The following is a 72,089-nucleotide window of genomic DNA, read 5'->3' as shown; positions in this document are numbered from 1 at the left end:
CTGGATAAGTCATCCCACTCATTTAAAGATAGAGTGGATAAAGAAGTCAAATCCTTGAAAAACAGAATTAGTGAATTGGAAAAAGAAAATAGCTTTCTAAAAAGTGAAATTGGCAAAATGGGAAAAAAAAATTCCATAGAACAAAACAACTCACTTAAAAACTGAATTGGACAATTAGAAAAAGATATTTTAAAAAGTGAGTGAAGAAAATACTTCATTGAAAATCAGAATTGAACAAATGGAATTGAATGATTCAAGGAGACACCAAGAATCAGTCAAGCAAAACCAAAAAAATGAAACAATGGAAAAAAATGTCAAATACCTTCTTGAGAAAGCAACAGACCTGGAAAATAGATCTAGGAGAGACAATCTGAGAATAATTGGACTCCCAGAAAAATATGATGAAAAAAAGAGCCTGGACACTATTTTCCAGGAAATTATCCAAAAAGAACTGCTCAGGTGTTATAGAAACAGAGGGTAAAATAGACATTGAAAGAATTTATCAATCAGCTACTGAAAGGGACCATAAAATCAAAACACCAAGAAATATAGTAGCCAAAGTCCAGAACTATCAGATGAAGGAAAAAATACTGCAAGTTGCTAGAAAAAAATCAATTCAAATATAGAGGAGCCACAATAAGGATTACTCAAGACCTAGCAGCATTCACATTAAAGGATTGAAGGGCCTGGAATATGATATTCCAAAAGGCTAAGGAACTTGGTATGCAACCAAAAATAACTTACCCAGCAAAAATGAGCATCTTTTTCCAGGGAAGAAGATGGACATTCAACAAAATAAGTAAATTTCACCTATTTTTGATGAAAAAAGAGAACTTAACAAAAAGTTTGATCTACAAATATAGAACTCAAGAGAAACCTAAAAAGGTAAAAAGAAATCTTGGGAACTATATTTCTGCTATAAAGCTATATAAAGAATATATGTATATCTTGTTCTAGAAACTAAGAGTGGAAAGGAAATTGTACCCAGAAAAAGGTAAAGTGGAGGTACTACATCTAATGAAGAGGCAAAGGAAACTTATTATATCAGAGAAAAAATGGAGGGGGATGAACATAGTGTGCATCTTACTGCCATCAGAATTGGCTTAAAGAGAAAAATTTTAGACAATCGATTTATGGTGAAACTTCTCCCACCTCATTGAAAAGTGGGAGGAGAAAAGTGAAAAGGGAAGGGATAAGTTAAGCGGAAGGGAATACAGGAATTGTAAGGAAAAGGAGTAAGATAGGGGGAGGAACTCTAAGGTGAAGGGAGGGATAATAAAAAGGGAGGGCTATGAGAAGCAAGTGGTGCTCACAAGCTTCGTACTGGGGAGGAGGGTAAGGGGGAAGTAAAGGAGAAAAGCATAAACAGGGGTTAACAAGATGGCAAATAATATAGAATTGATCATTTTAACCATAAATGTTAATGGGGTAAACTCCCCCATAAAGAGGAAGCGGTTAGCAGAATGGATTAAAAGCCAGAATCCTACAATATGTTATTTACAGGAAACACGCCTGAAGCAGGGAGATACATACAGAGTAAAGGTAAAAGGTTGGAGAAGAATCTACCATACTTCAGGTGAAATAAAAAAAGCAGGGGTAGCCATCCTGATCTCAGATCAAGCAAAAGCAAAAATTGACCAAATTAAAAGGGATAAGGAAGGGCACTATATCTTGCTAAAGGGTAGCATAGATAATGAAGCAATACCAGTATTAAACATATATGCACCAAGTGGTATAGCATCTAAATTCTTAAAAGAAATTAAGAGAGCTGCAAGAAGAAATAGACAGCAAGACTATAAAAGTGGGAGATCTCAACCTTGAACTCTCAAAATAGATAAATCAAACCACAAAATAAATAAGAAAGAAGTCAAAGAGGTAAATAGACTATTAGAAAAGTTAGATATGATAGATCTTTGAAGAAAACTGAATGGAGACAGAAAGGAGTATACTTTCTTCTCAGTAGTTCAAGGAACCTATACAAAAATTGACCATATATTAGGACATAAAAACCTCAGGCCCAAATGCAGTAAGGCAGAAATAGTAAATGCATCCTTTTCAGACCACAATGCAATGAAAATTATATTCAATAAAAAGCCAGGGGAAAATAAACCAAAAAATAATTGGAAACTAAATAATCTCATGCTAAAGAATGATTGGGTGAAACAGCAAATCATAGACATAATTAATAACTTCAATAAGAAAATGACAATAATGAGACACCAAAATGTGTGGGATGCAGCCAAAAAGGTAATAAGGGGAAATTTCATATCTCTAGAGGCTTACTTGCATAAAATAGAGAAAGAGAAGGTCAATGGATTGGGCTTGCAACTAAAAATGCTAGAAAAAGGACAAATTAAAAACCTCCAGTCAAACACTAAACTTACAATTCTAAAAATAAAAGGGGAGATCAATAAATTTGAAAGTAAAAAAACTATTGAATTAATTAATAAAACTAAGAGTTGATTCTATGAAAAAACCAACAAAATAGACAAACCCTTAATAAATCTGATTAAAAAAAGGAAAGAGGAAAATCAAATTGTTAGTCTTAAAAATGAAAAGGGAGAACTCGCCACTAATGAAGAGGAAATTAGAGCAATAATTTGGAGTTACTTTGCACAACTTTATGCCAATAAATTTGATAACTTAAATGAAATGGAAGAATACCTTCAAAAATATAGCTTGCCCAGATTAACAAAGGAAGAAGTAAATAGAGTAATTTTAGAAAAAGAAATAGAACAATCTATTAACCAACTCCCTAAGAAAAAATCCCCAGGACCAGATTTACATGTGAATTCTATCAAACATTTAAAGAACAATTAACTCCAATGCTAAATAAACTATTTGAAAAAATAGGGATTGAATGAGTCCTATCAAACTCCTTTTATGACACAGACATAGTACTGATACCTAAACCAGGTAGGTTGAAAACAGAGAAAGAAAATTACAGACCAATCTCCCTAATGAATAGTGATGCTAAAATCTTAAATAAAATATTAGCAAAAAGATTACAGAAAATCATCCCCAGGATAATATACTATGACCAAACATGTTTTATACCAGGAATGCAGGGCTCGTTCAATATTAGGAAAACTATTAGCCTAATTGATGATATCAATAACCAAATTAACAAAAACCATATGATCATCTCAATAGATGCAGAGAAAGCATTTGATAAAATCCAACATCCATTCCTAACAAAAATACTTGAGAGGATAGGAATAAATGGACTTTTCCTTAAAATAGTCAGAAGCATATATTTAAAACTGTCAGTAAACAGCATATGCAATGGGGAAAAACTGGAACCTTTTCCAGAACATCAGGAGTGAAACAAGGTTGCCCATTATCACCATTATTATTCAATATTATATTAGAAATGCTAGCCTTAGCAATAAGAGTCAAGAAAGAAATTAAAAGAATTAGAGTAGGTAATGAGCAAATCAAACTATCACTCTTTGCAGATGATATGATGGTATTCTTAGAGAACTCCAGAGATTCTACTAAAAGGTATTAGAAATAATTCACAACTTTAGCAAAGTTGCAGGATACAAAATAAATCCTCAGCATTTTTATACATCACCAACAAAATCCAACAGCAAGAGATACAAAGAGAAATTCCATTCAAAATAACCATCAATAGTATAAAATATTTGGAATTTATCTAACAAAGGAAAGTCAGGAATTATTTGAGCAAATTACAAAACACTTTCCACACAAATAAAGTCAGATTTAAATAATTGGAAAAATATTAAGTGCTTTTGGATAGGCTGAGCGAATATAATAAAGATGACAATACTCCCTAAACTAATCTATTTATTTAATGCTATACCAATCAGACTCCCAAGAAAATATTTTAATGATCTAGAAAAAATAACAATAAAATTCACATGGAAAAACAAAAGGTTGAGAATCTCAAGGGAATTAATGAAAAAGAAAAATCAAATGAAGGTGGCCTAGCTGTACCTGTTCTAAAACTATATTATAAAGCAGCGGTCACCAAAACCATTTGGTATTGGCTAAGAAATAGATTAGTTTATCAGTGGAATAGGTTAGGTTCACAAGATAAAATAGTCAATAACTATAGCAATCTAGTGTTTGACAAACCTAAAGATCCCAAATTTTGGAATAAGAATTCATTATTTGACAAAAACTGCTGGGAAAACTGGAAATTAGTATGGCAGAAATTAGGCATGGACCCACACTTAACACCATACACATGGGTCCATGATTTAGGCATAAAGAATGAGATTATAAATAAATTAGAGGAACATAGGATAGTTTACCTCTCAGACTTGTGGAGGAAGAAGGAATTTGTGACCAAAGATGAACTAGAGATCATTATTGATCACAAAATAGAAAATTTTGATTATATCAAATTAAAAAGCCTTTGTACAAACAAAACTAATGCAAACAAGATTAGAAGGGAAGCAACAAACTGGGAAAAACATCTTCACAGTTAAAGGTTCTGATAAAGGCCTCATTTCCAAAATATGTAGAGAATTGATTCAAATTTATAAGAAATCAAGCCATTCTCCAATTGATAAATGGTCAAAGGATATGAATAGACAATTTTCAGATGATGAAATTGAAACTATTTCCACTCATATGAGTGTTCCAAATCACTATTGATCAGAGAAATGCAAATTAAGACAACTCTGAGATACCACTATACATCTGTCAGAATGGCTAAGATGACAGGAAAAAATAATGATGAATGTTGGAGAGGATGCGGGAAAACTGGGACACTGATGCATTGTTGGTGTTGTGAATAAATCCAACCATTCTGGAGAGCAATCTGGAATTATACCCAAAAAGTGATCAAACTGTGTATACCCTTTGATCCAGCAGTGCTACTACTGGGCTTATATCCCAAAGAGATACTAAAGAAGGGAAAGAGACCAGTATGTGCCAAAATGTTTGTGGCAGCCCTCTTTGTAGTGGCTAGAAACTGGAGAATGAATGTATGCCCATCAATTGGAAAATGTCTGGGTAAATTGTGGTATATGAATGGTAAGGAATATTATTGTTCTGTAAGAAATGACCAGCAGGATGAATACAGAGAGGCTTGGAGAAACTTACATGAACTGATGCTAAGTGAAATGAGCAGAACCAGGAGAACCTTATATACTTCAACAGCAATACTGTATGAGGATGCATTCTGATGGAAGTGGATTTCTTCGACAAAGAGATCTAACTCAGTTTCAATTGATCAATGATGGACAGAAGCAGCTACACCCAAAGAAAGAACACTGGGAAATGACTGTAAACTGTCTGCATTTTTGTTTTTCTTCCTGGGTTATTTTTACCTTCTGAATCCAATTCTTCTTGTGCAACAAGAGAACTGTAAAGTTCTTTACATGTATATTGTATCTAGGATATACTGTGACATATTTAACATGTATAGCACTGCTTGCCATCTGGGAGAGGGGGTGAAGGGAGGGAGGGGAAAAGTCAGAACAGAAGTGAGTGCAAGGGATAATGTTGTAAAAAATGACCCAGGCACGGGTTCTGTCAATAAAAAATTATAATTAAAAATAAATAAATAAATGAATGAATAATAAAATCCATTATATATAACCTTTTTGAAATTCTATGTACGTCCTTAACTTCTTTCTTTTTTTATATTTTTATTAGATTTTAAGTCTGAAAGGGATATACTGAGGTCCCCAATCATTATAGTTTTACTTTTTTCTCCTCTAATTCCCCTAATTTATTTCTTTAAGAATTTATATATTAGAACCAGGATTTCACTGTACATAGCCATGGCAATGATCAATTCCAATGGATGTGGTTCTTTTCAATAATGAGATAATTCAGGCCAGTTCCAATGATCTCCATCTGCATCCAGAGGAAGGATTATGGGAAATTAAGTGTGGATCACAACATAGTATTTTCACTCTTTTTGTCTTTATTTGCTTGAATTTTATTTTCTTTCTCATTTTTTTTCTTTTTTGACCTGATTCTTTTTGTGCAGCAAGATAATTGTATAAATACATATGCCTGTATTGGATTTTCATATATTTTTGCCATATTGGGTTATATTATATTGGATTTATATTGGATTACTTGCCATTTAGGAGAGGGGGTGAGAGGAAGGGAAGGGAGGAAAACTGGAATACGAGGTTTTGCAAAAGTCAATGGTGAAAAATTATCCTTGTAAATTTTTTGAAAGTAAAAAACTTCAATAAAATGTATAAGCTATTTGGTACATACATATTGTTGTTGATAATATTTCATTGTCAGTGGTGCATATATATGTATGTATACATATAGTGTGTGTGACATTCTTCCTTATCCCTTTTAATTTTGTCCATTTTTATTTTTGCCTTAATTATGTTCATGACTGCTTCTTCTACTTTTTTGAATTTGATCATTTTTTAAAATGAAGACTATCATTTTAATTCTATATTTCAATATAGAATCTTTATATTTCAAATGTCTTCTTATAAACAATATACTCCTGGATTTTGCCATCCTTTTCTCTTTTTCTAGTTGAATTTATATCTAATAATATGCTCTGTTGTCATGACTAATTTTATATTTTCCCCCATCATATCTTTACATGAAGGAGTGCTATCAACAGTAGTGTTTTCAAGTGGAAGCTATATGTTTCTATTCAACTTCCTTACCTCTCACTCAGACTTTTATTGCTGGTTCATATATTTTGTCTTTCTATTAATTTCCCAGGCATTTCCACTTTCTCTTCAGAAAAGTCTCTACTTTCCCTACACTCATCAATTTCCCAGTTTATTTTAATGTATTATTACACCAAACTCTTTGTGCATTTATATGATTGTTCAACCCTCTTTTGTCTGGTTTTGAAAAGAATAAAGTCCATATAATGGCCACTACTTCCCCTATATCTGAAATTCTTCTCATGTATCTAATTATTGAGATATAAGTTCAACCTACTTCTTAATCCTTTTCATTATATATATTTCTTTCCATTTTCATTCCTTTCAAACCCATCAATACCTAATAAAACCTCTTTTAGTGTCTCTTATTTTGTTCCCCATGAGCCTTAGAGACAGAAGGAATCTAAAACATTTATTTATCTTTTTCATGTATTAGAATGTAAATATTTCATTGTATTTTATTCCCTTATAATTGTTGAAATGTTTTTACATGTTGACATTTCTCTTTACTACTATATGTGCAATTTAAAAGATCTTTTCTCTCCTGGTCTCATTAGGAATATTAGGAAATTCTCCATTCCATTAAAAGTTCATTTTTCCTCTTTAGAATTATAATCAATCTCCCAGAAAAAAGTTATTCTTGGTTGTAAGACTTTATTGTCTTCCTTATGAAATGATGGTATTCCATGATTTTATGGCCTTTAAAGTGGTTGCAGCTAATTTCTGGTTGGCTATGGCCAGAATACCAAGAAGGAAGATGGCCAGAGGATCAGTGAGGAGGAGAAAGCCCTCAGACTGCAATATGGAATGATTTTCAAAGAGGAAATCCACAGCCTATAGAGCTAATGGGATTAGAAGACACTGGAAAATATGGCATATTGATGGACAGTAGCTGCTGTCATATAAGTAGCTAGGGTATAAAAGATTTTTTGTTATTGTTTCATGTGATCCCTAGTATCCCACTGATCTTAAAAAGAAGAAAAAATAATAATGAGGCAGATTTCTAAATTATGAGACCAGGCAAATTCTTCATTTTATGCTTGTTGCATATGCAAAACAAAGGAAGACATTGGTATACAATTTGACTAAGCCAAAACTGCCAAAGCAAATCCTTTCTCTATGTCTGACCATTGTTTGCTTATATGCCAAGTAAAAATATTATTTTTTAACCCTCTTGTTTATGGTAGGTCAGCCATTTATTGTATAAATTGATAGTGTACATAAGCATCAAGCACAGTCTGTGAACCACATATGGCCCACAACACTCTCAAGTACAATTCTTGTAATGGGGAAATATTTGACAAAATAAATAAAAATATAATAAAAATGAATTTACATTTTAAAACAAAGCCAATGTGCAGCTTGCACAGATCCTTATATATGGTTTAGTGGCCTTCATTTCTATTTGAGTTTCACACTATTAATTAATACCATCTTGCTAGCTTAAGTTTGGACAGCTATTACTAATATACAAGACAAGTCATAAGATTCTGACTGTGTTTATTTGCTCTTTGAATTTTTTTTTTCTTTCTGGATCTTTCTGCTGCTTTTTTCCTTGACTTGGAAGCACTGGATTTTGGCTGTGACAAAGCTAAGAATTTTCATATTGAGACTTTGTATTTTCACTTTGTCTTCCAGAAAGATGGAGAAATGGAAGGAGCCCCAGCTCTGGAATAAGATGACCTGGGTTCAGATTCTATCTCTTGTGCTTTCTACCTGTGTGTACAACTTATCTCTCTGGTCCTCAGTTGTGGTTTCATCATGTCAGTCATATCTGACTCTTCATGACCCCATTTGGGATTTTTTTTAGTTACTGAAGTGGTTTGTCATTTCCTCCCCCAAGCTCATTTTATAGATGAGGAAACTAAGGCAAACAGGATTAAGTGACTTGCCAAGGTTCACACAACCAGTGAGTATCTGAGACCATATTTGAGCTCACAAAGATGAATGTTCCTAATTCCAAACTCAGTCTTCTATCCACTGTGCTACCTAGTTATTCTTGGTACTCAATTATTTATCTATAAAATGGGGAGATAGGGTTGGATCAATTGAGGATTGGAAGGGCCATTGAGATTTATTATTTCTAATCGTAGGCAGTTTTCATTTATGACTTCTAAATTACATATTTAGGCATTGGCCCTCCCAATATTTTAATTTATCAATTTTAAATTATTTCTTCTTATATTGTTTTCCAGAATATTTGTTTGTTTCATAATAGCTCGATTTACATTTTATTCTATTTCTTCCATTTTTTTATTTCTAATATTTCTTGTTGCCTCATAAAGTCATTGTATTCTATATTCTTATTTTCAGAGGATTCGTTATCTTGGTACGATTTTCTCATTTTGACTCAGTATTCTCCTTTAGTTCTTTTTTCCCAGAGCTTTCATATTCTTTTGTTTTTAATTTCATTTATTCCACATGTGTTGATATGGCCCAGATGTTTTTTTTTTTTTTCCTCCTAAGACACTACTTTTAATTGTGGGATATTTCTCTTTTGACTTTTCTTTTGGAGTTTCTCTTGACCCAAAAGATTTTTTCATAATGTTTAGAGTTTTTTTTTTTTCTATTTACTTGTATCTCTAGACTCAGTTTCTGATTTGGGACTTTTGCCAGCATTAGACTGTGCCTTTTTCCACATTTAAATAGGATAGTCAGTACCTATTAGGGTATCACCTTAATTTTCTGGACTCTTGCAACTGACTTTAGCCTTCACTAATGAGTCTGCTCTTAAAGAGCTGGTAAGTTTCAGGCTATCTACAAAGTTCTACTGTTGTCTATCCATAATGAGAACTGTACTACAGTCTTTTCTTTCTTCTGAGGCTTTCCTAGTCAGGGCCTTCTTACCTTAGGGCGATCCTAGTTGGGGGAAGTATTGTAGGTTTCAAGTCACCCTAGAGTTGTACTAGCCATTGTTGTGGTTTTCATCCCTTCTGTAGCTTCCCTCCTTTTCTTTTGACTTCAGGCTGGCTTTGCTGGCAAGGCTTTTCTTCCAGCGCTTTCAGCTCCTAGCTGTATTTTTGTGCAGTCTTGGATTGGATAAAGAAGCATACAAATGTTTCTCATTGAATTTCTTAAGCATATTTTAATCAGCTGGCATTTTTAGAATATTACTACAGTATATATAGGAGATCTAAGGTCTTTTATAATTTTTCAAATGCCCTTCTTAATCAGAATCATGCTTATTTATTTTATTTTAAATTATCAACCTTTTTTCTCTTCCACCCTCCTCCATCTGGAAAGAAGAAAGGAAAGAAAAAAAAAGGCAGGGAAAAATAGGGAAGAAAAAGGAAAAGCAAAAAAAAAAAAATAAATTATTTCCTTATATCATAAGTACAGTCAAGCAAAACAAATTCCCTATTGGCCATTTCCAAAAATGTTTCTTATTCTACATATTAATTCATTATCTCTGAGTTATGAGGCAGACAGTATTTTATATCTGGTCTGGAATTTTGGTTGATTACTTATTTAATCAGAGTTCTTAAGTTTTTTCAGAATTGTTTGGGGTTTTCTTTTTGTTTTGTTTTTTGTTACAATGTTGATATTTTCATATTGTTCTCATTCTGCTCATTTCACTCTGCACAATTTCCCAAAATCAATCTAGTTAAATAATGCCCTGGTGCACTTTCCATACATTATTTTTTCCTATAGTCTCTGAGGGCAGGGACTATATCTTTCCAAGTTTTCTTCTCCCCCCAACAACTGGAATGGTGCTCTGAATATACTAGGCACTTATGTTTGATAAATTGATGAAAATCTAGAGTTTTTGAAGGCCTGTCTCAGTCTTTTGCTTTCAGTTGTGTGTGTGTGGGGAGTGGACACAGACAGACAGAAGGATGAATGATTGAAAGAGACAGAGAAAGTGAAAAAAAATGAGTATTTAAAGTATAGTCCTGCTGCCAACTTTGCAAAATCAGACCTACTATTTCCAAATAGGAAGCTGCTTTGGCACCTTTTTTCAGGGCAACACAAAAAAATATGGGAAGCTATAGGAGATTTAGGGGACCCTTCATTCTAGTCATTAGTTTATTCATTGTCCCCTAAACATACCTTTAGTTCTCCCATCTCCATGTCTATGCTCATATCATTTCTCCCAACAAGAATGTTCCCACAGCTCTTTTCTGCCTTTCTTAATTCTAGTACAGAGGAAAAGTGATGAAATTATGGAGTCAGGATCTGAGTTTAAGTCCTACCAATAATATTTACTATCTGTAACCTTAGCCACTATCTATATCTATAATCTATAAGCTATAATTACTATCTGTAACCTCCTTTGATCCCATTTTCTTCATCTATAAAATGTAGCAGTTGGACTGAATGATGCTCATATAACTTCCAGCTATAAATCTGTGATGCTCTGAGCCTGAAAAGTCTCCTCTGTTTCTCTTATCTCTTCAACTATAAATGAGCTTATTAGCAAACTATCACTCTCAGTGATCTTATTTACATATTTCTTCCAATTATACCAAAAGAGTAGAAAGTTTATGTAGATTTTTAACAAACCCTTTGACAAATTCTATCTTGCTATTCTTATGTAAAAGTTGCAAAGATAATGTCTTAGATTTAAAGATAGAAGAGGCCCTAGAGGTTATATATTTCTACTCTCTCTCATTTTTCAAATGATGAATGAAAAACCCAGAGTGGTTTAGAGAAAGGTAATCTACCTTTCTAGAACTGATTGGATGGTTAGACTCAAATAATGGTTTTTCATGGTTCAGTGTCGACTTGGAAGGTCCCTATTGGAGTGCATCAGGATTTTGTGCTTGGTCCTGTGCTATTTAATAATTTTTTTTCAGTGATGGGCAAAACTTTGAATTGTACATTTAAAAAATCTGCAGTTATCAGGAAGCTAAGAACAATACTTAATACAACACATGCTAGACAAGCTAAAAAATTGGGCTGAATATAAAAGAATCAAATAAAACAGGGATAAATGTAAAGGATTACACTTATTTTCCAGGGGGAAAAAATCAACTTCAAAAATACAAGATATGAAGGGTGTAACTAGATGGCAATTGATATGAGGAAATATCAAGCAGCAAGAATCCTGGACTAAGAGTCAGATCTTCTATGTTCAGATTCTGATGCTTGACATTTTCTGGGTGACCATTTGATCTCTGTCTTCAGTTTCTTCTGTCCTTATCTATTTAGTAAATTCCAGTGTTTGTACAGATATAATATTTCCACATGCACTTTTGCTGTCATTCAATCAAGACCTTATTTGGAGTTTTCTTGGCAGAAATACTGGTTTGCCATTTTCTTCTCCAACTCATTTAAAAATGAGAAAACTGAGGCAAACAAGATTAAGTCACTTTCCCACAGTAACTAAGTATTTGAGACTAGATTTGAACTAGAAAAATGAATCTTCATGATTCCAAGCTGGCCCTCTATCCATATATTATCCAGTTGTCTATGTGCATATGTATGTATTATATATATTGTTTCAAAATTTTAGTGCAATTTTTAGCTATTAAAACTCAAAATTACACCAAGAGTTTTGGAATAAACTACACATATACTCTCTTGCAATGAAATAATATTATTTTATTTTTAATTATTATGATAATTAATGTATTTATATATTATATAATTTATATACAATTATATTATAATTATATAATTAATATATTATAACTATATATGTAATATATAATATATAATAAAATAAAAAATAAAAGACACTAATCATTTTTTTGTTTTTTGTATTTTTAGAACCTCACATCATTTCTACCACATAGTAGATTTTTAATATCTGCTTGGTCCTTTCCTCTAAATATCCACAGCACTTATTCATGTGATACTTATATATACTTATATGTGGTCTCATTTTGGGAATCTTTTTATGTGTGTATATGTATAAATATGCTATTTTATATATATATATATATGTGTGTGTGTGTGTGTGTGTGTATATAATTTATCACACACACATATCCCCAACTAGAATAGTTCCTAGAGGAAAAGAATCATGTCTTAAATTTCTTTTAAGTTCTAGTGCCTTGCACATATCAACTGTGCCATAAATACTATTTGACTGATTGACTAAGTGTTCCAATGAACATCTGCTTCCAGGTTGAGTGGTTTCACTTATAGCTTACTTGGCAAATGCTTGTTTTGAATGCAGTGTCTTCTCTCTCTATCCACATATTACCCTATGCTTTCAAGCTGGTTTCAAATATCAGGTTTTGAATGAATCCATTCCTGACATCATCAGCCACGGTGATATTTTATTTCCATAAACTAATCTTTCAGAGTTGAAAGGAACCTCAGAAGCCATATTAGCCAATCAGAACTCAAAAAAAGATCACCTTTCTAAGCATTATCTAGACTTTGCTTAAAGAATTCAAGGGAGAACTCATTATTTTGCAACACAGCCTCTCCTACTTTTGTATAATTCATTTCACTTATTGACTATAAATATACCTTTAAGGAGTTTATCATATACTGGCATAGACCATATTTTACATCATTACTTAGCTCTAGGCTCTTTCGGGGCAGAGTTGAGGACAAGGAATGAATGAATCTGTCATTTTATTAGTATATAGAAGTCTTGGGTAAGGAAATTCTTTCTATCAATGTGGTGTATGGGCAGCTTCTCTCTAATTTATAGTCAGAGTTACACAGAGCACTGAAATTGTGACTGACCTCCAATTACACAGTCAGTATGTGGTAGGGGTAAGGCTAGAGCCCAGAGCTTTCTGGTCATCAACATGAGCTCTCTATCCATTTTTCCATATCAAGGCAAGGACCATGAATTATTCACTTCTTTGTAAGGTATGTTAGTTCCTGTTATTAATTACTTGAATAAATGCTTCTCTCCACCTCCACCTCCCCATCCCCCCTTCCCCCCACCCCCCAGAGATACATCTTTGAAAGATGTTTAAAGTGATTATCATAGAACTACCTCAAGTTTTACAAAATCCAAAAGCACCAATTATTGTTGTCTCGTTTAGGAGGCAGAATTTATATAAATATCTACTATAAACGTATTTCTGAATTTTAGCAAGCAGCTACCTTGCTAAACCAACTATCTCTAATTAGCTTCTTTCCACAACTTTAGATTATATGTCATTGGCCAACGTAGACTTACAATCTATGTGCTTACTCTGCTCATGATATACCTTGGACCTAGAATGTAGAGATTTTCCCATTCATTTCATTTTGTAGATGTAGAAACCAAAGATCACAGAAATTCATAGGATCACTGATTTATAGTTGGAAAGAACTCAGAGTCAACAGAGTTCAACTCCCTTATTGTACAGACAAGGATATCAAAACCAGATAAGTTAAAAGACTAAAAAATTAAAAGATCATCCAGAAAGATTTGTAGGGGAACCTCCAGACTATATCTTCATGCCTCCAAGTTCTTTGTTTTATCTACTTCACTACATACACACTGTGTTTCTCAGTGGTTAATTTAACATCTCCATTTTCCCGATGAATTAAACCACAGTGCTTTCAAGGGGCTAGAATCAATAAGCCTGTAAGATATAGTAAGGATTTGGTCATAGATGTCTTGTGTTTGTGATTTGTTCAGTATTATAAAAAACATTTGAAGTAAGTTTTTGTTGTTGTTTGGATTTTTTTTTTTTTTTTGATTTGCTTTCCTTGAAGATTCTCATACAAAATTTAGGATTAAACTAATTTGACATCAGTGGATATTTGCCCATAAATATCAAGGTACAAAACATCAAATTGTAGATTATTTTTTCAACAGTGAATGCTGTCCAGAAAAAGAAAAGGGCAAGGTAGTGATTTTAAAATAATGGCACAAAAGAATTACATGTTTTCTTATTTTTAGGTTTTATTAAAATACAAGGAATTTTTTTAAAGCACACATTCCACTCAGCACCAGTATTGTAACACATTTCTTGCTGACATTCTGCAAAGCAATTGTTTCCACCATGGATAAGCAGAGACACACACGTACAAACATGCACGAACACACATACACTTGTGTCCTCACCATGTTTACCAAGTCCTCATAATATCACACACCAAATTAATCTCCTTGCTAGGAAGAATCCAAGCCAGGGAGCAGCAAGCCACTGTGACCACATCCAACCTCTAACGGAGTGACTGACTCTTTTGTTAGGGGTCATCATTTGCACACTGGCAGCCCTTCCACAACTTGGTCTCCTACTTTAGATGCCCAAAGGCTTGGGCTAGTGAACATGAGGACTGTAATTATATGACACACAACTGAACAACACTGGCCAATATTCCCTACCCAATACCTTTCATTGCTTTGGTTATGTAGTACTGAATGCATGTCTTCAATGCTGCTCTCAACCCTCAATCACATTGAAACAATGTCATCCAGTGATGTAGCTTGCCCAAGACTTGGGGAATTTCTCTCTGTGAGTTTCTTTCATTAATTTGCTTGTTTTATTTGTTCACATTTTTTAAAACTATTATTATGGTTAGTGGAGCCAAAAAGTGACTCCATTAAACCTGTGTATAGACTCCAACATCTAATCACTAAATAATAAATAAACTCCCCCAAATCCTTGGTACTTTCACCCAAAGTCAGTACTACTCCACAGACTTATTTGAATCTCTATAAGAATTGACTTTCTATTAGTTCATTTTATTTCAGAACAGAACAGCATCTGTCTGCTCAGAGACCTTGCTTCCAGCAATGACTGATAACTAGGGTGTCAGAAAAATACTGACTCTTAAACTGGTCTGCGCTTAACAATATTAATTTGAGGAGTGATGTGAGAAAAACTATTTTTCCTACCTCTACTGAGCTAGAATGCAGGGTCTTCACTATACAACTCTACCTTCTCCCAACTCCTTTCTCCAATATCCTTTCCCTGAAGAACTCCTCTGCAATTTTAAGGGAACTCCCTTTATAGTGAGAAAGATATATATGGAAATAGTGAGACTGAAATGTGAGTAAAATGGTTTTGATTTTCCCTAAGTTTAAGACGGCAGATCAGGCACAACCAAAAATAATTACTTTAGCTGGCACTTTCAGTCTTTCTCTCTTTTTTTTTTTTCGGTAAAGATTCTCACTGCCAACCACCAATAGTGAGAAAGAGAAAATGGTCAGATTCTTAGGAACACTAAATGTGAATTTTTTCATCATTCCCTCAACCACAGAAGAGAGCTTAATCTTTACTTTCACAAATAAACATGAAATTCTTAATGAACTCAATTCTGAGATTCTTCAATCGAGATCAGGTTTGCCTCTGGAGAGAAAAGTCTTCCTTGGATTCACAGGAGGTAAGATCATCTCCTTTTTTATTGTCCCAGGAGTAGGATTGGTCTCCATATGCATGGTCCATTAAAAGTAGGTACAGAAGGAATCTAACCAAATCCTAGCAGTTTGTCCAAGTTAAAGAGAACACTTCAACTCCATCCCTCTGTCACCTATAGGTTATAGAAAATCACTGAGTCTATTGTATTCCTTTCACCTATGAGCCTAGATCGACACCAGTAATCTGGAAGGAACAAAATGAGGGCCTTTTCTACATTATTAGGGCTGTGAGTGATTAGATAGAGTAACAATTTTGCTTTACCAAATGATTAGAATGTTTAAAAAGCAGAGGTGCCCAAATTCAGGAGCATGTGAAGACACAGTACTGGAAATTCAAAACAAGCAAAAAGATAGCCAAGTAAGTTAAATTACTATCACCTCAAATATGCAAAGTTGGGTGACCATTACTAATCTGTTTGCCTCTTGTGAGGTCAGGGAGCTATTTTAATATTGTATTAAATGTCTGCCAGTACTTGATGAATATTTTATTCATGCCTATTAGAGAAAGCCCTGGTCAATCTTCTAAGTAGTAAAGTAAGTTTTGAACAGTTCTAAGCCATAAACTTTGAAATTTTGAATAAAATATGAATCCATTGCCTCTAACAAAGTCTTAAGTAGCTAGAAAACTACTTCAATGATATACAAGCTAATCCAGTTAACATATTTAAACTGAGAGCCCCATATAAACATGGCCTGTCAAAAGAAAATGATCAGGTGAGAGGATGAATGCCAAATCATAGTTGTGACAATAAGTGTATATATGCATATACAAATATATGTATGTATTTATGTGTGTGTATATATATATATATTTATATATATACACACACATAGATATGTGAAAGATTATCACGTCTTCTCCCAGAGGATTGTTTGAATATAAACTGTGACAGGAATCAGAAATATATTCTGTAAACACAGTGAATAAAAATACAGACATAGGGAACCTCTTGGGTCATGGTTGTTAAGATGTGTGAATTGGGTTATATGTAGCTACATTTTTTTACCCTTGTGTATTGGTAGGGTTTCCATGCTCTTCCTTGGGGAATCTGTTTTATGTAGATATATCTTCTCATTAAAAATAATCTTTCCCCTGATATTTGGCCTTTCATTTACTAACTTCCATCGGTCTGTTTCTCTACTGCTAATCCTCTGCAAGAGGAATCGCCTATTCCATGCTTCTTTCCATATACTTGTAGCAAAATCAGAACACAAAAGTATATTTCTTCCACTCTTTTATCTGAACAATAAGCATTGCCTTCTTGGAATCTTACTTTCCTTCCCCCCACCTTCTCTGACATACTTTACCAGTTCTGTACATGGAGAAAAAACAAGAAGACACTTCCAAGGAAAACATTATTCATATAGTGCCATTGATTTTTATAAAATCTCTTAAGGGCACCATATAAACCCTAACCCCATGTTTGAGAAACAAAGAAACTGGGCAAATGAACCAATGATTTTTTAATGCAAAAAAAAAAAAAAAGTGCAAGTGAGAAAAAATCAGGAATCTGTAAACATTTGATATTCATTTAAAAATATTATTTACTACCAGTTCATTAAATAACTAGAATCTTGCAATTCTACTTATCTATTCTGATAATGTATATAAAACACCAAAAAAGCTGGCAAGTTAATTTGGTAGGGAAAAACATTTGAGCTCTACTTCAGCACTCATTTTTTTCTTTTTACAGTTCTGAAACACTTTATTTTTATGATATTCAAATTCAGTACCACAGATTTCTGGCTTTTCTCAATGGGTTTGTCTTTTGCAATTCATTCCTATTCTTGCTTATTTTCAGATGCAATCACCTAAGTTTAGTGTTGTTTCCATGCTGGTCTTTAAAACTGCTAATAACTAAGAATATGTCTATTAAATATTGACATATACTGAAACTTGAATTTCTCAAAATTATAAAAAAAAATTCTCTTCACATTTTTAATAACCTAGCCTTTAAATATTCTCTAAAATCTGACCTTCAATAAAACTGATAGTTCTCCTCTCAGAATGTTTTATATAACCTGGCAGTTTTATTAAAATCCATCTATGGCACATAACAGTGTGGTACAGAAGACTACACTACATATAACAAAGTCTTTTGGGTGCTTCTAAGAAGTAGCCCTTGGTGGAGAGAGCCCAAGATAGATCCTATTTAGAATTCTGTGTAAAGGTGAGAATTTTGTTATAACAAAGCCCATGACTGTCAATATGGATTACATTGTAAAAAGGCTTTGATATATTCAGATGGGACTCCTCCCAACTACCTGTCTCTTATCTTCTCAGGCATTTAGTATTGTGCCTGACACATTGTAGGCACTTAACAAATGCTTGTTGACTTGACACTCATTTTTCTAAGGAAACCATATTTGCATCATTCTTGCTAGTTCACCTGCTTTTGAGGGACAGTAAGACTATATAGTATTTAAGCAACCAGAGAATCATTTCCCACAAGGCAGCTGAGAGATTCATAAAATATAAGTAAGTTGTTTTCAGCTCAACTTATAGAACATCATTACAGAGACCAGTATTCCATGCCAAGGAATGAGTGGAGCTCTGTAACATTTCAACAATTGGCACTACTGCAACCACAGAGTAACCTATGGCAATAGTTCATGCTTAGTGAGGTATCATGGTTCATTTATTTCCTCACTCCAAATACACAAACTACAGACAAATAAATTATTTTATATAAAAAAATGCAAAATCACCTTTCATCTTTCTATATCTCTCTCTCATTATAAGATAAATAGTTTCCCACTCATGGGGTCTCAAATGAGTTTCAGCAGAACTATTTTCTCTGGTCAGGAAAATTCTATGGGTATGTGTTTCTATTCCTAACTAATTAGTTACCCTCTCTGCTGCTTCAAAGTAAAACTCTGTAGTCTCCTGATCTTTCAGTCTTCTCTTTCCCTATTTGTCATTTTCAGACAAATTATAGAGCTTTTACATTTAAAGGGCCTTTGAAGATCATCTAATCCAAAATCCTCAATTTACATATGAGGAAACTGAATATAACGTACATTAAATGAGTCGCCTAAGACCTCGCCACTGATAAATGATAGGATTTTAACTCAGGAAATAAAACTCCAAATCCAGTGTACTTCCTACAACTACTTCATCTCTTGACCAAAAAGTAACCCTAACCCTTCAAATTGAGGGAAGGTCTTCAAAAACTACCCCTAAATATCCTGAGAATTCTTGGATGTTTCAGCCAGTATCTGACAGTGCATACTGATAGAGCCAGAGATGTCAGCAACACTCTAAAAATCAGGACAGCCAGGTGAACCCCCTTTTTTCCCCGCCAGACTCACTATAAACAAATATTTAGGGATTTATCAACAATCTTCTCTTCATGGTGGATAAATTTAAGATAACAATCCCTATTCTAATAGAGTCTTTTGTCCCTGGCATTTCTCTAGTGCAGGTTGAATTTTTTTTTCCCCATTTTCTCCAAAGCAAGCACCAGTTGTTTAATTCCATCTCAAGGGAGGATGGAGACATTTGAAACAGGTTCTTCCTGTTCATCTTAGGCTCTTTTTCATAAAGTGGAAATGTAACAAGGGATTGCTGGTTAGGCAGGTATTATTATTATTATCTGGTAAGGAAAGTGGTGATGGTATGTTAGGGATAGTTTTATTCTTCTTCTGAGATGGCTATTAAAACTGTTGTCCTGTAGTGGGGGAATAAATGAGATCCAGTTGAAACTGTGGATCCAGTACATCCTTCTCTTCCTCCCCCTCCTCCTTTTTTTGTTATTTTTAATACAGCACTATGCAACTCACAAATTCTTCCAGCTAACCTGGATTTCATCTCTTGCTGAAGTTCTTCTCTAACCAAAGTCGGACTTCCTGAAGGTTATAGAAAAAGGGGCCCTTCCCTCCTAAGTAAGCAATTTTTTGTCTCTGCACAATACACACACGCTCAAAGGATACCCCATAGGCTATGTTGGCATTGTTATCCATGCAGTCAGCCACCACCTGGCATTGGGGCGGCAAGGAGAAACGCTCCAGAAGTTGATGGGCTGCTGCACAGCGGTCTTCCTGGTTCTGGTGTTTCTTCACCTCGAAAGACACAGAGGAATTACCAGGTACCGCCCAACCATCTGATGGATGAGCTTCATCAATGTAGACCAACAAGAAGTCAGCCACTGTTGAGAACTCTTCCACCAGCTTGCTAAAGGCCGGCAGCTGGCTTGTGAACGGTGGTCAAGTAGCTGAACCAAAGTTGACCACCAATGGACGCTCAGGGTTGGCAAAATCCAGGAGATGGCATTCTGCTCCATATCCCCTATCAAATCTCTTCCACTTGGAATTATTCTGTTGACCATTCCCAACTTCAGCACTGGTGATGTGGACAACACTGGAATTGGGAGCATCTCCACCCAATTTCACCTAATAGCAAAAAAAGAAAAAGAGGACAGGAGAGTGTCCGTGTTAAATATTTTAGCAATCTGTCTTCCAATTTAAGTAAACACAATCCACTCAAAAAAACACTACATTACATTTCTTCAAATTAATGTACATGATTTGGTAATTTTAAAATTGCCCTTCTGTCTTGTATAAGGACTATAATTTTTATGGGGGGAAGAGTTGCTAAACAAATCATTTTATTACAGGGAGCTCTAGATGTGGGGAGGGAAAAAAACTCCCCATACCAATGCAAATGAGCAATTGTTCCAAAACTCAAAGTCTTAGAAAGTTTCCTGGAATGCCACAGCTAATTTTTGTCAGAGGGAGGACTTAAACCCAAGTTGCTTTTAGTCCAAGGTCTTTCAATATTTTGATGCTTCTATAAATGCATCAAAAATAACTTCATTCATTCTCAAGCAACTTCCATCTGCTGCACTGAGGCTGGTATTCTTTATAACCATTACTTTACTTAGCTACTAATGCCTCATGCATATTACATAACTGAATTATTGGCTTCATTTCAAAACTATGACATAGAAAGGTTAAAGTCAATTGCCCAACCTTAAACAGAATGCCAGCAGGCAAACTGAGAATTTAGGAAAGAAAGTCCAATTTTGGATTCTCAGTTCAAAGTTCTAAAAAACACAGAAGCATCCAGCAATGACCTACGGCTGAAAACTGATTCATTCACTATCAGTTAACAAAAGAATAAAATTGACTGGATCTCTTTTGAGGTTTCTTAGGAACTCTAGTTCTTAAGCTGAAATCAGCCTAACCTTTTTGGTCTAATTATCTCCAGCTAATTTTAAAACAATCTGGGTAAATGCTAGGTTACTTTTGGGAGGAAAACATCTTCTCAATAATTGATTAATATTTATTTATTAATACAGTAATAAGAAATCTTTCATTTCAAATATGTATTTTTTTTCTGTCTGAGGATAAGCTATTAGTCCCATAAGGCTGGGGTGCCAGTAATTTAATCATGGCTTTTTCTTCAGCAATGTCTTTTCCCACTTTAGGACTGACAGAGCTAAGGCATCAACATACTAGTGCCTTAAAAGGAAGATTCAGGTGAGTTTTACTTGACCTCCACTTCCATAATTAAGGGAAGGATGAGAATGGAGTTGGGGAAATACACTAGAGTAAATTTTCTAATGGCTATCACTGAATATTCCCTATGTTTAGTAGATTCATATTTTGTTTAGATCTGAAAAGTGATACTAATCTAAAACTAAGACTTCCAAAGGTAACTTGAGGAGCATATCAGATCCACCACAATGAAAATATATGAACAGTTGTTTGTTTTTTTTACAATGAAAATATATGAATAGGTTTTTTTTTCCCCCTCCTTTTCTTTTTATCTCTGACACAAAGACTTGAATGACACTTTGGAGGATATCTTATAAATAATTCTAAGCTAAATCCTACTGACTATAAGAACTTCACAAGAATACCCACAACAGCTCAAACATATCTTCAAAATGAGTGTTAGTTGCTAACAACCCCTCCACCCTGTCTAGAAGTGAGTGGAGGAAAAAAGATTTATATCATCTCTATAATACCAGAGCAAGTCAATCCTTGGGTTGAAGTTCCCAATAATTTTTTTTTCCTTCTCATTCTTATTTTTAAATGCTTCATCCTCTTTTTTACCTCCATTTCCCTCTTTTCTAACCACAAAATTTTAGATAACTTCTCAATTACTTCCTAGAAGTTATTCTCTGGCTTGTAAAAGGATATGGAAGTGAGTTCTTTAAAAGGAGAACCAGAAAAACCATTCAACAAAGATATTTAGTCACAATGCTTTTTAAAAAATTGAAAGGAATTTTGTGGGCACTTGGATATGAAGGTTGATAATAAAAACAGAGGAAATATAAAAGAGACAATTACTTCAGCTTTGGATAAGTAAAATTGGTTTTTTCTCTGGGCTGGTTTAATCAAAGCCAATGATATCAGGGACAAGTTACCATAGTACAATTGATTTTTATATACTGCCCTTTATACACTAAAACACATAAAATGAGTCTTACTTGAATATAACTTCATTTATGCTGGATGAGGTAATGCTAGTGTAAATTGAAGTAACTTGAAGGGGAAATTTTTTTTTTAATCTACTATTTAAACTAGTATAAAATCCTCAATGCATGCTGTTCAGGAATCTTTGCAAATTTCAACTCACTTTTACTACACAAAGGGCACAACTAAATAATATTCTACTTTATAATAGAGTCTATATAATTTAATAGGTACTACTATCTCTTTTTTACATAATTAGAAATTAAAGGAATTCCTGCTTAGAGTTTTTCTTTGTTAAGTATCCAAGTAAAGAATAAATTTAGTTCATTAAATGATGAAACTATGTATTTTAACTTTCCTATTTAAGGTGCTTAATTTATATGGTGAGCTGGAGAAACATAATTTAATAAGCTACTTTGGACTAGATAATTTTGATACTGGAGGAATTGTACTTATCAAGTTACAGTGATTTTATTAAAGACAGTAATCCAGGAAAGGAAAACCACAACTTCTCTAGATCAACTTCTATAGAACGTGATGTTTCATCACTTGGCTTCTGACCTTTTCTCTGTTAAACCTACTGTGAAATGTTCCAAGTGGTCCTTGACTGACAGTGTACAATTAAACCCATTCTCCCAGTCTTTCCACTTTACTAAGGCTTGCACTGTGTTGGCAGGAACTTCGAAAGCCTATGTTACCCTGATAACATGGTGAGGCATTGAAGAGGCCATCTTTAGTGGACGATAAAAGACAGGTGTGAAGGGTGGGTATATGAGAACAAATTTTAAATTAAATTTAGAACAGATTTTAATGATTTTCATGGGACTTAGTGTTCTTATTTTACCCACTTTTGTGTATAAACTACTTGAAGAGAAACAATGATTTCCCATTATTATCTATGTTCTAATTCAATTTTAGTCAAACATTTAGAAGCAAATAAACATTTATTAAGCACCTTCTGTGTTCAGCATAGCTTGTTAATATTTTTATTTGATCCTCACAACTACACTTTGAGACAGATGCTAATAATATCCCCATTTCATAGTTGAGGCAGCAATCTGTTTTAGGCTTTATACTAAGTGTTAGGGATACAGAGAAAGGTAAGAACATAATTTCTGCTCTCAAGGAGCTCACATCTTAATGCTTTTAAACAAGATGTGTATCTCTTCATTTCATTCTTTAGTGGGTACGAAATCCCTGAAAGTTATTGCACCAGAACAGACTCAATGTCTCTTGACATGAACATAATAAAAGCAACCTTCTTCCTGGACTCCAGAGTTAAAATTTTAGCCATGGAGTGAGAGGAGGAAGAGGAGGAAGGAACCTTAGCAACTATTGGGTTTTAAGTAATTTCTAAAGTCCTGGAACAAGTTGTGTGGTCTTTCTAACAGGGATCTCTGATTCTATGACTGTACCTAAACATAGCTAAAGAACATTTCATTAGTCACAAGAAAATCAATTGTGCAATCAGTCCTATTTCATTTCTAATGATAGTTTAGCTAGAGATCAATTCCCTAAGAAAGTTTTGCATCCTCCCTGCTGGAGACAAAGGAGAACTCAGAGGCAGAATTCTCTCAAGATGGAAGGCCCAGTGTAGTTAAAAGAATAAAAATAAAAAGTGCAAGAATGGATCATTTAAAATTTGTTGTCCAGTTGCACAAGAGTAATACTACACTTCCTAATACCAATAGAGGGTGAGTGAAAAGAAATCTCTTTCTAACCATGACACTTGCCGTGGGATTAGTATAATTACCTAACTGTAGTGGGCAGACAAACACTCTATCTGAGGTCACCTAGCCAGCTAGTGACCAAGTTAAAAATGGGAACCTCTGAAACCCTCCCTTTGAAAATCTTGCTATAAACAATCTGCCTTTCTGCCAGGCTAGTTCAGCTGGTTGGAGCATAGTGCTAATGAGGCCAAAGTCAGGCATTTGATACCTTTGTGGGCCAATTAGCTTTGCTCTGTTTGGTAGCCACAGCAGTTTGCAGTAATGGAAAGAGTACTGAATTTGGAATACCAGGAGCAGAACAAGACCTGGGTTCAAATTTTTGCTCTGCTACTCATTAAATTGTGACCTTAGACACTTCATACTTCTGGACCTCACTGCCTTGAATTTATGTTTCTGATACATTAAGTATCAAGATATAAAATAACAAGGCAACATTAATCTAAATTATAATTATATTCTGGTAATTATTAAGGTTTAATATTGAATATCCTCTAGTTTTCTTAAGGCAGAAGTCCAGATGTGATGTGAAAACCAAATAAGTTAAAAGATCTGAATAAATGTGAATGATTATCACCATTATTATGGTGATAGTATTATAGAAAGTAAAGCATGCTGTATGCAGATATGTTGCCCTATGGGAAAAGCATTTTAGGAAAAGAAGAAAAGTAAAAAAGAGAGAAACAAACCACAAATAAACTTTAATCTCCAGAACAAATACCTTAAACATTTTGAAACCAAGATAAGGAAAATGACCCAGTTCTGGGGAAGTGGGAGGAGGAATCATATCTCATTGATATTCACATATAAAAAGCTCTTCCAACACAATCTTAAAGGGGACAGACTCATCGTCATACCCTGGTGTAGGAAACCCCTGCTACCACTATACGTCAGCATCCTCTTACAGTCTTAGAGAGTTGCTAGTGACTTGCTACGTTAGCAGGTCATTTTCATTCTTTAGTCATCCAGATTGGGACAATACAGTACCTAACACCACAAGAATCCCTATTAGAATAAATCTGGTAAGTAGTCATCCAATCTTTGTTTGAGGATCTCCAGGAAGAAGGAAACTACTGCCTCCCGAGGAAACTCAAACTGATGACCAGATATTCAGAAAACTCTGTAGAACAAGCCTTCAGGGTTTTGTGACAGAAAATTTGGTTTTCTTTATAATGCATGCCATGAATGAAGGAGCTTTTTCTTCATACTCAGTTGTGTATCGCAGAACTGGAAGAAAGGCAGCAGGTACACAAGATTCTAGACTTAAAGAGTCAAGAAAGCCTGGGTGCCCCTCTTTTAATCTCTCTGTGTTTCATTTTCATCATCTGTAAAATCAAAGAAGTTAAACTCCATGAGCTTTTAAGATCCCTTCCAGCTCTAAATCTATAATCCTTTGGTTCCATTCCTTAGTTCCAGTGGGGAGATGTAACTTTCTTTCCCCTGGGCAGATTCTGCTTTGATAAGACCAAAGTGACATGAGCTAAAAAACACTGTAAATCCAGTCTTATAATATCATTTAATCTGCAAGAAAGCAATCCAAGAAAAACAAATCATGCCCTGGTACTTCCTAAATTTACTTTAATTTCCCACAGTGGCACAGAAAGTCTCCTGGCCACAAGTTACCTATCATCTTCATTTCTTCTTCTTAGAGGGTTTGTATTTGGGTTTGGGTTTTTTTTTTTTTTTTTTTTTTTTTTTTTTTTTTTGTCCTTAATGAGACATATTTGCCAATGAAGCATTCAAAAAGCATTTTTTACTCCTGCGGAAGAGTAATTAGGTCGGTGCCTTATTCCATGCCAACATTGGCCACTCCATAAACGAACCCTGCCCAGTATTTAATGCCCAAACACAAGAAGCATCATTTCCACTAATTGGTCTTGAAGTTCCAATGTTCCCAAAGGATCTCTTTATTTGAAGAGTCTCAGAATAGTATGTATGCAGAATCCAATATTGCCATCACCAACTTCTATCTTATTTGCATTATTTTGGTTGTTCTTTAAAAATACTACCACAATTAACAATAATAAAATAATAAAGATGAATGGTGGGAAACTATTTGAATTTCAGGAATATATAATGCCTTCAAACCGGGTCCCCCCAATTGCATAACCATAAGTACATATATACATATAGGTATATCTACTGAATACATACTTAGATCTTAATCCCTTGATGATAAGATTGCCTTCTAGAGATATGTTTTTAGTTGCTGGGGGGGGGGGGGGGGGAGGAAAGGGAGGAGAGTTAGTGCTGCTTTAGCATGTGGACTGCAAAATGAAGAGAGAAGGGGAAAAAAGAAAAGAAAGACCTATTCATAAAATACAAGCTGGAAATAGAGCATATACTACTAACCTTGTTCTCTCTTTTCCATAGCCTGGGAAAAGCTTCATGGACAAAATGTCACCTAATCTTATGATAAAAAGCAAAGAAATAAAAAGGGAGGGGATAGAGGGATGGAATCTTACATACACCTCTTGTGATCCAAGGCACTGAAAATGGCTTTATTATCCATTAGGAAGTTTGGAATTCTTTGGCAAAATCACCAGGCTACATCAATGCCTTTACAAATGTGGCCAAATAATTATTATGCTGTGTGATTTAACCATTTAAATTCAGATAAGCTGAATCTTTAACAGAGTCGAATAACAAGTAACCTACTGATCCTTTTCAGCCCCTTTGCTGCTCAAGTATTTCTTTTTTTTTTTTTTTAAACTAATACTTCAGAATGCAAGCTCTAAGCCTCTATCATTTCCTAGTGTTTTGTCCAATATAGAGATAAACTTTGGTTGAAGAGCTCTTTATATCTTTATGGGACTGTTTCTCCCACAAGCAAACTATGTTTTAGAATATTGCTGAAACTTGTCTGAAGGTCTGGGTGAGTGAAGAGGCAGAGGACATTTTTTAAACCAAAAATATATCTAGAAATAAATATATTTTCTCTGACATTTCAGTAATAATAGTGCAATTTTTAATTTGTATGTCAGTATTAATGTTGTTTGTTGACTTTTGCACTTCATTTAGGTGGGGACAAGGCTGCTAAACTGGTTAGCTTGGGACTGGTTGCATCTCTGCATCAACACAAGGATGCATTGTTCAAGTTAGGATTATGCACTAGCTGAAGAAGTTTAATTTTTAAATACTTTATTCATACTGAAATATCATTAAATTATATACATAAATATATGTATCCCTTCTTTTTAATCAAGATTATGTATTATGGATGTTCCGCCTGAACCAAAGTCTCTTTACAATCCGCCTGCCTAAATTTACTCTGAGTTCCTTTCAACTTGGCCAATGAAAGGTGACATTTTTCCTCCACTGTGGAAAAAAAGCAAACAAAGGCTATAATTCACATATTTATATTCCAAGCATCTAAACATCTTCTCAGGTGGCTGACATTCAATAACATGGACAGAACTAAAAAAATTACCTGTCACACATATATACTTCACCAAATGAAAAGGTCTGCTGGGGGGAGGGGGGGGAAGTGAAGAGAGGGAGTTTTTCAACTTCCTAGGAAAAAAAATGCAAGTCACTATTATGAAATATAGGGATGTCTTCTCAAGCAGAACCTAGAAATGACTATACTAAAAGGCTGGGACAGAGTTAATAGGTAAGGGAAGTGCACTACTCATTTCAGAGGCTCTGAGCACCCTATACTCTACCACCACTGCAAACATGCCTGACACATTTTGGGAAAGCCAGTGTTTGCCAGACCAGTCTGACCCAACATTTTGTTTTACTGTTTGCATTCATTAAATGCCCCAGTGGCAAGCCATTCCTGCCTCTTCATGTGGTAGATTTTAAGTAAAGCATGAAGAGCAAAAACTGTAGTTCGCAAGGCAAACATCTTTAGAGAACAGTCAAAAGACATAAACAAAGCACTAGAAAGAATATACAAACCATATGCAAAAGAAGGAAACAAATTACTCATTTTTCCTAATTTCAGGAATATAAAATTAATAATAAAATATTGCAACACAATGGGACACTTAAAGAGAGAACATTTTTCCTTTTTCAATTCAGATTTTCAAAGTTCTAAACTCTTGTTACTAGTTGCTGCTGGGGGGCACTAATCCTCTCACATAGTTCACATCATTATGATTTTTTACTTGGGAAATAATATGCAAAGAAAACAAATTCGACAAACAGGTTTGCTAAAAAAAAAAAAAAAAAAGAGCCAAATGTCAGTTCTTTTTCTGCCCCACAAAAAAAAAATTTTTTTTTTTTAGTTGTAACAACTGAAGCCAAACTTTTGGCCCCTCTCCCCCTTCATATTTTTGGCCACTCTAAAATATAGTGAGAGAGAGAGAGATGAACCTTTCAGAAGGTTCAATGTGGAATTCAATGAAATTGAAATGATTCACTCATTTGTATTTTCATAAATTTTGAATATGAAATGAATAACTATCAAATAGTCTTCTAGAGTCTAAGTTCATACTTGGGCTTAAGTGGGAAAGGAACTAGTTCCAGTTCCTCTGGCATTCTGTTGTCACATGGATTTCCCCAATTCACAGCAAATTCTTCTCCTAAAAGCCACACATGCTTTCATGTGTAACCAGAATAGGTGCTTTGTGACTACAAGTTATTTTCTTCACCTCCCTCTGTATTGCACAACAAACCTCAGGGGATGTCTTGACATAGTATTTCCTTCATCCTTTTTTGTTTGTTTGTTTGTTTCCTATCTCCGTATTCTAAGGTACTGCCTGATTAACAATTTCTCTCTCTGACTTATACACTTAGTTTCTATGTTCCTCCAGTGCCCCCTGTTCCTGTCTGTAGAACAGGAGGGGTTCCCAGTACACAGTTTGCGGAAACCAAGGTCTTACTTTTTGACAACCAACTTGCAAAAGGAATTATTTCCTCTTAAGCCTAAAGGACCTACAGGAGTCAGATGGACAAATGGATAAAACAGAAAAGCTGATGATGCCACAGATTCTTTATTTCCTAAGTGCTGAGTTCAAGGATTCTGCTGACATGTACAATCAAGACAGGAGCTCGTTTTCCAGATATTTAAAACAAGTATCATCTCCAGTAGCCCAGGAAAAAAGCTCTCCTTGAACTCAATCTAATCAGGTAAGTGAAAGAGGCCCTAGTTTACTATTTCTTTCATAAGGGATACATGTTTAGGGGGAAAAAAAAACTCTGAATCACAAAGGATTATTAAAATTCTTTTTTTTTCTTCACAAAAGATATTCGTTTTTAAGCTTCTGGACAACCTCAAAAGGGAAATTTAAATTTTCTGTCAGTCAATTTTGATTTTTGTGTTGTAAATCAAAACAAAATGGCAGGGTTACATACCTGGCCCTTCAAAGGGCCCTAATCTGAGTCAATAGATGTATGCATCTACAAACAGCTCGGTTTAACTTAACTTTGTACTGCTATCCTAAATAAGGATGCTATTAAGCCAAAATTAGATAGCCTTAACAAGCTACGTCTTTGAAGATGTTTCCAAATGATATTTTCAGTTTTCTTTTTCTGTCCTCCCCTCTGTAAAATGCCAAGTTACATTGTTGCTTTTCTACCTGTATCCCCAGCCTCAAAACAGAATCACGCATCATAAAACAGTGTATGATTCCTAGCTGACTAGTACTAAACTAGTACCAGTATCAGCTAGCATTGGTTCATTTCTATTAAGTGGTCCCATCCAAGTTAAACTGGAGACAGAAATATGTCTATATGTATATATGAGCTAGTGCACTCCTTTTATCTCCCCACCATGTACCCAAAGTGAGGACTACAATCCATGTAGCAGTCCCCTTCCAGGTCCAAAAGTCTTATCCCAATGCTTCTAACCAAGGGGGAAAGCAGCGTGGCTGGTCCCGACTTACCTGTTTGTAAGCATCCAGGAGAAAGCTTTTCCAGACACAGCGTAGCCCTTCTGAGGTCAGCATGCGCCGCCACTCGCCACGAGTGGACTTGGACCGGCTCAGTAGCAGCACCACGTGCTTCAGGAGGATGACCGAGTCATAGAGAGCCAGGAAAAGGCAGTTGGAGAAAAAAACTGGCAGGATTTGCAGTGTAATCAACAAGTCTATGCTGAGCAGACCCATCTTCTCCGCCTCCTTAGTCACTTTGCTTGAGTTCTCTGGTTTCCCTTTTGCACCCTCATTTAAGGGAAAGGAGAGGGGGGGAGGGTTAGGGGGAGGAGATGGTAGTAAGGTGAGGAGGGGGGAAAAAAAGAAAAGAAACTAAGATTGCAAATAAACCTAAACTGTCACCTCTTTCAAAAGATCAGAGGTGGCAAAATCAAGTCAGCTTCTCAAATCCAGCAGTTAGAGTAAGCCCATCAACTCATTCAACTCTGAACTGCTACTTTTCCCCCCAGAATTTAAGATGTTAAAAAAAAAGTCCCTGATCCAGTAGCCTCTTTGAGTCCGTTAAAGAGAGAAACTGCTGCACTTTCAGTTCCCAGCCACTATAAAATTGAAATACACATTCCTAAATTATTTTCAGTTTTTTCATTGTCTTAATTATTCAGATTATCCTGTTTTCTTAATTTACAAGGGCTACCAGGTTGATTGGTTGGTTTTTAAAATAGTGTTTAGAATATAAGGGGGTTGTTTTCTTTGTACACAACTTTCTGTTTCTCTTTCTCCTGCTTTCTCTCCCTCACTGCCTTTCCGAGTGTGTCCTTCTGTCTATTTTTTCCCTTCCTCACTCTATCTTTTCCTCACTTACTATCTGTCTGTGGTGCAAAGTGCTTCTCTCTAGAGCCCAGTTTGTTTCCCTGAAGCCTTTTATACATTCCCTGGCTAATTGCTGCAATAGAGAAATGAAAGCCTAATCTTGGTAAAGATCTTGACGTCATTGAGAAAGAGGGCTTTACTTTGGCCAGGACTGCAATGAATAGAGAAGCAAAACTCGAAAACTTTTTTTTTTTTTGAGAAGGGGGGGGGGGGGAGAGGGTGGAATTTTGCTTTGTTATTTAAAGAAAGAGAGAGACAGAAAAAAAAAGTGTTCAATACCTTTGACTGCTTTCAGGAAAAGCTTTCAAACTTTGGGGAAAGTATTTGAATGTGACATGCAGAGGGGCACAGCAATGAACCCCCATTGCTGGAGGGGTTGTATTTGTTTTTGTTTTCCAAAGCATGAGGAGAAGGAGGTTCCAAGGTTAAGATTTCTTTTTCCCTTTCTTTTTTTTTTCCCTACAAATTCTTAAAAGTTTTCTAAAGAGATACTAACAATCCAAATTACCCTTCAAACTTTACCCAGTTTGTTTCCTAGGATTTTTTTAAAATAAGTATTCATGCAATTTTCTGGACATTTATAGAAAATTAAAAGTGGGAGAAGAAAGTGTTCTAAATCTATAAAATACTTGATAACCTTAGATTATACCTGCAATTTTTTTTTTCCTTTTAAGCTTCAATGCTGAACCCCAAATACAAACCAAAAAAAAAAAAAAAAAAAAATGCAGGCAAGGGGGAGGAGAAGGTAGAAGAGAAAAAATTCTTCCAGAATGGGACAGGTTTTTTAAACCATGTTTTGCCTACATGCAGGTAAAAGTGAAAATTTCCACTGAAAAACTGAATTGGCATTTTAATACCACAAAGAGTTCTGAATTCATTTTTTAATAAGAAATTTTTAAAGATTTGCATTTTTCCTTAGAAAATATTGCTTCATTCTTTATAAATATATATACATACATACATATATATATAAATTTTTTTTCAAATTAAGTCTTTAGAATTCTAGGTGCAGAGTTAGTGTTGGTCTAAGGTACCAACCATATCAACAGGTTTTACTGTCAGAGAATCTCCAATTAAGTCTTCTGGCTAGGTAAGTCGGAAGCAGCCCTTTGGCCCAGCTCTCACACCCCACTCTTTTCATAGTATTCCTTCTCACACACCTAACAGCCCACCTCTAGGAAATATGTTTTCTTGGAAGAGGGAGTGGCAAGAAGAGACACTGGAGGAGGAGGAGGAGGAAGAGGAGGAGGAGGAGGAGGAAGAGGAGAAGGAGGAGGAGGAGGAGGAGGAGGAGGAGGAGGACCGAGAGAGAAAACTTATTGAAAAGGATAGCCCCTGATTTTTTTATATGTACAGAGTTCTCAATGATTTAAAGGTGAACCGAGAAGAGCATCCAGACCTGTGACAGACTGAGTTCTCTATTTGCTCCTACTATTTAATCTCCAGACATAGGAAGAATATCATAACCTAAAATCTTTCACGAGTACATTATTGTTTGGCAAATGAAGTAATCAGAGAATATTTGTACCTGAAACTAATACTAGTAAGTAGTAAGAGCATGGTATTTTATATTTATCGTGCTTTTTTTAAAAATCGGATAATTTTTAAGTCTCTCTTCTCTTCTCTTCCCCACATTTTCAGTCTCCCCTCCCAAAAAAAAAAAAAAAAAAGTCCTAAAGAGAAGAGAGGGAAAAGGAAACTGCAAATGGCATTTCACATAGTACAGAAGGAAAAGGAGAGAAGAGGGGAGAGACAGAAACTGAGAGGCAGAGAGTGGCTGCGAAGCACTTGCCTGTAGTGACAGTGGAAAGCAGGAGCCAAGTTGAGGACCGAACCCAGGATGTAACTCCTCCATTCACTAGCCTAACCACTAAATCTTGCCTCTTCTCAGACACTGACTCCACTTTATGATTGGACTTAAATATTCCTCCTCCTGCGGTAGACTCCAACTCACAAAACACAGCCGAAAGGCAGCTTCTCCCTTTCATTTGAGCTTGAGAGGGGAGGTGTGTTTAGAAATGGTAAACTGATTGGTAGGAAATCAGGAAAGGTTTTCATTTTAAATTCAGGGTTCAAATGACAAATCCAGATGAGGAATTTTGTCTGGATTCCCATTTTCAAGAATCTGTTTTGTTTTTGTGCACACCTCCTACCCCCACTACACACACCCCTCTTCCCCCTCCCCTGCCCTCAGGTCAGAAGAGTAATTCAGGAAATTTCTGTGGTGTCAAGAAAAATATGGAGAACAAACTTCCTAGTCAGGAAGTTTCTTAGAATTCTACCTTTTCTGAATGAATGAATAATGCTAAGGCTAAGGAACTACATTTGCTTTACCTAAGGGTTAATCAGATCCTTCCACCAATGTTCACCCTCCAGGCTATGACTTGTATAGCATCCAGTTCAGAAGTTCCATATTGTTTTTATTAATAGCACTGTGATCTTCAAAGAACTTTACACCCACTAAATAATTAATGCACAAATCCATAAGGTAGATGACTTGGATTAATCCCATTTTACAGATGAGTGAAAGTGAACCATTGAGACCCTAGGATTTGAGCTAACAGAACTAGCTCTATACAATTTTCCCTTTTTTTTTTTTCTATTTAACCAATTATCTTATAGATCTCTATGATTTACTAAGAACCAGAGCCCTGATTTGAAGCTAATGGCCTTGCTACTTTTACCTCTGATGTTCATGGGACACTTTTAAATTTTATTTCATTTCTTTTCATAAACCTGAGTTTCCTGCTTCAGGTTTCCAGTGATCATTAAAAAGACTTATAAAGTTTCTTGGGATCAAAGTCGTCTTAGCAAAGAACATTTTGATGAGTTAAATACAAACAAATGTGAGGCATATGGATTGTATTTTCCTTCCCAATCCTGTACTCAGGGTTTTTAATTCCTGGAGAAGGAGGCCTTGGGCAAAATGCTTTAGGCATTTTACTAAATACAGAACAATGTTAGAGGAGGGAAAGAAAAAAATTCAAGACAATTTTTCCTCCCAGGATATGACACTACTGAGCACAGCCATTACTTCCTTCTATTTTAAAAAATAGGTATGCCAGTGAGATATATCTTTTTTGAGGTTTTCAGTTGTATTGCTAAAGAAAAGTCAGATGGTTTTCCTCCTCAAAAGAATCTAGGAAAATCCCCATGATATTATTACTATTGGTCCTTTTTTTCCTCCCTAAATCTTAGCTAAAAGCACCCAAAGACCAGGCTAGTCACTAACTCACTGGATAAACATTTATTCTCTTGGTTCCTACAATGACACTAACCTGGAGCTAACTCTTTCTCTAAGGGATAATTGACTTTCTTCCTCTGGTCCCTTCCAGCTTGGCCCAGGATAAGGGCTGAAAGGAAGCATCAATAACTTCTTCAATAACTATCATTATTTAAAACACATGAGGCAAGAGTTCAAGTGCATAAAGTTCCCATATATTCCATAATATTATTAGCAGCAAGAATTGGAAATGAAGTAAGTGCTTATCAACTGCAAAGCATTTAAACAAATTATGGTATGAGAAGGTAATGGAATATTTCAGTGCCATGAAAAATAAGGAATGAAAAATTCAGAGAAGCATGTGAACACTTGGATGAATTGATACAGATTGAAGTAAGCTGAATCAGTAAAGCCACACACAAAATGACTAAACAAAAGGAGCATCATAACCAAATACTTCAGAAATATAATGATCAGTTCTAGTCCTAGAGAAGGGTGAGATAATGTATGTCCCTTCCTTCATTGCAGAAGTAGAAGACTGTATATGTGCAATGTTGCACATACTGTCAGATACAGTCAATCAGTTGGTACATTTTAATGAATTGATTTTTTTTCTCTTTTCCTGTCACAATCTTTATTTCGAGAAATAACTTATTGGGCAAGAGAAGGGGCAATGATTATATTTGGAAAAGCAAATATCAAAAATTTAAATAAAAATTTAAAAATAAAATACATGAGGCACTTATATTTTTATGAGTACCCTCACATTGATGGAGGTGTGACACTGTAATTTTGATCTGTAAAATTAACACTCTAAAATTGTATACCCTTTGATCTGTAAAGAGAGGAGATTGAGTCTCAGGCCTTTCTGGGAAGCATATCTCCCCAGATAAGTTACATATGGTATCATCAACTGGACCATTTCTAAGGCAAATCATCTCCATTGATAGGCTGATCTCCATTCAAATTCAGGCTGAAAAAGCCTTCAATGTAATTTCAATTGGGAGATCCTGGTCTGATCAGTTCAAACTGCCCCCAAATCCCCCCATACTCCTTTCCCCTCCTCCCCAAGATCTGCTCATAAAATAGGTTTCTATTTACTCATTTTTTTGCAGAAAGTCAAAAGTAGCATGCTCTGCCTCTTTGGTGTAGCTACAGGACTCTGCCTGGTGAGAAGGCATTTTCTTCTCAGTGCCAGCCTCCATTTCCCTAATAGAACTTTGCCACTGAAGAAGTCAGTTTTTCTAGCAAAGTTGACTTTTCATTCTACAAGAAACTTCCATTTTTGCCACCTAAAACTCTTAGGGTTCATGAATTCTTTCACAAAGGGGAACCAAAAGGGGATTTTCACAACTCTCTGACTGCCATTAGAACCCCATCATCATCACAAAAAAGACATGGTCCCTGCCTTTGAGAATGATATCACAAAACCAAAACCAGCGATGAACTTGGACACACCTTTAGAAAAATAAATTGGGATAAGAAAGGCAATCTTTATGTGAGATAAGAGGCTTAAATTCCATCTGATTTTTGGAGGGACCCTTTTCAGGTTCTGGCAGTAATTGTGATGCTGAAAATCTACCCTCTCTAACTATTTCAACCCATTTTAGGTCATTTGTTCAAGTGGAAGAAAAAAGAAGGGGGAAAGGGTAAGAAGAGACTTTTCTTTTTAAAAATGAGGAAACTAAAGTTTGGGATAGGAAATTACTTCTCTGAACTCATAGAGGTAATAAGTGAAGGATGCAGGATTTGAATTCATGTCTTCCAGATGAAAAGATGGTTTTCCTCCTCAAAAGAATCTAGGAAAATTCCCATGATATTATTACTTCCTCAAAAGAATCTAGGAAAATTCCCATGATATTATTATCCCTTCCATTGAAGGGGGGGGGGGGGGGAGAAGTAGATGAGGAACAAGAGTTTACTCAATAAAATGCCTACTGAAGCTGCCAGTAAGAGTTTCAATTAATGTCAATTGTTATGCTGTTTTTTGTGAGGAAGGCAGCTGTCCACCAGGAACTGGATTGCATCCATCACCTCATTTCATATAGGCCACTGAACAGCTGTTAGAAGACAAGAGCTTTCATTCACTATTGACCTAGCCTGGAATTAAATTGATGGTCATTGCCCCTACCCATAAATCACCTAAACCTTTCATGAGGCCCAGGAATTTTATTGTCTTATTTTAATTTTTACATGCACATGAAACATAGGTATAAATGGAAGAAAGGGAGTAGGATATAGGGGAGAAAAAATAGGGAGCTATGGAAAGTATGTACAAAATGAATCCATTCTACATAAATTCATCACTCAAAGAGGAAATGAAATGAATTGCCCACTATCTTCTCAAGGTGAGTGAAAGCTGAGCTTCCAACATACTCTCCCCTCTTATCATCCACCTGCTCAAAGCCACACTAAAAGAAGTTAAAAATAATCTTTACTTTGAAATTGTTCCTTCCTCTAATCTGTTTCAATCTAGCTCACATAAGAACACCAGACCATGTTACAGTTGTACATGAAATGGGTTATTCTTCATGAATGTCTTTTTCAGTATCTTATAAGAAATGAATTACATTTTAAGTTATGAACATAAGGTTCATGAACTTTTAAAAAAAACATTCTGATCATTTCAGCATATAGTTGGTTTCTTTAGTAATCCTCTGAATTTCATTTTATGTGTTCAAAAACATTATTCTGAAAATAGGACTTAGAGACTTCACATGACTAACAAAGGAGTCCATGACATAACAAAAGGCTGAGCCTCTGCATTAAGTATAATAGAGCTTAGGAATGACAATAGAATATGATACACACTGTTCCATGCCATGGAAGAAGAAAAAGAAAGATTCCTCCCAGTAAAGGCTAAAGGCACTATACCTCTTCTCCAAAGAATTGCTGAACATGCATGAAGATGAAGCTAACAAGCTATTCTCCATTTTTACTATGACTAGAATAGAATTGAATAACAACAACAAATCTAGGTTAGATCTTTTTTAATGACATTTTTTTAGTTTTATCTCCTGGGTGAAGTACAAAGGAAAGTTATAAATACTTCACTAGGAAGCCTAAGTTTAAGGCTAAAGGACACCTAAGAAGATGACTTCTCAATATCCCATGATTCTATTGAGTTTTAATGTCAATAATAGTCAATCAAACTCACAGCCAGAAAGACCTGAATTAAAGTTTCACCTCTAATATAGATTGGCTAAGTGATATTAAACAAGTCACTTAAATTCTTCTAGGCAACTCCAAGATTGAACTACAGGGAAAGTGACTTTGTATTGGTAGAGGGAGTTCATTATATCAATGTAATACCAAGTATGGTTCCTATCCCTATTCCAGAATATATATCTTTGCTGACATAATATGTTCAAGTTGAAATAGGAACAGCAAACCAATGCCGTATTCATAAACCATGTTTCTGTTACACCTAAATTACTTAGATCAATTGTTCATTAGTGGTGTATGAATATATTGGATTAATTTGGATTCCTAGTAGGATAAGCAGTATTTGTGAATTCTAACATATTTGCAAATTTCAGTCTCACTAGCTAATGACTTCTGAAGAATTATAATCAACACACACATACATATATACTTAGCCAAACAAGTATCTTTTAGAGCTGAAGTATAAACAAAAAAACCAAGTATAAATATTTCACTTCAAAATAATTTGTCATATATTAAAGATTCTAAATGTACATATTCAAAAGGACTAGACTTTTTAACATCAGAATGAAAGATTAAAGTATGAATATATCCAAATTTCACAATCCATAGAATAAATACTTCTATTGATCTTCTAGAAAAGTTAAAGAGTAATAATAGTAGTTAATAATAGCTAACATTTATAAAGCTTACTGTACCAGGCATTGTGTTAAAAGCTTAGCAATTATCATCCATTTAATCCTCGCAAAAACCCTGAGAGGTAAGTGCTGTTATTTTATCCCCATTTTCCTAATGAGGAAACTGAGGCAAATAGAAATTAAGTAATTTGCCCAACATTAAATAGCTAGTCTTAAAGGTCACATTTAAACACGGATCTTCCAGATACTAGATCCAAACTCTGTCCTCTGTGCCACCTACCCTCCCCTAAAAAGTATTAGGAAACTTTGCATTTTCATATTTACTTCCATAAAATGGTGTCATGGGCTAGTAAACTAAAAAAAAAAAAAAAAAAATCACAGAATGTCAGGACTGTAAGAACCCCCAAAATTACTTATAGGTGAGGAAACAAAAGACCTGGGTAGTTAAGGGATTTTGCCAAGAAGCAGTTAATAGCAAAAACATATAGAACCTGGATTCTCTGACTCCTGAGTCAAAAGTCTCAGAGTCTTTTATTTTAGCTGTACTGTTGATTCTGTGAATAACTAAGAATTGTCTCTTTGTGCCTCCATTTATCCAGGTGTGTGATAGAGGTACAAATGTCTGGACCTGTCCATGTTGATGGTTAATAGTTTAATATCTCTTTCAAGCACTCCAGCCTTTTCTGTGGAATTCACTTTTTAAATACAAGACATTAGCTCTTTGATTGATGAGTTTACTCAGACCTATCTCAGTCAATAGATTCTTTTTGAATAGATCTTCTTTGAAAAAACATTTTTGGCAAACAAAATCAAGGTTTTTGCTATTAATTAACTGATTTACTCCACCCAATTTGATTGAAATTTTGGTTCTCTAAAGGAAAACAGGTAGGATTGCTTATAATTGGAGTTAATTATTAGGGATAGGTAAACTTTGCATAAAGAATAATCAAGCTGAACTTTTGCCCAAATTCAACCTGAATTTAACCTTCAATAGGGTCTTATAAGAATGTAGTTTTCTTTTCTTTTTATTATTCATATCTACTCTCTTTTTCTAGCTAAAATTTAAAGGGGAAACTATTCAAATATACTTCTGTTCCCCTGGGGGGAAATATTGTTTTACTAATAGTTGTGTGGATTAAAGAAGTAGCAAAGGGTTAACTAGCAGTATGCATTAAAAAAAAAAAAAATCCTTGACTTTTAAAAGGACAAAGTGCTTCACTAACTTAAAATACAATGCTTGCTCTAAAAGATATCTAAAAGATATATACAAACAGGTAAAGATAAAGAAGAGAAGAATTGATAGTGTCATAAAATCATACTTTCATTCAAGGCCATTAGTGAAAAATCAGCTAGAAATCAGTTTATATTTTAAAAGTATCAGTGCAATAAAATATATTAAAACTACACTAAGACTTTGGGTACTCATTATACAGAATTTTAAACTTTACAAAGTGCCTTCATCATACTTTTGTATACAGTTATTACAATATTATCATTTTATAGTTGAAGACATGGAAAATCAGACATGAAAATTTGTCCAGAGTTATAATTAATAAATGGCAATGTCTAGAATCAAAATAATAGCTTCTTAGAGATGAAAAGGAGTTCAGAGGCCACATCAAGTTTTTAGAAATTCTGCTTATAATATCTTCAAAAAGTAATCACCTAGACTTTATTTGTTAAGAAGTTTGGGGTTGTAATTTTTTTTTCTCCTCATGACAATGAGCCAACATTCTCTGGGGCTTACATCCATTGATCTTTGTTCTTCTTTCTGTATTCAGATTGTCACATTTCTCTTTCACGTGAGAATGGCTAAGGATAGCTTACCACTTCCCTTTCCACTGCTAATTCTTTTTCTCTCCAAAGTATATGAACCTATTTTGTTAACTTATCTATATCTTTTATATGGTTCATCTGACTGCAATTTGTATTTCAAATGTTCTACTTAATTCTGGCCTTTTTATCAAGAATGTCTGAAAGTTCTCTACTTCCTTAAGAATCAATTTACCCTCTATAGGCTTTATACTCAATTGAGCTGGGCAATTTAATCTAAGGTGTAAACCTAGATCTTTAGTCTTATTATGCAATTTTATATTCAATTATTTTCTTTAATAGTGGTAGCTGTTATATCTTATACAATCATGACTGGCTCCTTGATAAATGAATTATTTAAATGACCAGCAGGATGAATACAGAGAGGACTGGTGAGACTTACATGAACTGATGCTAAGTGAAATGAGCAGAACCAGGAGATCATTATACACTTCGACAACGATATTGTATGAGGACATATTTTGATGGAAGGGATTTCTTTGACAAAGAGACCTAACAAAGTTTCAATTGATAAATGACGGACAAAAGCAGCTACACCCAAAGAATGAACACTGGGAAACGAATGTGAACTATCTGCATTTTTGTTTTTCTTCCCGGGTTATTTATACCTTCTGAATCCAATTCTCCCTATGCAACAAGAGAACTGTACGGTTCTGCAAACATATATTGTATCTAGGATATACTGCAACATATCTAACATATAAAGGACTGCTTGCCATCTAGGGGAGGGGGTGGAGGGAGGGAGGGGAAAAAAAATCGGAAAAGAAACGAGTGCAAGGGATAATGTTGTCAATATAAAGTAATCATTAAATAAAAATTAAAAAAAAAGATAAATGAATTATTTTTACTTGCTGCTTACAGCTCTTCATTTTGTCTATTGCATTCCTAGGTGTTTTCATTTTAGGGTTTCTTTCAGGAGGTGACTAGTGGATTGTTCCTATTTCTATTTACATGCTGGTACTAGGCAATTTTTATTCATAACTTGAAATATTAGGTCTAGACACTTTCTTATTCAGAGTTTACAGGTAGTAACATGATTCTTAAATTCTTTTCCCTGAGAATCTACTTTCCTGGTCATTTGTTTTTGCTATGAGAGAATTTTGATTTTCTTCTATCCGCCCCAAACCCCCCAAGCCTTTCAACTTTATTTAAACTGAATCATTAACTTCTACTTCTACTTAATTTATTCTAATTTTCAGTGTCTTTCTTTGATAAGGTTGAGTGCCTCTTTTTACAAGCTGTTCTTGGAGAAATAAGAAGACTCTCAAATTCCTAGCTGAGATCTAAATAAATTCCATTTTTCTGATCAGACAAGTAACCCTGTCAAAAACAGAAATTAGGTTAGTCTGGAATAACTTGTTTTTGATGAGACTCTTAAAACGTCTTAAAATTTGTCATCACTCAATCATTTCAGTTATATCTTACTTTTCATGATCTGTTTAGAGGTTACTTGACAGAGATACTGAAGCAGTTTATCATTTACCTATCCAATTCATTTTACAGATGAGGAAATTGAGACAAACTAGATTAAGTGACTAGCCCAGAGTCACACAAGTAGGAAGCATCTGAGGCCAGACGAACTCTGGAAGATGAGTTTTTCTGACTTTGGGCCCAAATTCTATTTTGCCATGTAGCTGCCCTTTTTGAGATTATTATTTTCCATTTTTAATGTCAGGAAATCATATCTTTATTAATGTGTCCTAGAATTTTGCTAGGAATCAAAATCAAACTCATTGATCTATCATTGGTAAATTCTATTCTCTTCCAAACTTGAAAATCAGGACATTATTTTCCATTCTACAATCCTATATCATCTCTCCTATTCTCCACAATTTTTCAGAAATCATTGACAGTTGTTTAGCAGTATCATTTGCTAGTTCATCCTATGTTCTAGCATCTAGTTCTTTCAAGACTTGTGAATTAAATTCATTGAAGGAAGCTAAGAACTTGTTCCTCATTACTTTATCTGTCTTGGGTTTCAGCATCACAATGGACATTTTTGTTCTGTTCTTTTAAGGTCAAAGATCATTCTCCTTGGCAGAGAAAATAAGAAAAAAAAGTAGTTGAATTCTTCATCAAGAAACATATAAACTAATAGAGAGTAAAACCAAATAACTATTACAAATAGAAGCACTATTTTACAGTAATCAGAATTACTACAAAAGACAAATCCAGGCAAGATGATCTAAGAAATGTTGGAAGAGAAAAGTTCAAAGAATTCATGGATGCAGTGACAATGGTTTGAAAGCTTGGAAAAAAAAATAAAAACTTCAACATCTAGAGATAAGGAAGGAATACATCCCAGTTCTGAAAATTTTATGAGAAGTACAAAGAAATATGAAAAGGGAGGCAGAGAACATGGATCATAGAATTTAGACCTAATGGGGAGTTGTCTAAGTTTGCTGGAATGCCAAATATATGATGGGGAATAACAGAGATAAGATTGAAAAAGTATGTTGGAATTGTGTTGTGGAGGGCTTGAATGCCAGGATCAAGAATTTATTTTATAAGCTCTGGGGAACCAATTGAAGGTTTTCTAATGGAAGGAGACATGATACATTAGTGAGATTCCCAGGCAGTGGTATGAAGGATATATTAGAGAATGCATTGGCTAATCAGGAAAAATGCAATATAGTTCATCATAGGTTAGGCAAACAAGTAGTATTGAGCTTTAAGGGAAGAGACTATTTTTTATTATTGAAGCTTTTTATTTTCAAAGCATATGCAAAGAGAATTTTTCAACATTGACCCTTGCAAAACTGTGTGTTCCAAATTTCTCCTCCTTCCCCTCACACCATCCCCTAAATACCAAGTAATGCAATATATGTTAAACATGTTAAAATATATGTTAAATCCAATATATGTGTGTGTGTATCATATATATGTGTGTGTATATATGTGTATATATATATATATATATATATATATATATATACACACAATTATCTTGCTGGACAAAAAGAAAAAAATGAGAAAGAAAACAAAATGCAAGCAAACAACAACAAAAAAGAGTGAAAATATTATGTTGTGATCCCCACTCAGTTCCCACAGTTCTCTCTCTGGGTGTAGATGGCTTTCTTCATCACAAGATCATTGGAACTGGCCTCAGTCATCTCATTGTTGGAAAGAGTCATGTAGTGGAGAGACTTTGGTATATTCAAGCTTATATATTAATAGAAAATATTGTTGTTGTTTTTGTTTAGTCATATTAACCAGAGAATGCATTTAGGATTTTCTTGGCAAAAACACTGGAGTGGCTAGTCATTTCTTCTCCAGATCATTTTATAGATGATGAAACCAAAGCAAATGGTTTAGTTACTTGATCAGTCACACTGCTAGTATCTGAGGATAGATTCACACTCATAAAGATGAGTTTTCCTGACTCCAGGCTGGGCACTCTATCCATTGCACTACTGAGTTGCTCAGTTTATTTACATTCAAATAATAAGGATAAAAAGGAAATTTAAATCTTGGAATTGCAATCAGAAGACCGCAGATCAGATGTTCACTTTACTGCTTACTAGCTATGTGACTTTGGACAAGTAACTTCATCTTTCTAAATGTCCCAGTTTTCTCATTTGTAAAGTGAATGGGTTATAGGGTTGATAAAAGTTCCTTCCTTTTTATTTGTTCTTAGGCTACTTTTTGATTCTCATTAATTTTCTTTGTGATAAAGCAGTTTCATATTTAATTTATTAAAAAAAAAAAAAGAACCCACAATGCATTGGACTTAGATAATCTCTGTAACCCTATGAGGTGAAGATATAAAATATAAGTGGAAAAGGGAGAAATAATGTTAGAGATATTACCAAGAAAGGATCTTTAGGAAGTAGCTATTGATTACAAAGCAGGAGGAAGATATCAAAAAAAGAGAGAAAAGAGGCCAAGATTTCTATGAAGCTTCATGTCCATGTGATTTAATATTTCCAAATCTTCAGTTTTATAGGTTGCAACATTATGGTTATTCACTGTTCAAAACTTGAACTATCAGTAGCTTCATATTGACTGGTAATTCCTTAGCGTTGCATTTAATTCACACTATGGCTCCAATATGCCTCACATATGACTCACCTTTGCAAAGCCCACATTCTAGACAAAAAGGACTAACAGTTGTGTCCTTATCTTTTTTTTTTTTTTTTTTTTTTTTTTTTTTTTTTTACTTTTCCTATCTCTTTGTATTCAGATGAGCCATCCTCCTTGCCTGGGAAACTGCATCTGTGTATGTGGAAATCTTGCTCTTTTAAAGGACATTAAGGGTCCTTTTGCTTTGATACCTTCCTTGTCCCTTCTCATTCCAAAGTGAAAATAACATCAGTCTCTTTAATTATTTTGTCTTTGATGACATTTTTTCTGGATCTTTCCTTTAACTTTATACCTCTTTAGCTTGTACTTTGCCTGTCAATAATGTCATATTGTCCTTTTCCCTTAATTTTGAAGCTCTAAGGAGGAATTATGTTGTTTTTCATCTTTTAATCTATATCAAATAATAGAGTGCTTTGCACACAAGAAGCATGGTACCAGGGTACAGGGACACAGCCTGTGATTTCACTGTTGTAAAGAACTCCTTCCACCAATGCAGGGTAGTATCTAATAGTCTAAGAGAACTGACAAAAACAACATAGAGAAATTAAATAAGCAGGACCACACAGATCACTTAGATCAGAGGTAGGAAATGACCCAAAGTCTCCCTTACTCTGAGGCCAGCTTTTTTATTTACTACATCATGATCCATCACCACAGATATAATAAATGTTCATTCAATCTGAATAGAGCCCTAAAGAGATGTTGGAAGTAGAGATATAGATTTGGGTGCTCATTTCCATAGATATAGTCATTGAAACTCTATAGAGTATTGAAGAGACAGACAGACACTGCTTAAGCAATGGAAAGAGGATGAGATATCAGCAAATGGGAGAGAAAAGCAATTAAAGGAATAGTTGAAGAATAATAAGAGTGTAGTTCCTAGACAACCAAGGAAGGAGAAGGCCTTAAGTAGGAGTGAGTGAACAGTGTCAAATGACGCAGTGAAAGGGGATATTAGAACAGGAGGGGAAAAAAAACAATGGATTTGAAAGGTCATATATGACTCCAAGGAATAAAGGATTAGTATTGAGTGAGCTCACAGTGGAAGACCTCAACCTTTATCATAAAATTTAAGACACAGTTATCCTGAAAAATGAGGAAGGAATTTGAGGGCAGAATGGGAGGCTTAAGAGGAAGAAGAGGGATAGAACAAGTGTTGTCAAGAAAGTGATAGAGAATGAATATAAGATAAAAGATCACTTGATGTTAGATGGCATAAACTTGTAATGGACCTAATCACCACAATTTTATTTTTTTCTAATAGCATTTAGCTGATCAAACATAGGGGCAGAAGGAATATTTATACTCAGATATTATGAGGCAAAAACTATGAAAATTCAAAAGCAGAGAAGACATTTCTGTAGATGGCTATTTATAAGATCAAAAATAGGAATGAAAGAAATTTAGGTCAGGACAAGTTAAAGGCTGAGAAAACAAAGAGAAATAAAGGGCCACAGTGGAGGAAGGAGAATACATTTTCAAGGAAGATTTCAATGTGAAAGGTAAAAAGATAACAAGTTGTAGTGACAGAGAAAATTTCAAGGGTTTCCGTTTGGATAACCAATAGATTTTTAGAGATAGTGAAGTCTTAAGTTTTGACCATATTAATGGGTGATTGGTTTTCAAGAGAAGATAGAGATTACAACAATTGAAGGACATATCAAAGAGATTTATCCAAAGAGTCAGACTACTGCTGAAAGAGGTCAGAATCTCTGGAATTAAAGGAATACCAATTGTAAAGCAACTCTGGATTCCAACTGGAAAAGTTGGAATTTCGTTGATAATGAAATAAGAATAAAATACATTCATTTTGGCATGCACATATCTATAACAGTTTAACAAAAATCTCTGTTAAGAAATTTGCTATTTAATCTTTGTTATCCTAAAAGACAAATAATTTTTTAATAAATATCCTTCACTTGGTAACTACAAAGTCATTAGATAATGACAGAGCTTGTTTAAAGCTTCATCATAACATATCCTATCAATAATAGCAGTGAATGGAAAGCCAAGTAATTTATTTCCCCTTTTTCCTTTCCTCTTCATAGAGAGTTGATACATATGTGTCAACAATATTGACCATCTCCCTTTAGGCACTTGCTTGAAGGAAAAGCATTGGCTCTTTGAAGCAATTCTTTTATAGTGTTTTCTTAGAGTAGGTGACAGATAACTTCAGTAATAGCCACAAGGATATTATTCAGAGTGTAGAGCTATGATTGGAAAATACACCTTTCAAAGTTCTAATTCTACACCACCGAATGTACTGTGTGAACTTGAGCTAGTTATTTCAGCTGTCATTTCTGAAGACTGCAGTAGTTCCTTACTTCCCCACATTACAAAGATTCAATCTATGACACTGAGCAAACCACTCACCTCCATGAGCCTCAGTTTCTTCATGAGTAACATGAGCAGGTTGGACCAAGTAAAAAGATCCAAGGCAGTTGAACTGTAGAAGTGTAAACAAGCAGCTATTCAAATTGACACGAAGAATGAACCAAACCTTGTCACACTCCAAGTTTACCTATTAACAACAGAAAAGAAAGAATAAACAGATTAGAAACTAGATTTTTGTTAGGTTGATCCATTCAATTGCTTTGCAGAGCTTTTTATTTTGAAAGGTAAGACTGTGGTAGCTGAAAACTTATCAAAATTTTCAAAGGATCTATTATTTGAAGGCAGCTTTTACTGTTTCCACATTATCATAGATTGTGGTTAGTATAGGGGTAGTATGTACTAGCCTATCCTGTGAAAGGCCTGAGCTTGAGGATCCATCAGTGAGGATCCATCAGCTGTCCCTTTAAAATTGGACAGTTTCTTCAGAGAAGTTGCAGACTGTTGAAAATAAAAACAGGCTTCACAGAATAGAGTTCCTGAAGCTCTGAGTACAATACAATCTTTTTATTCCTACCTTCAGTCCACACCCAAGCATAACTCTGTAAGTAATTTTTGCCACATCCAAAAAAAAAAAAAAAAAAACACACTCAAATAATAAATCACAATAAATGAAAATGACATGATCCTCCTAATTTGTATATATAAATGCCAGGATAATCTATTTTCCATGTTCAGGCACTAAAGAGCCAAACATTGAGTGATATAAAACTTTATTTGGGGTATCTGCTAACCATGTTCCTCTTTCTCAAATGATCATGGTGACAGTATAGTAGTGGTAGATACAGGAGACTAGTCCCTGTGCTAATGTGTGCTTTTTTTCATAAGTCAACATTTATGTAGTACTTATTATGGACTTATACTGCATAGAAAGAAACCACCACGTGCCATTTTTTTTTTTTTGCTTTGTCCATATGTGTCTTGTCTCCCTAAAAAGATTATAAGCTATTGAAAAGCAGACAATCTCTTAAACTTGTTTTTCAACCTGGCAACTAACACAATGCCTTTTACATATATATTATTCAGGTTTTATTGGTTTATAGTACATAATGTTTACTTCTTTGACAAGTGTCAATCACTCAACTATCATACTATTCTGAAGAGAGAGGAAATAAAAATTTCTCCCCACTCTTTCTGTGCCAGAATCATATCTTTTGTCTGAGCACCTCAGTGCTTCAGTGATAGGTGTTGTAAAAATGCATAGATAGATAATAAAACTGTAACATTTTCCATAAATTATTGAACTAAAATCATTTCCTTTTTTCCATCCATTTTTAATGGTATGCAGTACACATGCTGACTCAGAGTGAGATTGCTTTTTAAAATATGAGGTGGTCTTAGTTTACTTATTTGCATATATCCCAGAATGCAATAAACCACAGTATATGCTAGGAAATTACCAACTAGGTCATAAGAATATGAAGACTAGGACAGAAATTTAAAAGAGGAAGAAGATTTGTAGAAATGAGATATGCAGATCTGTTATTTTGGTTTTCTTGAAGAAAATAACCTTTTCATCATATATTTGTTTTGTTTAAGGTAAATTGCATGATATTCCTGCTCTATCAATGAAATCTTCCAATGAGCAAAGTCCCATTAAGATACACATTAACTTTTATTTCTGTAACTTCCACAGATACTTATCATATACTTTAATCACCTGACAATTCACACAGGTAATCATTTCTCCCCAGTCAATTATTTTACATCTCTTCAACTATTGATTATTCTATAAACTCTTAATAAGGTGATGAATGGATAAGTGGGTAATGGATCAGAAGGAAGAAAACAAAAGGATGAATGATGAAAAGTATGAGATAAGTATGTATGATTGTTATGAATATGCAGAAAATATACCAGTCCCTGTCCCTATTTGTAAATGGGGAGTACATACATTTGGTTCTCTGTTTAGTTTTTTTAATTGTTGTTTTTTGTTTTTGGTGTGTTTTTTTGTTTGTTTTTTTTCAGAAAAAGCATCAAATTCTCCTTTCCAGTACCATAGTACAGTCAAACTATTTTCATATGCACATAAAATTTTGTATAGTAGTTTTAGCCATATTGAAAAACATTCAAATAAATCACAATAAGTGAAAATGACTTGCTTTCCTTAAAGTATATAAAAATGCCAGGGCAATCTGCTTTCCATGTTCAGACATCAAAGAGCTAAACATTGAGTGATATCTAACTTTATGAGACACATAAAAATGAAATAAAAAATGAGTGAGAAGATAAACATTTAAGGAGATAAACGTCATCAAAAAAGGAATGATTGCATAGTTTATAACAGTCTGTATTTTTCCCTTGTTTCATGTAAAAACTTTAATAATAAAATAATGTATATTGCAGTCTTCTACAACATTAGAATAAAGGATTCAAAAAAGTCTCAGGCTACATTTATAGGACATAGTATATACAATTTGCTGCTACCTTCAAATTGCTTCATCTGTTTTCTATTCATAAGGACTAGGATTGGGATGTATTAGTAATTTCATATATAGGAAGAAGGCCCAGATTGAGTAAATCCACTCTGCCAAACTAGATTGTCACTTTTCTTGCAATTGATAATTTTAGAACAGAAGTGTCAAACTCCATTAGAAACAAATCCTTGGGGCAGCTATGTGGCACAATGGATAGAGCACCAGCCCTGAAATCAGGAGGACCTGAATTCAAATCTGGCTTCAGACACTTAACACTTCCTGGCTGTGTGACCCTGAGCAAGTAACTTAACCCCAATTTCCTCAGGAAAAAAAAAAAAGAAAGAAAGAAAGAAAAAGAAAGAAACAGATCCTAATTTCTCCACCTTGACCTAGAAAACCAGAAATGAACATTCTCTATGCTTTAATATATTGTAATTTATTTTATTAAACATTTCTCAATTACATTTTAATCTGATTCGGACTTCATTAGGGAGTTTCATACTGCTTGTTAGACATTTTTGGCGTGGAGAACTGGAAATTTAAATGACTTGCCTGTGATCACTCTGTTAGTCAAGAACTGAACTCAGGACATTTTTCTGTCTTTGAGTGCAGCACTAAACTATATTTTCCCTTTCTTTTCATAAAGCCTGAAAATAAAGCTAGGTTTCTACATGTTTATCAGAGAAAATCTGGCTATTGGTTTTATATTTTAAGATAGAATATTGAGAAATGATAAGTCTGAAGAACTGTTTCCTATTTTATATCCTTGATACCATGTATAAAAAAGACAAAGGAGAAAGGCCTAAAAGAATATAAAAGCAAGAGAACTAGTTATAATCATTTGAAATTTGACACCTTTGCCACTGATTTGATAGAGGTACTCTATTATTACATTTTCTATCATCCTGTAAAATGATTATACTCATTTTTTTTTATCAAATAACTTTTTCAAAAGATGTCTTCCATTGGCCAATGATGTCCTCTACCATGTATTATATGTTGAGGCTCATAGGTTGTATGTAATGGATAAGAAAACTGGACCTAGAGTCAGGAAAATTTGAATTCAAATATAGCCATAATTGCACTGAGGAAATCACTTAAACTGTTTGTCTCATTTCCTCAACTGCAAAATGGAGATAGTTAGCATCTACCTTGCTGAACTGTTGTGAGGATTAAATGAAATAATGTTTATGAAATACTTAGCCCAGTGTCTGGCATGTAGTAGATGCTATATAATTGTATATTTTCTTCCCTCTACTTCCTTTTTTAAAAAGGTAGAAGTAGGGTGGGGGGCAGGGGGAGCAAGAAGGGGATGAGGGAGGAGGATGAGAGAGGAGTGAACTAGATGGTGTAGTGGATAGAGCACTAGGTCTGAAGTCAGGAAGACCTGAATTCAAATCTAGCCTCAGAAACTTAACACTTCCTAACTGTGTGACCCTGAACAAATCACTTAACCCCAATTACCTCAGCAAAAAAAAAAGAAAAAGAAAAAGAAAAAAAAGGAGTGGGGTGAGTGGGAATTTAGGCTTAATATCAGAAAAATTATTTCCTAACAATTAGAAATGAGCAAAAGTGGAATGAGTTGCCCGGGAGGATAATTGATTTTCCCTTCATTGGAAGCTTTGAATAGACACTAGCTGAGTACTTGTTGGATGTGTTATTGTGAAGATTTCATTTGATGTATGGGTGGGTGGTGCTACAAATCTCAATAGCATTGACATTATACCTCTTAAAGTGAAGACTATAAAGTCATTGAATAGAGAGCAAGGCTCAGAATCATGAATTCCTCAGTTGAAGGAGACTCTATAAAATGCTGGATAAATCACTTAACCTCTAAAAGGTACAAATAGAACTCTTGAAGACTGAATCCTTCAGAGAAGGTGGGAATTTGCTTTGGTAAAAGGAATTTTCTTCTCTGAGAGATCCCTACACCAAAAAAATAAAAAAATAAACAAATAATCACAAGTTAAGTCCTCTTTTTTTTCATTCTTCTCCTAAAATACATCTTTGCAGTTACATATGCATAACTACATTTTGCCAAGTCATTTCTTATACAGTACATTTCATGTACACATATCTAAATAGTGTCTATTTATATTTATATATTGTATATGCAATAGATTTAATACACACACATAAAATATACATAATACATACTATATAAAATACAAATTGCATATACGAAATGTGCGATATACATATACAATAAACATACAATATATACTATTGATGAATACAAGATACACACAGACACATGCACATACACACACATATACTTATGATTACCAAATAGTTGTATCAGCAATCATGTCCTCATTTGGAAGGGAGTTCCTTATACCATTATACCATGAAATTACAGGCCCTTTTCTTATCCTTGTATGTATGTGCCCTTTACTCAAATTTTACAAATACATAGGGATAGATATGCAATCAAACCAATTCCATTCACATGCATATCTACTTCTTAGAGCAATACCAACACTGTCACAGCAAACTCAATCCCTTCCATTATTTCAAGTGACTGACAGTTGTAGGTATTTTTATAACTTGAGAGGGAGAAGGCAAGAAAGACAACTTATTTACCTTAGAGGTCAAGTAAGTAGCTTTTTTCCTGAGTGCTCCCTTATTAATTAACTGGGCTTTTTCTATAACATGGATAATTCCCTGATTTCAAATTTAGAGTTACTATTTCTGTGTCAACTGAAACATAATAAATTCTTCTTCATTCCCATTATTAGCTATTTCTGAACACAGCCACTAACTGAAATTAAAATACAGACTTCTGAATTTTGATCTGATAAAACATATAAAGTTTATTTTCATCTATTTGTTTAAAAATGCAAGAGATGATTACCTCCCCATTAAAAATCAAATAAACTGTTATAAAGACTGCTTCCAGTAGATTTTTGAAGGGAGCAGTGTTTGTGGGATAGGATGCCTTTCAGGAACTCTTTGTCTTCAAGCAAACTATAAAGCCACAATGCGGTATGTGTGCATGGTTATGTTATGGTTTAGAAAAAGAGTTTTAGACTTGGAATTAGAAGACCTTCATTCAAATCCAGGTTTATCACTTAATAGATCCAAACCACTTTACTAAGTAAGTCAAATCAGAAACTCCTTTAAGCCAAGGGGTCATATATGCACATTTCCTGTTTTCTTACTGGCAATTCCCAATATATTTATTTAGATTAAAAAAAAAAGTGATAGCCTTTTTCTAAAACCAAATGTTCCCCAAAGCTCCCAAACATAAACAATACTAATATTTTTCCCATTACCACTGACAGAGAGAAAAGCCATACTATAGTTTGGTTTTTTTGTTTTGTTTTGTTTTGGCTTTTATTGTACATAGTTAGCAAATCATTTTTATCCATCTATCAATGGTATTGCATGTACAAACAAAGACAGGCATGTGTGTTTATATCAGACACTATTTAAGCAATAATAGGCCAATTTGGTGTGGCTTTTTGTATTCTTGCTATCATACCACTCCCTTCCAAGTTATAGTCCTTGGGCCCTGCCCCAGTATTAGCAAGTTACATGCTTTTGCAGATCACCTTATTCATTATCATAACATGATAGAGAATGGTAGAAGACATATTCTTAGATGGATGAGACCAATTAATCCTGCCAGTGACCTGTCCCTCCTGCTGAAGTTGTGACCTACTTATTTAACTGAAGGTGAGGAAAGCAGTCATTGAATTGCCATTTCTTAATAGGAAACTGACAATACTAATAATTAGAACACAATCTGGTTGCTAAAGTTCTGTTTGGGACAAAAAGATCTACCCAAAATGACTACTACAGAGATCACTCATAGAAAGCAGAATTATTTATTAAAATCTCTAGAAGCAGCCCCCATCTTAGTCTGTGAGCCAAATTCACAGCAGGAGAGAGCCACTCCCTTGAAAATCTTCACAGCTTTTATACATTTCAAACAAAGAACCTCCAAAAATTCCACCCTCTATATATTGTGATTGGTCACATAAATCTTTATTCCCCTATTTGGTCAGTGGAATTCAGTAAACACGGTGAAATATAGCTTCTGCCCTTAATCCCTTCTTTGGACAATGGAATACAGTCCAGGCCTTATCTAAAATCATGTGACTGGGGCCTTTAGACCTGATCTACTTTAACTAACAGTCTCTTATCAATATGTGCTTAATCTATAAATTCTTCACCTTTCCACACAATCCCCACTGTTATTCATATATATATATATATATATATATATATATATTTCCTCATGAAGAACATCTCTACACATTGCTTGTTAATCTCCTCATCTTGATCATCCCCTACTACTGCCTCCCATCCCTCTTTCTGCAAAATCATCATTTTAATGGCATTCTCTGTATATAAGAGTCTTGATAGTGATCTTTGAACTATTTTTGTTACCAATGGAATTATACAAGGTAAACATAGTGGCAACAGAATAATACCACTGATTGCAGTGTCTGTACCATAAGAACATTCCACCAGCCACCATCAAACCAAGACCACCAGCTATTTATGAAGGGAGATTTCCAACTTGTACAGCACATGAACTATCCTGCGAATGCCCTTAGTAATTTCTTTTACTACTTGTTCTTTGTCATCAATTTGCATATAACAAGTGGACAGGCTTTGTTTCTCACAGACCCCTCCTTCCTCTGCTAACAGATAATCTAAAATTAATCTATGTTATAAAACCACTTCTCTTGTCTGGGTGGCCTGATCGGCTAATAGATTAAGGGCCTGAGCAGTTTGGTTAGTTGTTACATTTAAGACTGCTTGCAGTTGAATTAAGCTGTTCAATATATATATATTGGTGTCTAATATCCCCAACCACCATCTTGGGCCCATGTCACCGGTCCATATTCCTTGATAATTTGTGCTGGGAAATAGACATCTCCTCACCCATTAGCGTTTGAATAGATTATGGGGTGTTTGACCAATAGGTTTCAACTAAATTCCTTCAAACATCCTTCATTATCCCTAATGAATGCTGGTAGACATATTTAAGCACTGACCCATCATCACAAACAATATTTGACTTGTTCCATCTGTTTCATACTCACTATACTCTATATCTACACTCTCTGGTCAATGAGTAAAGGTCCATTCACATTTACTCTCTCCCATCCATGGCCCTGCACCTGTTTGATTTAGGCAATGCCCCAATAAGATACCCCAGATCAATACCACTATCAAGATTTTACATGTACAGTTCATCAGTTCCTTTTCAATGTTTGTCTCAGCTTGTTCTCTGGATTCTGAAAGTGCACACCCTTGGAACATCCTTTAATTCTGGTATGCTGAGTCCATCTTCTTTCCTGTGTAGCACTGCTGTGCCTGATGTCAAGAGGATCTGGAACGGTCCTTCTCAAGTCGGGTCAGCTTGTCCTCCTTCCATGCCCAACCAGGACCCAGTCTCCAAGCTAGAACTTATGTACTGTGAATCTTAAGGGAGGAGTCTGAACAATAAGCCCTTTTAGTTGTAAAGTTTTCAGATGTTGCAGTAGAAAACAAATCCTTGGTTTCAATTATTGGATCCAAGAAAGAATTTTGAATCCCTTTTGGATAAGGATGACCGTACAATAATTCATAAGGTGAAAATCCGATATCCCTTCAGGGTTTTGGTCTAATTCTTAATAAGGCAAGAGGAAAGCACTTGGTCCAGGGCAATTGTGTCTCTAACTCCAATTTAGTCAGTTGTTGTTTAATTTCTTTATTCATCCTTTCCACTTTACCTGATGAGGGAGGATGCCGTGGGGTGTGTAAGTCCCATGATATTTCTAGAGCTCGGGCCACAGATGGGAGGATCTTAGCCGTGAAATGGGTGCCTTGGTCCAAATCTATCTGCTCCACCAACCCATACCTCTCTATGATATGCTCAAGGAGTACTTTTACGACTGCTGAAGCAGTTGCCCAGGCAAGGGGGAAAGCTTCCACGCATGAGGTCAGATGGTCCACTACGATCAACAGGTATTTGAGACACCCCACTGATGGCAGTTTGGTAAAGTCCACCTGTATGTTTTGGAAAGGCCTGATACCAGGGGGCCTTCCTCTTTTTTGGACTTGTCATTGGGCCGCACTATTCATCCTCTGACAAACAGGACACCCGCTGACAAGTTGCCTGCTATTGTGGACAAGCCAGTGCCACAAACTTAGTCTGCAGCACATCATACATGTCTTGGACACCCCAATGACTGCCCTGATGTAAATGTTGGAGAACATGTCTCATACCTGCTGTGGTCAGTATCTCTCTGCCATCAGGGAGGAGCCAGTGCCCCTCTTTATCCTCCTGAGCACCAAGGCTTTGGATTTCCTGCTTCTCTTCTGGGGTAAGGGAAAGTGGAAGCATTGGAGGTGGAAATGACAGAATTAGCATCATCACCTCCTTTGTACTTACAGATTCCTCTTCTCCAGCCCGTTTCGCCTTCTCATCCGCAAAGCGGTTTCCCCTTGTCTCAATGAAACTCCTCTTTGGTGCCCCTGCACATGAATCACTGCAATGTTCTTAGGTAACATAAGATTAGTCAAAATTTCAGTGACCAATGCCCTGTGTGCTAATCCTTTACCTTTACTGTTTCCATTGTTTCCCTCAAGGGATCTAATTTCTTTTTTCCTTCACTTACACAATGACTTAAATATTTTACCTTACATTTCACAAATTATAATTTGTCTTAAGAAATTTTCAGTCCCTGTACTCCTAAATAATTTAACAAATTGATAGTGACTTGGACAAGGTCACTCTTTTTCCTCCCTGCCACAAGAAGATCATCTACATATTGTAAAACTTTTAACAACAAGAAATTTATCCCAGAATGTTCACATAATTCTTAAATACCCAAGTAGATGTTCCATAAATTGAATATTATGTCAATCATTTTGCTTTTTTAAAAATACCCAATATACAGAAAAATCCCAAACTACATATTGTCTATAACAAAAACATTTTCAAAAGGACAGAGGCAAAAACTATTATCCATGGAGTCCCTTTAAATAATTGGCATCAATATAGTTAATTAAAACTTTTTTTTTCCATAAAAGACTCTGAAAAGTTCTTAAAAATATCAATTAAATTTTCTGAATAACTCTTTCAAACTACAGATCACATTTATGATCATATTCCTTTTTTTTTTAAATTTTTATTTAATAATTACTTTATAATGACACTCGTTTCTGTTCCGATTTTTTTTTCCCTCCCTCCCTCCACCTCCTCCCCTAGATGGCAAGCAGTCCTTTATATGTTGGATATGTTGCAGTATATCCTAGATACAATATATGTTTGCAGAACCGAACAGTTCTCTTGTTGCATAGGGAGAATTGGATTCAGAAGGTATAAATAACCGGGAAGAAAAACAAAAATGCAGATAGTTCACATTCATTTCCCAGTGTTCTTTCTTTGGGTGTAGCTGCTTTTGTCCGTCATTTATCAATTGAAACTCAGGTCTCTTTGTCAAAGAAATCCACTTCCATCAAAATATGTCCTCATACAATATCGTTGTCGAAGTGTATAATGATCTCCTGGTTCTGCTCATTTCACTTAGCATCAGTTCATGTAAGTCTCGCCAGTCCTCTCTGTATTCATCCTGCTGGTCATTTCTTACAGAACAATAATATTCCATAACATTCATATACCACAATTTACCCAGCCATTCTCCAATTGATGGGCATCCATTCATTTTCCAGTTTCTAGCTACTACAAACAGGGCTGCTACAAACATTTTGGCACATACAGGTCCCTTTCCCTTCTTTAGTATTTCTTTGGGATATAAGCCCAATAGAAACACTGCTGGATCAAAGGGTATGCACAATTTGATAATTTTTGGGCATAATTCCAGATTGCTCTCCAGAATGGTTGGATTCGTTCACAACTCCACCAACAATGCATTAGTGTCCCAGTTTTCCCGCATCCCCTCCAACATTCATCATTATTTTTTCCTGTCATCTTAGCCAATCTGACAGGTGTGTAGTGGTATCTCAGAGTTGTCTTAATTTGCATTTCTCTGATCAATAATGATTTGGAACACTCTTTCATATGAGTGGTAATAGTTTCAATTTCATCCTCTGAAAATTGTCTATTCATATCCTTTGACCATTTATCAATTGGAGAATGGCTTGATTTCTTATAAATTTGAGTCAGTTCTCTATATATTTTGGAAATGAGGCCTTTATCAGAACCTTTAACTGTGAAGATGTTTTCCCAGTTTGTTGCTTCCCTTCTAATCTTGTTTGCATTAGTTTTGTTTGTACAAAGGCTTTTTAATTTGAAGTAATCAAAATTTTCTATTTTGTGATCAGTAATGGTCTCTAGTTCATCTTTGGTCACAAATTTCTTTCTCCTCCACAAGTCTGAGAGATAAACTATTCTATGTTCCTCTAATTTATTTATAATCTCGTTCTTTATGCCTAGGTCATAGACCCATTTTGATCTTATCTTGGTATATGGTGTTAAGTGTGGGTCCATGCCTAATTTCTGCGATACTAATTTCCAATTATCCCAGCAGTTTTTATCAAATAATGAATTCTTTTCCCAGAAGTTAGGGGCTTTGGGTTTGTCAAACACTAGATTGCTATAGTTGACTATTCTGTCTTGTGAACCTAGCCTTTTCCACTGATCCACTAATCTATTTCTTAGCCAATACCAAATGGTTTTGGTGACTGCTGCTTTATAATATAATTTTAGATCAGGTACAGCTAGGCCACCTTCATTTGATTTTTTTTTCATTAATTCCCTTGAGATTCTCGACTTTTTATTGTTCCATATGAATTTTGTTGTTATTTTTTCTAGATCAATAAAATATTTTCTTGGAAGTCTGATTGGTATAGCACTAAATAAATAGATTAGTTTAGGGAGTATTGTCATCTTTATTATGTTCGCTCGGCCGATCCAAGAGCACTTAATATTTTTCCAATTATTTAAGTCTGACTTTATTTGTGTGGAGAGTTTTTTATAATTTTGCTCATATAATTCCTGACTTTCCTTTGGTAGATAGATTCCCAAATATTTTATGGTATCAACAGTTATTCTGAATGGAATTTCTCTTTGTATCTCTTGCTGTTGGGTTTTGTTGGTGGTGTATAAAAATGCTGAGGATTTATGAGGATTTATTTTGTAGCCAGCTACTTTGCTAAAATTATGAATTATTTCCAATAGCTTTTTAGTAGAATCTCTGGGGTTCTCTAGGTATACCATCATATCATCTGCAAAGAGTGATAGTTTGGTTTCCTCCTTGCCTACTCTAATTCCTTTAATATCTTTCTCAACTCTTATTGCCGAGGCTAGTGTTTCTAATACGATATTCAATAATAATGGTGATAGTGGGCAACCTTGCTTCACTCCAGATCTTACTGGGAAAGGTTCCAGTTTTTCCTCATTGCATATGATGCTTACTGATGGTTTTAAATATATGCTCCTGACTATTTTAAGGAAAAGTCCATTTATTCCTATGCTCTCAAGTGTTTTTATTAGGAATGGATGTTGGATTTTATCAAATGCTTTTTCTGCATCTATTGAGATGATCATATGGTTTTTGTTTGTTTGGTTATTGATATAGTCAATTATGCTAATAGTTTTCCTAATATTGAACCAGGTCTGCATTCCTGGTATAAATCCTACTTGGTCATAGTGTATTATCCTGGTGACGATTTTCTGTAATCTTTTTGCTAATATTTTATTTAAGATTTTAGCATCAATATTCATTAGGGAGATTGGTCTATAATTTTCTTTCTCTGTTTTTAGCCTACCTGGTTTAGGTATCAGTACCATGTCTGTGTCATAAAAGGAGTTTGGTAGGACTCCTTCCATCCCTATTTTTTCAAATAGTTTATATAACATTGGAGTTAATTGTTCTTTAAATGTTTGGTAGAATTCACATGTAAATCCATCTGGTCCTGGGGATTTTTTCTTAGGGAGTTGATTGATAGTTTGTTCTATTTCTTTTTCTGAGATGGGATTGTTTAGGATATTTACTTCTTCCTCGGTTAGTTTGGGCAAGCTATATTTTTGGAGGTATTTTTCTATTTCATTTAAGTTGTCGAATTTATTGGCATAAAGTTGGGCAAAGTAACTCCTAATTATTGCTCTAATTTCCTCTTCTTTAGTGGTGAGTTCTCCCTTTTCATTTTTAAGACTAACAATTTGATTTTCCTCTTTCCTTTTTTTAATCAGATTTACTAAGGGTTTGTCTATTTTGTTGGTTTTTTCATAGAACCAACTCTTAGTTTTATTAATCAATTCAATAGTTTTTTTACTTTCAATTTTATTGATCTCACCTTTTATTTTTAGAATTTCAAGTTTAGTGTTTGACTGGGGGTTTTTAATTTGTTCCTTTTCTAGCATTTTTAGTTGCAAACCCAATTCATTGACCTTCTCTTTCTCTATTTTATACAAATAGGCCTCTAGAGATATGAAATTTCCCCTTATTACCGCTTTGGCTGCATCCCATACATTTTGGTATGATGTCTCATTATTATCGTTTTCTTGGGTGAAGTTATTAATTATGTCTATGATTTGCTGTTTCACCCAATCATTCTTTAGTATGAGATTATTTAGTTTCCAATTATTTTTTGGTCTACTTCCCCCTGGTTTTTTGTTGAATGTAATTTTCATTGCATCGTGGTCTGAAAAGGATGCATTTACTATTTCTGCCTTACTGCATATGAGTTTGAGGTTTTTATGTCCTAATATATGGTCAATTTTTGTATAGGTTCCATGAACTGTTGAAAAGAAAGTGTATTCCTTTCTGTCTCCATTACATTTTCTCCAGAGATCTATCATATCTAACTTTTCTAGTATTCTATTTACCTCTTTGACTTCTTTCTTATTTATTTTGTGGTTTGATTTATCTAATTCTGAGAGTGCAAGGTTAAGATCTCCCACTATTATAGTTTTACTGTCTATTTCTTCTTGCAGCTCTCTTAGTTTCTCTTTTAAGAATTTAGATGCTACCCCACTTGGTGCATATATGTTTAATATAGATAGTGCTTCATTATCCATGCTACCCTTTAGCAAGATATAGTGCCCTTCCTTATCTCTTTTAATTAGATCAATTTTTGCTTTAGCTTGATCTGAGATCAGGATGGCTACCCCTGCTTTTTTGACTTCACCTGAAGCATAGTAGATTTTGCTCTAACCTTTTACCTTTAACCTGCATATATCTCCCCGCTTCAGGTGTGTTTCCTGTAAACAACATATTGTAGGATTCTGGCTTTTAATCCATTCTGCTAACCGCTTCCTCTTTATGGGGGAGTTTACCCCGTTCACGTTTATGGTTAGAATGACCAATTCTGTGTTACTTGCCATCTTGTTAACCCCGGTTTATGCTTTTCTCCCTTCTTTCCCCTTTCCCCCCCTTCCCAGTATTAAGCTTGTGAGCACCACTTGCTTCTCACAGCCCTCCCTTTTTAGTATCCCTCCCCCCGCCTTAGAGTTCCTCCCCCTATCTTACCCCTTTCCCTCCCAGTTCCCGTATTCCCTTCCGCTTAGCTTATTCCTTCCCTTTTCACTTTTCCCTTCTCACTTTTCAATGAGGTGGGAGAAGTTTCACCATAGATTGAATATGTCTTAAGATTTTTCACTTAAAGCCAATTCTGAAGGCAGTAAGATACCCACTATATTCTTCCCCCTCCATTCTTTCTTTCAGATATAATAGGTTTCCTATGCCTCTTCATGAGATGTACTACCCCCACTTTACCCTTTTTCTGATACAATGTTCTTTCCACATCAATTTCTAGAACAAGGTATACATGTATTCTTTATACATCTATATAGTCAAAATATAATTCCTAAGATTAATCTTTACCTTTTTAGATTTCTCTTGAGTTCTATATTTGTAGATCAAACTTTTTGTTAAGTTCTGGTTTTTTCATCAGAAATAGATGAAATTCGCTTACTTCGTTGAATGTCCATCTTCTTCCCTGGAAAAAGATGCTCATTCTCGCTGGGTAAGTTATTTTTGGTTGCATACCAAGTTCCTTAGCCTTTCGGAATATCATATTCCAGGCCCTTCGATCCTTTAATGTGGATGCTGCCAGATCCTGGGTGATCCTTATTGTGGCTCCTTGATACTTGAATTGGGTTTTTCTAGCCCCTTGCAATATTTTTTCCTTCATCTGAGGGTTCTGGCATTTGGCCACTATATTCCTTGGTGTTTTGATTTTAGGATCCCTTTCAGTGGGTGATCGATGAATCCTTTCAATGTTTATTTTTTCCTCTGTTCCTATGACTTCTGGGCAGTTCTCTTTGATAATTTCCTGGAAAATAGTGTCCAGGCTCTTTTTTTCATCATGTTTTTCTGGAAGTCCAATGATTCTCAGATTGTCTCTCCTGGATCTGTTTTCCAGGTCTGTTGTCTTCCCCAGAAGGTATTTCACATTCTTTTATATTGTTTGATTTTTTTGGATTTGCTTGACTGATTCTTCTTGTCTCCTCGAGTCATTCAATTCCACTTGTTCAATTCTGATTTTCAGTGAAGTATTTTCTTCACTCACTTTTTTAAAATCTTTTTCTAATTGTCCAATTGAGTTCTTTTGTTCTGTGGAATTTTTTTCCATTTCGCCAATTTTGTTTTTTAGAGAGCTGTTTTCTGTTTCCAGTTCACTAATCCTATTTTTCAAGGATTTTACTTCTTTATCCACTCTCTCTTTAACTTTCTCCAGGCTCTTTTGCCAAGCCTCCCTCTCCTTTTCCCAAGGTTCCCTCTCCTTTTGCCAAGCCTCACTCTGCTTTCCCCATTTATCTTCTAGCTCCCTTGTGAGAGCCTTTTTAATCACTTCTATGAGGTTCATCTGTGCTGAGGAACAGATGATCTCCTCCTTTGGGGATTCACCTGGAGACTGTCTGTTTTTAGTCTCCTCAGGATTTAGAGTCTGCTCTCTATCTGTATAGAAGCTGTCAAGGGTTAAAATCCTCTTCAGCTTCTTGCTCATTCTGTCTAATAATCAAAGAAAAACTGGCAAAGAAAAACAGAAACTGGAGTCTTTCTTTGGGGGGGGGCTGGGTATGTTATCGAGCTTCCTCTCCAGACTGCAGGGGGCAGCAGTGAGGCACTAGCAGGACTGTGTGAGCGTGGGCTCTGAGGTCCCGGAGCATGCTGAGTCACTGTGGGGGGGAGGAGGGGGGTGGCCAGGTCCCGAGAGACTCCAGCTGTTTGGGGTTGTATTCTTCAGCCCCGGTGTTTTTAGCTTCTCTGCTGGGCTGCTGACTTGCTGCCGGGGCAAAGTATCCAGTCCTGTAGCGAAGCTCTCCCCACAGAGATGGCTGCGATCACTCCCCCACCCCCTCTCCAGTCTGCTCCCGTGCTCTCACTGCCACTGCCCTCAGCCTGTGCCCGATCTAAAACTGCCCCAGCCCTCCAGTAAAGACAGACCTTTCTTGGCGGATCTCAAGGATGGCTTCTCTTGGTAACTATTTGTGGGTTTTTTTTCAGTCAAGCATTAATTCAGAGGCTTGTAATGAGGTGGATAGTGAGAGAAAGCGTGGAGCTTATGCAGCTGTGAGCCTCCTCTCCGCCATCTTAACCGGAAGTCCGATCATATTCCTTAAACAAGAAAACCATTATGTTTCAAAGAAACAAATATTCAGTCAATTAACCAAGCCAGTACAGAAAATGACTGGAATGCACTTGGTGGAGGGGGAGGGAGGAGAGGATTCCATGTGGCCACCCTTCCCCCACTCCTGCACTCCTGGACAAAAGATTCCCTCCAGTTTCTTCACTCAATTTTCTACAGAGGAATCCTTCTCAAGATTTAGGCAGTTTATGGAAATAAACTTTCTTTTTCCAACTGATTCCTTCCTGGCATCATTCAAGCTACCGATTTATTCCTACAAATCAATCTTTCATAAGTCACCTGCATTCTTCTTTCCAGTTCCCTTCACAACTTTTAAGATTCACAATACAATGAACAGCTAGATAACTCTATAAAACATAATTTAACAATGTTAATAAATTACCCAATATGTTTCAGAAGGTAACATACTGAATCAAACTAAATACAGCTGTTTTAAAAGTTTTCTTTCTTTTTTTCTGCCACATTTCTTCTCACAGCAATTAGCATCTCTCTCTTATCTGTCCAGACAGCTTTTATGGCCCAGCCCAGGCTAAGTTTGAATTTTATTTCTCTTTCCTTTTAATCCTTTCTCTAGCAGGCTCTGAAAACTCTTCAGCTCAGTTTTTCCTTACTTACAAATTAGTATATCGGGTTAAAAAATTTTAAATCACAAGCAAATTTTATACTAAGTAACATTAAAATAACCTATTCCCAAATTTCTTAATCATTGTTCTTAAAACATAACAGAGCTTTAAAATCAACAAAACAGACTAGGGGCTTTTTCCAGGACCCCCGCCCCTGGAGAGAAGTTTGTTTCACCTTGAACATTCTTTCCTCCCAGAATCCAGACAGAGTTTCTCTAAACTTCCAAGTATTTCTCTGCCTTTTAGTTTAGTGCATTTCTCTGCCTTCACAGAGAATGCCTAGATATTCCATAATTTAAGACCAATACATTCTGAACCACTCTGAAAGAATTACTACTCTGAATGAATTCCAACTCCCAACAATTCAGCCTGATATTTTTCTAAGCCTGCAACACAGAGGCTGAATTCTTATCTCTCGTGAGCTTGCTAACTTTTTAACATGGAACACAAAACAGACAAATATACGCACACAGACAGATGCAGAGCTCTAATTTCACCTTTTACATTTCCTTTTATCCTACCATCCTGACAAATTCTTGGACTGCTTTTATCCCATTACCAGTGGAGGTCACTCTCACACTCACAGTCATCTGAGAGCCTATTCAGGGAGTCCTTTCCTTGGGGTCGACAGCAGTCCCCACCAAAAACAAATTTAGAAGGGCTAATCCCTCAGGGTCTTCCCTGATGCAACCAATGGACCCCCAGACCAATCCCTGAAAGCATACCTCGAATTACACATGTAAGAATTCCAGACTGCTGGTCATCAGGACTCTACTTCCCTCAATTTTCAATCTTCAATTCTGCTTTCCACTGAGTACCTCCACCTTGGTCTGTTATCTAAGAGAGAGGGAGGCTGCACACCCAGAGCCAGAGACCATGGAGAAAACTGCTTCATGGGCACCTGTCCCTGTCCAGGGTACACAGCCATCTCCCCCAAAGACCCCATCCTGGACGAGCACCCAACTGTTTGGGACAAAAAGACCTACCCAAAATGACTACTACTGAGATCACTCATAGAAAGCAGAATTATTTATTAGAATCTCTAGAAGCAGACCCCATCCTGGTCTGTGAGCCAAATTTACAGCAGGAGAGAGCCACTCCCTTGAAAATCTTCACAGCTTTTATACATTTCAAACAAAGAACCTCCAAAATCTCACCCTCTATATGTTGTGATTGATCACATAAACCTTTATTCCCCTATTTGGTCAGTGGAATGCAGTAGACAAGGTGATATATAGCTTCTGCTCTTAATCCCTTCTTTGGACAATGGAATGCAGTCCAGGCCTTATCTAAAATCACATGACTGGGGCCTATAGACTTGATCTACTTTAACTAACAGTCTCTGATCAATATGTGCTTAATCTGTAAGTTCTTCACCTTTCCACACAGGTCCCACCTAGAGAAGTTGATATGTTTTGTGATTATCAGAAATATAAAGGCATTTTTGTCTGCCATTACCATTGTTTTTCCCAAATGGAAATGTGAAGATAGAATATTATCATTAAAAATAAAATCTTTATATGACATGAGGTATTTACCTGCTTGGGCAAGTGATTTAATGTAATTTCAATTTCTTTTTCTCCTAAAATTGATATGCAAAGACCCTTCTAACTCAAAATTTTAAAAAGCTGTAAATTTAGTTAACTGTTTCAGAAACATTGAAAGGGAAATTAGCAGGTCCCTTAGTCCACTTTTGTGTAAGAAAAAAGGATGTAGCCAGGGAAGGCAGAGAAGATTTTTCCTCTACCCACCCTACCCAGTCCTATCCTTTTCCAGAATAAATAGAAATCTATAAATCAATTAACTGATGAAAAAAATTATTGAATGCCTACTATATAGTCTAAGTTCTAAAGATGTAGACAATAACAAAATAATACTTGCCAAACACAATTCCTCCTATTCCAACCCCAGACAAAAAGGGCCTTTTGGGATACAGAAGAAATGGCTTGCTACCAGACTTCTATGATTCTGAAGGAGAAAGTGATTTTGACAATTTTGTGTAACTCTGCCTCATTTAAATCCAATTCATGTTCAAGTCAAGACATCAGCATCAGATGTCATTGATCTTTGAGAATGAAGGATGAAGAACAACAAAACAACATTAAGGAAACTTTTGGGGGATGAAGGCTAACAAAGCATAATAATAATATTTAAATGGCACCTTACCATTTTCAAAATTATTTGTGTGTATTATCTTATTAATCCATATATTATTTTTTAAAATATTCAAAATAAAAACAAGCCTCAAGAACAATGAATCCATATGATTGGATTTTCTCTATGTTATGGGCAATGGGTGTAATATACCATGGATGTGTGTCCCAATTCCAGACATAATGTTACAACAGGAGGAACAACAAGTTTGGAATGAAAAGCATCACCTTTTAACATAAAATGAGGATAATAGTGAAGACACCTACTTGCTTATAGGGCAGTTGCAAAGATCAGTCGAAATGATGTAAGCATTTTAGTAATCTTATAGCTCTGAATATGTGGAAGCTAGCTAAGGGGAAATACTATGAGGATCCAAGTCGTATAATGCATGTAAAGTGCTTTGCAAATCTTAAAGCACTATATTATCAAATAGTTTTATTATTATTAAATCCATGATATTGCTGAAATATATTTTCCACAAAGCATTTACCACTGTAAAGGAGACACCAATAAAAGAATCGGTACAAGTCTCTAGTCCTTTATTCTCCTGAAAAGCTCAGTTAATCTAGATGCCTCTTTCCATATTTCTCCTGAGATTTCAGAAACTACAACTCTTATAAATTTCATGCTTTTGTATTTTCAGAAGAAAGTAGCATCAATTGCTTCAAAGAGCAGAGCAAAGTAATAAGGGATGACCTAAATTCTTAGATATTCACTTTATTCTCTTGAATATAAAATATACTTATCTTAGGTAGCATTGAGGAGCATAGCATCTATGCGAAGAAAGTTAAGGGGTAGCTAGACTATGCAGTAGATAGGACACCAGGCCTGGAGTCTGGTCAAGTCACTTAGTTCTTTTGGTTTCAGTTTACTCATCTACAAAATGAACTGGAGAAGAAAATAGCAAACCACTCTAGTTATCTTTGCTAAGAAATCCCAAATGGCATCACTAAAAGCTGATTGTAACTGAAACAACAACAACAACAAAAAAAAAAAAAAAAAAAAAAACCACCTCTGCTGTCAGCAGATCACATCTGGGATACTGTAGTCCATTCTGGACACCACATTTTTCAAAAGATATTGGTAGGCTGGAAGATATGGAGAAGAATCCATGCAAATGAAGATGGAGTGAAGGAACTAGGCAAGTCTAGTCTAGAGAAGCATAAACTGAGGGAGTACATGACCATGATCTTTTAAGTATGTGAAAGATTGGCATGGGAAAGTTATTAAACTCATTCCATTTGGCCATTGAGGACATAATTGAGAGCAATGGGTACAAGTTGCAGAAAACTCCATTTAAATTCAAAACAATTAAAGCAATTCAAAAGTAGAATAAATTGTGTCAAAAAAGTGAAGGATCTAATCTAAATATAATAATAGTGTCTCATGGTTTCCATAAATTTTTATATATTTCATTTGATCTCACAGCAATCCTGAGAGACAAGTGCTATTACTATCCCCATTTTACAGATGAGGAAACTGAGGTACCCATAAATTAAGTGACTGACTCAGAATCTAGTCTGTTGGTTTAGATAATAACTCTTTGAAGCTCGACTTGAATTCAGGACTTTCTGACTTAAGGTCCAGTCATCTGTCCTGCACAAACTTAGCTACCCTTATAAGAGTTACTGGAAATCTTATATAAAAGGCTGACTGGCCTCTTACTGGCTATTTCAAGGATTTTTATTTGAGCCTAAGTTGGATGTTTTTGTGCTTTATTTCAGGAGACCAAAGACATCGTGGGGGTGATGTCCCGAATAGGTTGGGATAAATGAACTTTGTTATTTCTCCCGACTCTAAGATCCTATCTTTCTGTCTCTTTTCTGAAGAATCCATTGTCTTTTCTGAAAACAAAGGCAAGAGTACTATAGCAATTGTAACAAAGCCTATGAGCTGTTCATTCCCTTATAATTTGAGAAATACAAAAGTAATGTAAAATGTTACTTCTGACTTTAAAGAGGTTATAATCTAATTGAGGATCAAAAACTAACATAGTAAAAATAATTAGAGTTCAATTAAGTACTAAACTGTATGGTATCAGCTAAAAGTACAAAAAAAAATTACAGGAAAGTGAAGTGAATATAGACTGGAATAAATGAATGAATCTTTATGGAGGAGGTGAGATTGAAGTAAGTAGCATTTGGAAAATAATAGAAAGAGGGAAGGATAAACCAGCAAATATTAGAGTTAGAAAGTAATATAGCTCAAGTTCCTCATTTAACAGATGAGAAAACTGACACTGATAGAGACTAAATGCCTTGTACACTCACACAGCTAGTTAGTGAAAGAGGGCGGAATTCAATCCACCTTGACTCAATTCCTGAATCACATTCCAGTGAAATTTTCACTGTACTAGTCACACTTTTCTCAGTATTGAGAACAGCATAGTACAAGTAAAGGAATTTTTCTAGAGAGTAGTGGCAAATACATTTACAAAAAGAGGCCTTAGACTATGAATATGCTTTAAAGTTAGAAGCCCTTTCAAAGCTAGCCTAGCAGTTTACACTTCATATTGATTGTAATAAAAATCTTTGCAAGTTCAGGAGCAGCAGAATAAAATATTGTAAATAATTTTTTTAGAAAAATTCAGAAGTAAATCTGGAAATAGCAAGATTAACTAGGAAATCACTGCAATTATCAAAAAAGATTACAAGAAGCTAAGGCTGAAATAGTGGGAATGGAAAGGAAGAATAAGCTAAAGTAATACTTTAAATGAAGACAAAGTTCATAGCATAGCAAAGTTCCTAGATGTAGGAGCTTAAGATAAAAGGAAAGAATCAAAAATGGCTTCAAAATTTCTAGACTAAAAAACTGAAAGTATGATTCATTCCTTCATAAATGGAGCATTTATTTTAACCAGGTCCTGGAGTTACAAATATTACTTAGGAAGTGTGATGTAATGAATAGAGTTTCTGAGATCCTTCTGTTTATAGAGTCATTGGGAATTAACTTATAGATCTCTTCAAAGTTCTAGGCAATCTTGTAAGAATAAAGAACAAAAAAAATTTCTATTTCTCTCAGGAAAGGTAGTTTCTCAACTGAAAGTTCCATGGACTGATGAAATCACAGAACCAGACCAAAAAAAAAAAAAAAAAAAGTTACTAATATATAGAAATCCTAATTTCTTTGTGGGTTCATTTTATATCCTGGTAGTTGGTTGAAATTATTGTTTCAATTACATTTTTCATTTAATGTTGTCATCTGCAAAGTGAGAAGATTTAATCCTCTTTGCCTTTTGCCTAATTATTTCCTCAATTTCCTTTTCTTTTTTTACTATCATTGCTAGAACTTCTAGAATTCTCCCAAATAGTAGGAAAAATAATGGACATCCTTGCTTTATTTCTAATCTTGTAAAGGTTTCTAGTGTTTCCCCATTACAAATAATAGATGCTATTTATTGCATTAAGGAAAAGTTGTTTTTATTCCTATAGGATAGTGTTTTGGGCATAAATTAGTACTTTATTTTGTCTATGGCTTTTTATGTGTCTATTGATATAATCACATGTTTTTGCTTATTAATATATTACATTAATAATTTTCTTAATGTTGAACCATTCCTTTATTCATAGTATAAACTTAATCTGTTATAAATGAATTGTCATTCAAATATACTGCTATGAAAAATTTATAAATTTAAATACTTAATCAAATATTTCTATCAACATTCATTAGTAAGACTGATTTATAGTTTCTCCCCCTGCTTTATGTCTTCCTGATTTATTAACCAATTTATATTTGTCTTAAGGCAGTATGAAATGCAGTGAAAAAAATCACTGACATAGCACCTGAGGTCAAATCCTAGCTCTGATACTCAATGCCATTTAAACCTTCAACAATAAAACCAATCATTCAATTAGCACTTATTATGTATCTTCTATATGTCAGGCACTGTGCTGAGTTGGGGGTAAAAAGACAAAAACTTTTGTTTCAATTTTTTCATAATCTAAATAAGCCTTCCAACAGTATAGATATGATTTAATGACCTATTTTTTTCAAATAATTTACATAACATAGGAATTTGATAGAATTCACTTGTAAATATACACAGTTCTCCCATCCCATCCCCACCTTAGGAAGTTCATTTAAAACTTTCAATTTCGTTTTTGAGATTAAATTATTTAAATTAGTTATTTTTGTTCTATTAATCTTATTATTTTATACTTCTATAAATGCTTACCATTTAAAACAAGTTTTTGGTTTGTTGGCTTACAATTGGACATAATCATTTTTAACATTTTTAAATTTCTTGTTCAACTGCTGTTAATTATACTTTTTCATTTTTATTTTGGCAATTTGGTTTTCTTTTCTCCTTCATTAAATTAAATAATGGTTTGTAATTTTATTGATCTTTGAAAAAAATCTGGTCAACAAGGTAAGGTTTTCTTTATTAATTCTTTAGTACTTTTGATTTTTAATTTTGTATTTTCTTTGATTTTCAAAATTTTTATTATCACTGAGTGGTTTAATTTGTCAATTTAATAATTAAAATTTTTTTCATACTCAATTCACTAATCATTTTTTCATGCCTTGCTGAAGTAAGTGTTTAGAGATATAAACTTTGTCCTAAGGACTACGTTGGCTGCATCTTGAAAGTTTGGGAATATTATCTCATAGTTATATTTTTCTTTGGTAAAATTATTTATCATTTCTATGATTTGTTATTTGATCTACTCATTCATTCTTCAGAATCTTATCTTTTCTTCATTTTACTCTGAATCTTTATTTCAAATTCTCCTAGTTTATTATAATTTTTATTATGATCTTACAAGCTTTAAGTAATATATTTAATGCTTTGCTTTCTGTTTTTATTTGTGAATTCTTCATGTATCCAAACATGGTAAATATTTGTAATGGTATCATAAAAAATATTGAAAATATGTATATACTTTATGATTCCTCTTAGTAACTTTCAGATATCCATCATATCTAATTTCTTTATAATTCTATTAATATCATTTTTTATCATTTTTTAATCTTTCTGTTAAGCTTATCTAAGTCTCTTTTGAAAAAGGCAAATTGAAGTAACCAATAGTAGAGAAATCTTTGCTTAATCAAGGTATTCTTCATTCAAATAGTTGTAAGGGGTGGGAAACAAAGGCAGAAAGGTTAGCCAAAATCATTGCTAATTCTTTCTATTTTTCTTTCTATTCTTTCCAGAAAAAATTCATTAAGAAGATATTTATACATTTCCCAGAATCATCTAATTCCAACCCTCTTAACCTAGATGTACATAAACAAAACATTGTGGTTAAATTCTGAGAACTCATGGTACAAAAACAAGAGGTATACAGCTGCTATGTTGGTACCTGCAGGGGCCTTTATATATTCCTTTACAATTTTCAGCAAAGTCAAGGTCTAAAATTACAAATTGTGAGAGCCTAGAATTTTCTTTTCTTTTTTTTTTTTTTAATAACTTTTTATTGATAGAACCCATGCCAGGGTAATTTTTTACAGCATTATCCCTTGCACTTACTTTAGTTCCAATTTTTCCCTTCCCTCCCTCGACCCCCTCCCCCAGATAGCAAGCAGTCCTTTACATATTGAATAGGTTACAGTATATCCTAGATACAATATATGTGTGAAGAACCGAACAGTTTTCTTGTTGCACAGGGAGAATTGGATTCAGAAGGTATAAATAACCCGGGAAGAAAAACAAAAATGCAAGCAGTTTATATTCATTTCCCAGTGTTCTTTCTTTGGGTGTAGCTGCTTCTGTCCATCCTTGATCAATTGAAACTGAATTAGCTCTCTTTATCAAAGAGATCCACTTCCATCAGAATACATCCTCAAACAGTATCGTTGCTGAGGTGTATAATGATCTGGTTCTGCTCATTTCACTTAGCATCAGTTCATGTAAGTCTCTCCAATCCTCTCTGTATTCATCCTGCTGGTCATTCCTTACAGAACAATAATATTCCATAACGTTCACATACCACAATTTACTCAACCATTCTCCAATTGATGGGCATCCATTCATTCATTTTCCAGAGAATTTTATTTTCACATTAACAATTATTGTTTTAAGATTTCTTCTTCTAGCTTTTTCTTTAGGTATCAATGTACATTTATATATATACATACATAATGCAGATAGATAGATAATGTTGATAGTGTTCCATCATCTGTGGTTCTTTTAGAATAATGAAGTTTCACCTCTTATCTCTTTTTATCTGCTTACTGTTGCCTTGTCAAAGATCACGATTACAACTCTCTCTAGTTTTGGATTCAGCTGATATATAATAGACTCTACAACAACCTCTCATTTAACTCAGCATAGATCTTTATGTTTTAAGTGTATTTCTAGCAAATAGCATTTTGTGGGGTTTTGCTTACTGATTCATACTGTTACTGTCCTTTGTTTTATTGTAAAGTTAATTTAGTTCCCATTCACAATTTGTTTTTCTCTTTATAGTATCCCATTATGTTGTTTCCTCTTCTTACACGGGGCCTCTTCTTTTTTTTATTTAAAAAGGGAAAAAAATCTAAATGAGATATTTATTGTTAAAATAGTCTGAGCATAATCCTTTTCATCTAACCTAACATTGTTGACTTTTTCTGTCTCTGTCTCCCCACTCCAATATTTCCTCCTACATTTGTGTAATCTTCTTTTTGTGCCTAGTTATCATAGATGATAAGTTCTTCCTTCATTTACATTCCATCCCTAGTGTATTCCCCTTTTACTCCTTTCTTTTTCCTCTTGAAAGAAAAGAAAGAAAAAAAAACTAGACAGATGCTAAGCTTTATCTTCCTTTGTTCGTTTGTCCTTGTTTTGACCACTGAAAATGGTGAAATTCTGAAGGATCAAATAATAATCTTGTCTCTACTTCAGTCATCATTTAAACCTTTTAAATTGCTCAAACTTTTATTTTTACCTTTCCAGGTTTCTCTGATTTTCTGCATTTAAATTTCAAAGATTCTACTCAAATAAGTGTGGAACAATGGGGAAAAAAACAACATTTTTCCATTCAGAGTGAATTCAGAGTGAAAAATTCAGAATGAAGGGACCTGAGTTGTCATTTTTTACCTCTTTTACATTGGAAAGTAATTTAAACTCTATGGATCTCTGTTTTCTCATCTGTAAAATGAGTTGGTTGAACTAGATGACCTTGATAAAATCTAAGTGAATTTCTATTCATGGCATCCTTTCTACCCACCAGACATGCGGGAAAAAAAAAAAAAAAAAAGCAAAGTGATGATCTGGCATTTTTCTAAAGTCCACTTAACTCTAAGTCATCTTATGATCTCATTCAAAAAGGGTATGAAATATTA

The 72,089-nt window shown here is 34.7% G+C and overlaps 1 protein-coding gene across 1 annotated transcript; it reads right to left on the bottom strand.

Annotated features, from left to right (window-relative positions):
• Positions 1-14,416: 14,416 nt before the first annotated feature.
• On the bottom strand, positions 14,417-46,218 carry DIO2 (iodothyronine deiodinase 2). Its single transcript, XM_051977468.1, is given in 4 exon segments — positions 14,417-19,707; positions 19,710-20,289; positions 29,879-30,154; positions 46,052-46,218. Coding segments are annotated over 4 exon segments (1,065 nt in total). The 5' UTR covers positions 46,085-46,218; the 3' UTR covers positions 14,417-19,531.
• Between the last annotated feature and the right edge of the window lie 25,871 nt (positions 46,219-72,089).

This window comes from Antechinus flavipes, chromosome 2 (assembly GCF_016432865.1).
Source record: "Antechinus flavipes isolate AdamAnt ecotype Samford, QLD, Australia chromosome 2, AdamAnt_v2, whole genome shotgun sequence".
NCBI classification, from domain to species: domain Eukaryota; kingdom Metazoa; phylum Chordata; class Mammalia; order Dasyuromorphia; family Dasyuridae; genus Antechinus; species Antechinus flavipes.
This window is presented reverse-complemented; position numbering and strand designations above follow the sequence as displayed.